At 37.1% G+C, this 72,089-nt stretch overlaps 2 protein-coding genes across 4 annotated transcripts; both read right to left on the bottom strand.

Moving 5' to 3' along the window:
- Positions 1-14,667: 14,667 nt before the first annotated feature.
- Positions 14,668-21,250, bottom strand: LOC107812801 (secretory carrier-associated membrane protein 2). The gene is made up of 13 exons (XM_016637970.2): positions 20,919-21,250; positions 19,721-19,786; positions 19,131-19,241; positions 18,973-19,035; positions 18,092-18,125; positions 17,533-17,655; positions 16,362-16,424; positions 16,182-16,275; positions 15,846-15,891; positions 15,577-15,644; positions 15,317-15,365; positions 15,138-15,203; positions 14,668-15,043 (listed from the first exon to the last, which is right to left on the bottom strand). Exons 1-13 carry the CDS (start codon positions 20,976-20,978, stop codon positions 14,957-14,959), a joined length of 930 nt encoding a protein of 309 aa, XP_016493456.1. The 5' UTR covers positions 20,979-21,250; the 3' UTR covers positions 14,668-14,956.
- A 10,826-nt stretch (positions 21,251-32,076) lies between these two features.
- LOC107812802 (uncharacterized) lies at positions 32,077-39,971 on the bottom strand. 3 transcript variants are annotated; one of them, XM_016637972.2, is made up of 16 exons: positions 39,920-39,971; positions 37,805-37,903; positions 37,600-37,707; positions 37,331-37,366; positions 36,912-37,028; positions 36,650-36,733; positions 36,425-36,543; positions 35,885-35,986; positions 35,159-35,275; positions 34,937-35,002; positions 34,596-34,662; positions 33,939-33,992; positions 33,040-33,129; positions 32,836-32,862; positions 32,691-32,717; positions 32,077-32,516 (listed from the first exon to the last, which is right to left on the bottom strand). In XM_016637972.2, the coding sequence occupies exons 2-16, from the start codon at positions 37,847-37,849 to the stop codon at positions 32,361-32,363; spliced, it is 1,215 nt and encodes a 404-aa protein (XP_016493458.1). In that variant the 5' UTR covers positions 37,850-37,903; positions 39,920-39,971; the 3' UTR covers positions 32,077-32,360. The 3 variants fall into 3 exon arrangements, with proteins under 3 accessions (XP_016493458.1, XP_016493457.1, XP_075090941.1); XM_016637971.2 differs by having other exon boundaries at positions 39,631-39,924; XM_075234840.1 differs by lacking the exon at positions 32,691-32,717 and having other exon boundaries at positions 32,128-32,516; positions 39,631-39,924.
- Positions 39,972-72,089: the final 32,118 nt, after the last annotated feature.

The following is a 72,089-nucleotide window of genomic DNA, read 5'->3' on the forward strand; positions in this document are numbered from 1 at the left end:
CCACTTTCAACCAAGAGGTTGTGAGTTCGAGTCACCCCAAGAGCAAGGTGGGGAGTTCTTGGAGGGAGGGAGTCGAGGGTCTATCGGAAACAGTCTCTCTACCTCAGGGTAGGGGTAAGGTCTGCGTACAAACTACCCTCCCCAAACCCCACTAGTGGGATTATATTGGGTTGTTGTTGTTGTTGTTGAACTCGTGGTGGTGGTGAAGAGTTGAGGGTATTGCTCTCATGTGGTGGATCCATGGCCTTCCGAGAAGGGCGTTGTACCTCATATCCCCTTCGATTACATAAAACTTGGCCTCTCGTGTGATTCCGGCGGTGTTGACTGGTAACGTTTTCTCCCCTTTGGTGGTTTCACATGCCATGTTGAACCCGTTTAAGACTCGGACTGCTGGCACGATCTTGTCTTGTAGATCGAGCTATTCTACGACCTTCGATCGAATAATGTTGGCCAAGCTACCTGGATCAATTAACACACGTTTGATTCTAGTTTTATTTATGAGTACAGATATTACTAGTGCATCATTATGAGATTGTATGATCCCTTTTGCGTCCTCATCGCTGAAGGATAAGGCTCATTCAGGTATGTAGTCTCGAGTTCGTTTCTCCCTGGTGACGGAGATTCTGGTGCATTTCAACATTGGCCCTTGTGGGATGTTGATTCCACCGATGATCATATTTATGACGTGTTGAGGTCTGGTATCTTCTTGTCCTGTCGGTTTGTTAGAATCCCTGTTTCTAAAGTGGTTCTTGGCTATATCTCTCAAAAATTCTCAAAGGTGCCCATTGTTGAATAAACAGGTTACTTCTTCTCTCAGCTGTCGACAATCTTCCGTTCTATGACCGTGAGTGCCATGATATTTGCACATCTGGTTAGGGTCCCTTTGAGCTGGATCGGATTGTAGAGGTCGAGGCCATTTGGTGATTGCACCTGATAGCAGATACGATGGCGGCAGCATTGACATTAAAGTTGTACTCCAATAGCCTTGGTGCTTCTTTAGGCCCTGTGGTCCTGTCGAAGCCATTTTTGGTAATGAGCCCCACGGGGTTCCGCACCAACCCACTGCTCCTTCGATCTCCATTATAGGTCCGATATCGATCCCCGTTTGATCTTGGTTCACGATCGATGTCCTTCTTGGATCTATCTAGAGTCCTGGCGGGATATATAGACTTCGAAGGTGCTCCAAGTTGATCATCTTTGACTCTGATTTTTGATTGATACCGATTGTGCACATCGGTCCAGGTAACGGCAGGGTATTCTATCAGGCTTTGCTTTAATTGCTGCAAAGCCACCGAGCTTCGAATAATGAGTCCATGAGTGAAATCCTGAACAGCCCAATCATCAGCGACCGGCGGCAGATCCATTCGTTCCATTTGAAAACGGGACACGAACTGTCTGAGCATCTCGTTCTCCTTCTGTTTAACTTTGAAAAGGTCCGATTTCCTGATTTTGACCTTGATGGCACCGTCATGTGCTTTTACGAAAGAGTGTGCAAGCATAGCAAATGAGTCAATAGAATTATGAGGTAAGTTGTGATACCATATCATGGCTCCTTTTGATAGGGTCTCCCCAAATGTTTTCAGCAAAACAGATTCGATTTCGTCGTCTTCTAAGTCGTTCCCTTTGATGGAACATGTATAAGAGGTTACATGCTCGTTCGAATCGGTCGTTCCGTTCTACTTAGGTATTTCGGGCATACGAAATTTCTTGGGGATAAAGAGTCCGGAACCAAAATGTGATTCTTTTGGACTCAAAGAACCAAAATGTGTGGAAACAAAATATAGTGACCAAAATATATATAACACACTTTTAAAGGGCGCTATACCTTAACGGCCGTTTGTCCGTTAAGGTATAGCGCCCTTTTAAAAGGCGCTATAGTTAAACCTGAAAAGAGCAGGAAGGTATAGCGCATTTTATTAAGACGCTATAGTATAGCGTCTTAATAAAAGGCATTATACCGACATAAAAACCCGTCCCCTTCCCTTCCCCACCAAACCAGAAACTCCACCTCCCCCCCCCCCATTGTCAACGAAAAAAAGCTCGAGTGGAGCCCACCGGTCCCACAAAAAGTATAGATTCTTGGTCTCACATCCTAGCTAAGGCGTATTCTAGTAGTGGGTTGCTCGTTTCGGCTCTAAATTACCAAATCTTCAACTTTCCAAAAATCTTAAATCGAGGTATTCCGACTTAGTTTTTGTTAAAACTCGTATAAAAATGCATATTAGTTGTTTTTAATGTGCTCTATGTTATTTTGCGATTGTTTTGCGATTTAACTAATTTGTTATTTTTTATCCGGACTATAGTATTAGTGTGCTAAAACAATTAGTAAATTAGAGAAATTGTTATTAGTTATTTAAAAAATATTAATTAGTTACTTTTTACTGTGGTATATGTATTTTCGTGATTATTTTTTTATTAAATTAATTTGTTTTTGTTATCCGCTTTGGATTATTTATTTGCTAAAAGACTAGTAAAATAGATAAATTGTTAGTATAGTTCCCTGTAGTGATATTTTGTAGCCTAATGTAGTGCTCGTATTTGTAATGTAGTGCCCTTTAGCGTAGTAAAATGTAGTGCCCTTTAGCGTAGTATCCTTGTAGTTATTGAAATTAATCATTTAAGTATCTCTTATACCCAAAAATACGTCAAAAAAGCTGATAGTTCAAACACAAACTTTGTCCAATTCTAGTCAACGATCGTAAGAAAATAACATGAGAAAACAACAATATTTCCCGGACTAAGTATTGTTATATGAATATTTAATAATTAAATCCTGTATAGTTATAAAAAATAATTATTTAATTTTATTATAGTAAAAAATAAGTGAGTCATAAACAAAAATATATAATAATAAAACTAACATATAAAATAATAAAACTAACATATAAATTAATAAAACTAACATATATAATATTAAACTAACATATAAATAATAAACTTACATTTAAAATAACAGACCTATTGAGTGATAAATCGAGAAAATTTTCTCATCATGAACACAAGAATTCAGGATACCTTGGTGCTATTGGGCCTTAAATATCGAGCCCGGAACCCATATGTGAATATTTAATAATTAAATATTGTATAATTATAAAAATTAATTATTTAATTTTATTATAGTCAAAAATGGTGAGTAACAAACAAACATATAAAATAATAAAACTAACATGTAAAATAATAAAACCAACATATTAAAGTAAAATAATGTAATTAATATTGTTCAATTTACAGTAGCCGACATGGAGGTTCCGCCTTTGCATCTTGGACCTGCCACGCTAGAGCTACTCTTGCTACAGGGCGAGCATATGTCGTCCTACATATGGGAGGGACAGTTACTGGCCCAGACGTTCCGCGTCAGGAGAGTAGACGATATGTGGGACTTTCTTAGGGGCCACCCTCTCTATCCATGTATAGTCAGACGCCTCCAGGATACGGGTTTTTATAGGATTGTGGAGATCGGCCGGCTACAACTGGATTGGTCGTTGACCACGGCCTTGATAGAACGGTGGCGACCGGAGATGCACACATTCCATTTGTCCATTAGCGAGGCCACTATCACGCTTCAGGACGTGGAGGTCCTGTATGGGCTGCCCGTTGATGGACACCTTGTTGCTTTGCCGAATGCCATCAAAGAGTATACGGGTTTGCAGTACCTGGAGATGCTGCAACGGCTCACCGGTTTCCAGCCACCGGATGAGACTGCATTGATTGGGGCTAGTCGTCTGCAGTTGACACCCGTCTGACATCATTTGGAGGCGATGCACACTGACATCACATATGATACACCGGAGCTTCATATTCACCGGTACACGAGGTTGCGGCTGCTAATTATGTTTGGAGGGGATTTGTTCCCGAACACTTCGGGGAAACTAGTTAGCTTGAGATTTCTTCATCATCTTGAGCGGCTAGATGATTTATATCATTACAGCTGGGGTGTTGCTGTTCTTGGTAACTTGTACAGGCAGATGTGCCGGGCGAGCATAGGAACCCAGTGAGACATTGCAGGATTTTTGCCGCTGTTGTAGGTGAAAACATAGTCGAATACTCTCTTCATTATAACATACCTAGTAAAAATATACCTTAAATTTTACATCCACGTTGTATATTAGATTTGGGCCTGGGAGCGGATCCTACAGTTGCAGCCACCTCTACTACCCTTAGCTCTAGATGCACCACCTTCATTTCTCCCTTTAGATAGGAGGTGGGTTAATAGGCGAGGATATGGACGGGAGTACCAGGCTCGACATAATCTCCCCTATTGCAGGGATTTGTTAGATTTGCTGGATGGCGCACAGGTAAATGTATACCTAAGTTTACTTGACCTGGCTTTATATGTGTTGTGTATACTCATGTTTCCTATTTTTACTTAATAATTCATTTGGAGGCCATACAGTGACGAGCTAATAGCTGGTTTGCCCGATTATTGCTCGACCGGCCGAATTATGTGGAGCTCTTTCGTCCCGTTGATGTGTCTCGATATTGTCGAGCATCATGCCACCGAGCAAGTACTTGGCCAGTTTGGTCGCCCGCAGCTTGTACCGCCACAACCCGCTTGGAATATGACACATTACCAGCGGGATGATCGTTCCAGGGTTGACCAGACATATGTGGCATGGCTAGAGGCGCAGATCGATATTTGGGACCAGTGACATGACCTGATTCCGCCACCCTCTCCACCAAACCGTACGGATAGTGAGCATGAGTATATGGGCTGGTACCGCAGTGTTACCCAACTTTTTGTCGGGAATCTCGTTTATCGCGCTGGCGGTCAGTACGTTCCATACGCTAGGAGGCATGAGGCACTGGTATGTTATTTGGTATACTTACTTATAATGTTAACCTAGTGTTCCGTAATTTATATTTTACATGTTGTGCAGGCTATTGGCCTACATCTATTCCACCAGTTGGGACTGCTGATGCAACAGCATACCGGTGAGGGAGCAGCCGCTTTGCACGAGTATGGCCGGCAGGTTACCGATCTGGCTTCCCAGACATTGAGGCGAGCCCGAGATGATGAGCGCTTAGGATACGAGGCTGAGTATGTGGCACCAAAGCAATACCATCGTGGGCCGCCAGTGGAGCCGGAACATGGTCGACGTGGCAGGCGTGACCAGAGAGGTAGGGATGTCCTACGAGGTAGGGGTGTCCTACGAGGTAGGGGTGTCCCACGAGGTCATGGGGGTCGGCGAGGAGGTGGTCCCAAGCAAGGGGCCGTTGAGGCACCTGTTGAGGATGTTGGAGTTGATCAGTCGGGTGACCACCATGAGCCAGACCATGCTCCTAGAGATATGCCGTCATTTAGCCTTCAGCTTACTAAGGGGACTTTGCAGGTGACTCTGTCAGCTCCATTATTGATCGCGGGCACAGCCATTATGCGAAAGGAGTGGGATCAGTATTTTCCTAACCCATCGACCGTTGTTGATGATCGTCCGATACGAGATGTGGATAGTGGGCGCCGGCTGAGTTATGGCTCATCATCGAGGGATGTTGAGGATCTTTCACAGGCGCAGGTTTGTTTGTATTACTATTATTTATATTTATTTTTATCTCATTGATTAGTCATAAATATCTAAATATTTTTTTTAAGGCTTCATCCTCGCCCGTCATGGAGGCCACCTTGTGCGATACTGACATGGCTGCAACGGATGATTATATTCAGGAGCCTGACGAGACCAGGGTAAGACAATTTAAATTTATGTGACTTAACACGTACATTACTAATACATATTTCATATACTAAAATATTTTATTATTCTGTAGGTTACTGCTGGACCGACGACCCCTTTTACCGAGCCTGCCAGCCCTACTGATGATCATGCTGCAACGCATCCTCCGATAAAGAGGTAACGTGATGAGGATAATCCTAATAGTATAGCCGGGCGGGATGGGATGCGCCTCAAGCCAACGACTGCTTTAAAGCATACAGGATGTGGGACACATTGATTTTTTTTTATTTTATGTACATATGACATTCAATAAATAATAGCAACAATTTTTATTGTTTATATTAGATGAGCATTATGTTTTTATTTCTCCGGTTCTTCGTTATTTTAATACTACAACACAAACACAAACATAGCAACTTAACATAATTTAAATTCAGTATAACTAATAAAAATACATGACACGAAAAATATAAAGATAAAATGCTACACTCAACACATACACGTGTTTGTTTAGTTACTACCGCCTATTATTCTCTGCTCCAACCACTTAAATTTCTCTTCTAGATAGTTTTTTTCTTCTTCCGCCTCTTTTAATTTCTCCTGCACTACTGCAATTTCTCGTTGCATTTCAGAGATCTGGCGTTGATATTCACCGTTCATATTCCAAACATACTGCAAACATGATTTGTAGTATTCCTGGTTAATGGGTTCATCATACCATTTCTCAAACATACATTGATTTCCCTCATTGCGTCCAAACAATTGTTGACATATCCAGTATCTGCGCCCAACATTACCATCTAACCAACATGCCTTCAAAATTGCATGTTTGCCACAATAGCACCTTGGTTGGTCATTACGTCCAGACATTTGTTAATGCAAGAAAAATAAAAAAATTATGGAAAGTTTTGCTATTTGTTTTGGTTAAGCGCAGATAATAACTAAAATGCGCTAGTTATTTATAGGCAAGACAACACACATAACGTAGTATTTCACTGCGCTATGCTTCGCGTGTTAAAGATTCTTTCGGGTACAAAACAGCTTTTTCAGAAGATAACTTTTGCAGGTGAGCAACTTTTTAGGTCGACAAGACAACACACATAACGTAGCATTTCACCGCGCTATGCTTCGCGTGTTAAAGATTCTTTCGGGTACAATACAGCAATGAAAACATAATTTTATTTCATACATTCTACAAGATAAACAAGTACATACACTTATTACAACCACATTACGGAAACAAAATACTATATGTATCCTTGATAGTTGGGCACATTAGATGAACTTCCACGAGGAGCTGGATTACCACCGCCACCCACGATGGTCGTGTCCTGTTTGCGAGCATATGCCACATTTGCGCGCATAAACGGTATCACCAACATCCATTTGGTTCTATATACGCGTTCCTTTTTCCACCAGCTTGCGCAAATAGTCCTTGTTACACACCATTTTAAATAGTTCCGGCGGCTAATAATGCTCAGCACCCAATGGCTGCAACTGCCCACTATAGGTGTTTAAATATGCAGCAACACTATATTCTTTATCAACGTAGTTGGTTGGCCCTAAACCTATATGTTGAAAGCATTTGATGGCATGTGAGCACGACATGTTGTAGATGGACCATTTCCCACAAGAGCCTAACCTTCTGGCTTCATTTACGGTGTGTGTATTATTCCCCCGGTTTTGGTTGATAGCGATGCGAACTTCAAAAATATTTCGCTCGTTGCAATACTATAAATATGAATGCCAATCTGCTCGCCGCCTGTATTTCTCAAATCTTTTCATTGGTATTGGCATAAATTCAACACCCCTTTCCATCAATGACGATACACCTCTAGCCCTTTCAACAAACCTCTCTGCCATCTGCTTGAATGACATCTGCACCATGGCAGTGACAGGCAATCCACGTGTGACTTCAATAACCCGTTGAAAGACTCTAACACATTTGTAGTCAGAATTCCCCATCTTCTGCCACCATCCGCATGCAAAGTCCACTTGTCAAGCTCATGTCGCATCAACCAACGATATGCTCCCTCGTCTTCCTGCCTGATAGATTCCATGCGCCTCCTGAATTTACACTCTTGGTTATCAGTTGCAGCCATCCACATTAAATCATGCAAATCCTTGTTGGGATATGCCTTCTGGAAATTGGCCTTCAGGTGCCTCACACAGTAACGGTGGTAGGCATATGGTTCCTGCCATGCACGCAAATTCTGTACAGAACTTAAAATACTACCATGCCGATCAGATATTAGACAAATACCTGAACGTTGTTTGATAACGTGCTCTTTCAAGTGGTTCAAAAATAGTGTCCACGTCTCTTGGCTTTCATTGGCACAAATAGCAAAAGCTAAAGGAAATATACTTCCATTAGCATCTACTGCAACGGCGATCAACAACTTAATACCATACTTTCCATAGACATGAGTGTCGTCGATAGATATTACCGGCTGGTAATGCAGAAAACCATCAATTGCTGGTTTAAATGCCCAGAACACATATTTGAATATATGTTCTGGTATTCCCAGACTCCGCTCAAGCTTCCATTCAACAACAGTCCCGGGGTTAAAGTGTTGCAATGAAGCCATGTACCTGGGTAGAGATGCAAAGGACTTATCCCAGTTACCATAAACAATTTCAAACGCATGTTTGTGCCCGAGAAATGCCTTTCTTTTGGTAATGGTGCACCCATATTCCTGGTGGATGGATGTTATACACTCTTTGATCTTATACCTTATGGACGCTTCAATATGTGGAATCAAGACAAGAGAAATCAAGTCAGTATTCAAGTTAAAATGATTCCCACTGAATGTGTCTATTTCACAATTGTGGGTGCCAATGTATTTACCCACAACCCACATATTTGCTTTCTTCTTCCTCGCACGCAGTATCCAATTACAACCCGTAAATCATCTACGGTAGAATACCTTGTATACATCTGAAGATGACTCGCGTACCGTGATATCACGACACTCTTTTACGCTGTACATTAGCACCGCCCTGGTTAGGCGCGCTTTATCGGAAAAAAGCATGCCCTTTGACAGTACTGTTTCTATAGATTCATCCCACATTGCTGTCCGAATTTCATCAATATCCCTTGTGAGGGCATCCACATCCAGCATACTTGGAAAATGATCAAGGTAGGGAATCTCCCTTGAATGAAACGACACGTGGGACTCATACACTCTTGGTCTAATGGGGGGTGGAGCATGCTAACCACCCGATGACTGAGGGATATCTCTGCTTTGCGCAACCTTATTATTGCGAACGTCTTCAACCTTGACGTACATTTCCAGCATTTTTATCATAAGAAATTCCCGGTATTCATTCGGAGTCCTCAAAAAATCCCTCAGAGTTTCATCATCCTCGATGTTAAACTCAGCATAACAAGCAACCCCTTGCGGAGTGACAAAATACGGATATCTTCCGGCTACTTTAAGATTCATCGAACGTTTGCTCACACTCATTTTTTTACATAACAACGATGCCAATGTATCGTAATCCATTGTAAGTGGCAACTTAACATGACACTGTGGAGATAAACTATAGGTTACTGAGTTATTCGCCACCACAACCTCACCCCCCCCAATATAAAATATAATAAAACCTTTATTCTTCGTTCTTCAGACATTATGACAAAATGCAAAATAACTTAACGAAGAAATATTTCAGAAGACTTGAGAATATTTGTGAATGGATTTTTAGAAAAAATTTAACCTCTTTAAATAAGGCAAAAACCAATTCGGGGGTACAATATTTTTAGGTATAGCGCTTTAAATAAGGGCGCTATACCCAGTTGAATTATTGTTATGTCAGTTAAGTCCAGAAGAATTATTGATGGGCCCACATAATACGTAGAGCGTGTTAAGGAAAGACGTTATATATATAGCGCCTTTTAAAAGGGCGTTATACCTTAACGGGCAAACGGGCGTTAAGGTATAGTGCCCTTTAAAAGGGCATTATATATATTTTGGTCTCTATCATTTTTTTCACATATTTTGGTTCTTTGAGTCCAAAAGAACCATATTTTGGTTCCTGACTCATCGGTTTTGGGGCCACGCTTGGGGGAAAAGGTTTTTGCACGAACTTCTTGGAATCTAGTCCCTTCAATATCAGGGGCGCTCCTGGGATTTGATCTACCCTGGAATTATAGGTTTCAACCCTTTTATCGTTCGCTTCGATCCTCTTTTCCCCTGACTTTATCCGCCTTGTCATCTCCTCGAGTATTTTTATAATTTCGAGGTTAGTCCCCGGTTCTTGTTCATTCGACCTTACCACGGCCGGTTCCGTTCTGCGGGTGACTTCTTGAGGTGGATCGGATTCAACCCTGCTCGGTGCCTGGGTTTGGCTTTGCAGCTGAGCTATCGCCATCTATTGAGCTTGCAGCATTTCGAAGATCATGTGTAGGCTAATCCCGTCTTCTTCAATGTTCTATGTGTTTCGAGTTGCAGATCGGGCTCCACCACGGACGCTATTTTCAGGGTCAGTCTGCAAGTTCGCGTCGATGGCCACATGTGAATTTACATCGGTTGGATCTGCAGTCTGAGTCCTAACGACATCAGCGGGTGGCCCCGCATTAGCGGGCGCCATGTTGTTATTCTCACTTTGATGACCAGCCTCGTTGTCGATATATAGAGGTGTCAGTTAAGAGTTTGTCATTTTCGGCCTGAGATCAAAGATACTTCAAAGAGCAAGTGTAAAGTAGTGTGTGTTATGAAGATTTGTATCAAATAACCATTATTATCCTTAGCCCTCACGGTGGGCGCCAAACTGTTTACCCCAAAAATCAGATAACAATTGAATTTATACGTGGTTTCAAGGATACGTGATCTAATTTGATACAAGATGAGATATTAGATTTAATATGGAAGAATAAATAGAAAAATGAATACAAACCATGCAGATTGAATAACTTAAGCCTCGTAGGATTAGCCTCCTTTCAATTTATGAGAGATAATACCAGAATATTATTGCAGCCAAAATAATATGAACAAAGCTGAAAAAGATAAAATGTTGTTCTTTTAAGTATGTTACCACGTGTTTAATGAATTACTCCATTCCCTTTATATATACAGGGAGATAAAACCTTTAAGACATTATTTTATAAGAAATTATGTAGACTGTTGGCTCCCTTTTTGACTTAATTCCGTAATTTCTGTCATAATGATTAGTCAATGGCGAGAATCACGGATACTTATCGTGTGAGTAGGTAAAGCTTTTCTTCGAGACCATTAGAAGCGGGGTCGGCCGTGCCCCCGATAAACTCAAGGGCAAATCTAATGGTCTTGTTCGAATTTCGACCCTCGATATCGAGCTCAGTTATATCAGTACCTTTGATCTCCTATGTAGGTGCCGAGCCTTGACCCATTGTTTCAGATACCTCGATCGAGCAATGAGCTCGATTCTACCCGTATACAATTTTAAAATAAATTTAGTTTATTAAAACGACTAATTAATGTTTGGGATCGATCGAATGTAATTATTGTTGTTTGAAGGATATAGGAAGCTAAGTCCACGAGAGATGGTAAATGTAATTTAATGCATTTTTCGAATGTTAGGTCAGTACTTGTACTTCTAAATCTAAAAATAATTCTAAAGTACAGTGATAAATTGGTAGATTTGGCTCAAATGAAAATGTTTTTTATTCTCGTCACCTCATTAATGTAGGTGGCTGACATAAAGAGGCGGTGGGAGATCTGATGATCAGATTAATGCTTCATTAATATATGGCACCCTCCTCATTGGAGATATAGGATGTTCGAACGAAAATATTTTTCGTGGAAAAGGTTTTTTCTGGAAAATGAGTGATTTATTACTTATTTCCCCTTGTTTGATTGGTGGATGAAAAAAAAATTCCGGAAAATATTTTCTTATATTTGGTTAGAGAGTAGAAAATATTTTTTTAGGAAAATAATTTTTTTATGCTGCTCTCCTTACCCCCTTTTTCAAAATTCCCATATTTTTTGTGCCCCTCCCCCCTCATGAAAAAAAAAATATTTATTTTGTTGAAATGAAAAAGAAAGTATTATACCTACAACATGAAAAGAAAATTCTCTTAATAATATTCTATTTAGGTTGGGGTGGGATGGGTAGGGTTAGGGGTGGGTTGGTGGGATTAGAGAAACTTTTTCTACGTCATGTAAAGATAGTAGATGTTTTGTAGAAATAAAAAAAATATTTTTTTTGCATAATAAAAAGAAAATATTCATTTTGTTGAAATAAAAAAGAAAGTACTCTATCTACAACATAAAAAAAAATGTTCTCTTAATAATAATTCTATTTAGAGTGGGGGTAGGGGATGGGTGTGAGTGGGCGTAGGGGTGGGTGGGGTAGGGTGGTTTGGGGGTAGGATGGAATCAGGGGCGGACACACCCTTTCCCAAGGGCCGACAAGCGGTGTCACGTGACACCGCTTGGTCCAGAATTTTACTAAATATACATATAAAAAAATAAAATTATTGGGTATAAATATAGAAATGACACTGCTTATAAAATATTATATTCTTTTGTTCATTTCTTCAAATATTGACACCACTTGTAAAATATATTGCCTACGCCACTGGGTGGGATGGGGCGGGGGTGATTGGTGGGAATGGGGAATAGGGTGGGAAAAGTTGTAAAAGAGTTTAGAAAATGTTTTTCCTTCAATTGGAGAAAAATATTTTTCAAACCATTTAAACCAACCAAACATGAGAAAATTGGTACCAAAACACCCATAATGTAAAACGATTAGGTGAAAATGTAGTCAAAATTTTTAAAGTAAAACTGAAGCTGGGAGAAGATGATTCTCACCCGACAGTTGGGCAAATATCAATTCTAAGGGGATGACACTAAGAAATCCAAATCCAGAAGGGACTTCAACCAAATATAAATCGGTTGCAACTTGCAACGTGCTTATCCGTATTCAATATTTACATCAAAATACAAGATATTTATCTTTTGTACACATATTCATCACTTAATTATGGTAAAATGATATGTATTTTTAGTTTAATCGAGAATTGTATTATTTTTTGAGTTAATACTCTAAAATCCCCCTAAATTATAATGTTTTTATGAGTTTCTTACTTAAATTATTAGGTGTCCCCAAAATTCTCCTGAATTATATTGCCCTTCATATTAAAAATCCTTCATTGTATTAATAGAGGCGCGTTTAGTACACGCTCCTAATTATCTAAAAAAATGTACCATGTAGCACTACACGTGGCTATTTAACTCAGCCTAAAACCCGCCTAAACTTTCATGTTTTTGTCAGTTACCTACTCAAACTATCTGATGTCTTCAAAACTCCCCCTTAATTAACTATATCCCCCTCTATGTTAAAACCTCATATTGGACTTTTAAAGGTACGTCTGTCTAACTATATTAACTTATGGCTTATACAAAGTTTTTTATACAATTTACTCATGATGTATTACTCTCGGATGATTGACTAATTTTAGGAGTTTTGGCCAAAATAATATCTAATACACTGTGTTAATTTTATATTTAATTGTGATTGTGTTTAATGCTAAACTCCAATTGAATAAGTCCTTATTTATATTCACTTAGCAGCGCAGTAAAAATATAAATAAAGGCATATAGTGTAGCATTTCTTAAAAATTATCTTATATTAAATAAAAAAGATTACATAAAATAAAATTTCGCAAATAAAAAATCAATTGACCAACAATTATATTCTCTAATTTCAGATTACATAAAGAAGGTTCAAGAGATTCAACTTTATTCTCTACAAGGTATTGGGTTTAATAAGAAGATTTAAATTGGTATTCTTTCAACAATATGTGTAAGACATGAAAGAAGACTAAAACAAGAAAGAGAATAAATCATTTCAGAGGAAACAAGAGAGGGGAAAAATTTTCCAGAGGAAACTCATACGGAGAATTGAAGAAAAAGGGTTAAAAAAGAAGGTGAAAAATAAAGCAGAAAGGTAAAAAAAAAATAAGGAAGAATAGTGAAAAAATGAGGAAGAAAGGTGGATATAACTGAAATAAGGAGTATTTATTAAATAAATAAATAAATATGAAAGAGGGTTAGGCTAATTAGCTTATTTTCTGTCATGTGAGCCATTTTGATGGCTTTTTTCAGATGTCGCGCTCCCAAGCAAGTGTTTACACACGTTATGTCAGGTCAGCAACGAGGGGTTTTAATATGAAGGACAATATAGTTCATGGGAGTTTTGGGGACACCGAATAGTTTAAGTAGAAAATTGACAAAAATATAATAATAAAATGAGATTTTAGGGTATTAACTCTTATTTTTTCATCAATCGATAATTGAGTTTACTTAGGTTAGAAATGTAACGTAGACATTACTGTGGATAGACCAAAAATTAGATATTCCTTGCTCTCGAAGACTACTGCATTGCCCGTTGCCTATCAAAAATTAGAAATGTAAATTGATGCTTCATTTCCTCATTAATTATGGCCTTAATGTTATTTCTGGACATACGTAATATGTTTTAAAATGTCTACACAAAAGGCAAGGTGTTGGATGCCTATCGCCTTATTATGCCAAACATTCAACCAATTAATTGGTCTGTAAATGTGCCTATTCTATTTTTCTTTCCTTGACCATCAAACTTTTAGTGGTTTGAACTTATGACTTGTGTGTTGTGCGGCTTGTGCCTAATCATATTCTTTTCACAATGTTCATTGTGCTGTTTTTCAACTCTGAAACATGCTTCGTAAATATTTTCATTTTTATTTAAATCACCAAAAACAAAAAATCGCTCTGATACACAACTAAATTAAGCACTTGAATATATGATGAAGCATTATCTTTCAAATACTCTTTTGTAACCTTTAAATTCAACAACTCTTTTTTCTACTTCAACGAAATATTATCCGTAAATCTACATTCGCATGGTCAGTGACTTCCTATAGGCCGTCAAAGAACATTTGTCGAACACTACACTCTAAATCCAACAGGGACACAAACGAACTAGACATGCGAACGCCGAAAAAAAAAAAAAATTAAAACATGCAAAGATTGTGCCCAGAAATACAAGGGGTATGTATTCTATCTTTTTTCAGATAACACTTTGGTCAAAGTAGCAGTAAATCAACATACATCACAAAAATGACCACTACAAACATATGAAACAACCATATTTGCCTAAGTGAAGTACTACAACATATTAAAACAAGCATATCTGCGCAACTGAGGTAACCAAAACATATCAATGAAAACAAACATATCTGCCCAACTGAAGTCGCCAATTTCTATATCTGCGCATGCAAAATCACATCCTTCTCCAAAATCACATCCTTCTCCAAAATCAATCCTTTATTATATTGCTGCTCTCAAGGCCCCTCTAGCAGCTTCTTGTTTCATCTGTGCAGCTTTTCCACTTCCTCGGAAATACATGTATACTTGCTGCATTTTGACATTACAAGTAAACAAAAGGTAAGATTCAGAGCTTGAGTAAAAAAATATTCTGGAACATCGAGAAATAGAAAATGAGTCGGACCTGGATAACCCAAATGCTAAGCACTGACTCGAGACAAAAAAGCCCGAAACCGATGAAGTAGAAAATCTAAGAAGGGAAAGACAATAGATACATGTTAATAGGCAGAATTTTTGTAGCTTGATAGAGATATTATGCATTATGATAGAGATACTAGATTATTACTCAAGTCTTTAACTCACCCCAACAAGTACATTTTTGCCGATGAGATCTACTGCAGGCAGGATGCCTCTGTTCCAATAAATAATCAAACATCAGATCATTTTAACAGTTAGCTACTATGTCAGGAAAGCAAGTTCAAAATGAGAAAATTTATTACCGAAACTCATTTTTCCTCCCTTATTTTCTCCTATATGGGATTCGGAAGGAAGCTAATCGATTAACTTTAGAGGAAGAACTTTTAGAACTTTCATAAAGAAGTCATATGCAATATGGAACTTACGTAAGAGATTTTCCTCGGAAGACTACTGGAGGAGCAACAGCAGCAAAGATACAGAATATAATGTGAACCTGTAAAAGAGCAAAGTCTAAGACAGCTGCACAATTGAGTCACTTTCAAAGAAAACCTTGGTAACATGGATTCAGGTACATGTGTGTATTTTTTGAAGGATTCTTGTGAAGTACCCATTCCTATGTCATTCACGTTTGGCATATGACGAGGCAAAAAAATAGTTTATATAAAAGAGAAAGACAATTATGTAGGGAACTTACCATGTAAAACAAGAAAAACCACGCAAACTTCATGGCACCCTCAGTTCTGTGACCAAGTAGCATCTCCATTAGCAGGGGAGGAAAGAAAAAGAGCACAAACAGGGAGATAAAAGGCACAGGCAACATTTTGCCTGTGATCCAGGAAATGGACCTAACCGACCAACCGGTAAGATCTTAAGTAAAGAATATTTTTAGGCCACATTGACAAAATTTTGAGAATATAATACTTCGGCAATAACAAAAACCAACTGACAAAAAAACACTGTTTCCATTCAAAACTGGCCTGATGATTTCTGAAGTAGCTCTATTCACTTCTCCGAAAGACAGGAAAATTACCTAAAAGCGCGATACAGAGGACGATACCACATGAAATAGGCTCCAGGAACCGCCGATATGAAGTAAATGATAGAAAGGAACCAGATCTTTACATCTAAAGCCAAAAGCTAAAGTTAGTACTCCGGCTCCATCGGATAAGTAAAGACACGTAGAGATAGGGAACATGCTGATTCAATGTACCTCCTTCTTTAATCCATGCTGTAGTGGTAGCTACAATGTTCCACAAAAGGCATGCAACAAGTCCTGCTCACAATCAGCATATATCTCATCAGCAAGAGATAAACAAGAAACTCGTATACAGTATAAAATGAGTAAAAGTAATCAAAATAATCTTTAAATTTTTTATTCCAGATAGATCTATCAAGTTATAACATGCAAAGAATTTTTATTCAACGAACAAAACAATTAAATACTAACAAAAGCTTGTTTGAGTTTGCAATATGCATGAAAAGATGCAGTTAAGATGTTTATAAAGAAGGAGCTATGCATATGGATCCCTTATTTGTCTGTCGGTACAATCAAGTTTGGCATAGCTATTGATAACTACGGGAAGACTATTCAAAAAACACTAGAAATTAGCGAAAAATTGCCGCAGATCTACTGGACACTTATACTGTTACTGGATACACGTACACATTTCCGAGTCCATGTACAAAAGAAAGAGGGAAGAAAAATGTGAAAGGGTTACCAAATCAGTTTTCTTTCTATGCGGACTAAAATAGGGCCTTTTTAATTTCTACATTATTGTACTAATTCATTGAAGGTCTCCAAAAAATGCATTAAATGTGGATCTGACTTTTCTTGGTCCTCATTTTCTCATAATGAAGTTTATACTCTTTTGGTTGACGCGGGATATGCTTCAAGGATGGATGAAAAAGGAAAGATGAGAAGAAAATCAATCAAAGAGAAAAACAAACAACAAAGGTTTTAGGTCCCAAGCCTACTAAACGTGCGAAAAGAAAAGCATGCAACAATTGGTTGACACTGAATAAAGCCAACCAATTGTAGAATGCAATGAATAAAGTCAAAAGAACTATTTCCTTTGTCCCAATTGGTTGAAACTATTACTATTTGAGGAGTCCTATTTTTCTGACGATTTTATCAAAACTTTTCTGATTTTCAACTACAAAAAATAGTGATTTATAGTACTTTAAGAAAAATAGTTCGAATTAATTTAAGAAATAAAGGAATTGATGTTCGAATTATTAGATGCATTGACACTCCTACACGAACGCCATCATTTTTGGACGAATGGAGTGCTATATAAGAACAAAACCTAAATAAATAATGCATCATACACGGTATTTCAAAGTAGAACAACCAAACACATGGTAAGCAATACTTAACATACCCAAGAATGTTGTAAATGCAACATATTGTAGCTTTTGAAGATGAATTGGTATTTCATTTGCAATATCATGATGGATAATTGGGAAGAACGGAGGCCAATTTTTCTCCTCGATAACAATGCCAGCTGCAACTCACATAGGAATTAATCTTGTAAGATACTGCACAAATCACAGGATAGAAGTTCCATCTGAAATACAATATTCTAAAGAACTTGAAAGTTACTCCACGAAGTCAGAGAATTGAAAGTTGCATTGAACAACTGATTACATCAAATGTGAAAGGATGATGGACAACACCATATGAGACGTATAAGAAGAAAAAAGCAAAAAGAAGTAGCCCTAGATCAAAATCTGAAGGCTCAATCAGGAACATAGAGGAAGAAGGTCCCGCTATCTTTCTTTCTTCCTATGCAGTTAGAAATTGTATATGGTTTTCTCCCTTCATTTTAATAGTTTAAATGTCTATAAACCTTTGCAAGAGTGAAATATCCTAGAAGATCAAAAAGAAAGATAAAGGGTAAAAGACCCACAAAAAGATTAAAAGAAAACCCAAAAAAGCACCTCTTGCTGCAGCATCTTCTCTCCTTTTTAGTTCCTGTACAGCAACGGGAAACCAGATGAGTGAAAATAACTTTGATACACCAGCAAAGAAGAGCAAAGGTGAAAGTAGAGGGAAATGACATTTTCAGCTTAAATAGATCAATAATTATTCAATGAGAAGAGGAGAAAAGAATAGACATAGGCACCAAGAGCCATAATAGAAGGCAATTCATTCCAAATGATAGAGAGAGTAGACGGCTGCAATACTAGTGACAAGTTCACAGACGAATTAACCCAAAACCTCTGGCTCAAAACAAGTAGAAGGACTTCTGGATTTGATTGTCAGAGTAAGGGCCCTCAGAGGATAGCTGATAGCAACAACACATTGTAAACTGGGAAGTAATAGAAGCATCTACAGACCTCCTATCCCCCTCGCCTAAATTTTCATTAAGCGCGTTGAAGCTATCTTCAGATATCAGAATAAACGCCTCCAACCAGTCTCTCAATCACACCATTTCAATGAGAGGAGGAAGGCAGAGAGAAGCCCCTTGGCTGCAAGCATAACTATACCACAAACAGTAGACTCACAATTTCTGGGACAGATGCTCTAGGAATGCCCCTATGTTATTTCGAGAATATACTGCATACAAGTTTGCACTTCGTCCATGTTCATCAGTGACATAAGTAGTGCAACTCTAGTGAAGAGAAATAAACCAAAATAAAATACAAAATTTGGAAGCACAAAAAAGAAAGAGGAAAAGAAAAGAAAATTCGTGGTGGATTACCGAGGGAAACTAACAAACCTCACCATCTTATACAGGAAATTTACAAAGCAAGAAACATACATCACCATGAAGAAGGGTGTGAATATTTAACATTAGTTCAAAATTTCATTATAATACCTGTTCCCTTCGTCGCAATTCACTCTCCTTAGCCTGTAATTCTTTTTCTTTCTTTTTCAAGTCCTACAATTCAGACTAACTTCAATTAAAAATCATCATAGTTATTTAACGATGACGAATAAGCATGCACATTCAACAAATCACAAAGTTCCAACTACCGAAGCACTATCAAGAGGAATATCAATTGGCGCATCGCGGTCATAGAAGTCAGCCGGCTCTGGTGGAAGGGGTGAAAGCCTGGAGTTTGTTGCTGGAGGCACACTTCCAGACTGAAATGTTGATTAAAAAAAAAAAAATTAGTAATATAATGTATCAAGAGAAAGTTGCAAAACATGTCAACTACATAACAATTCTAAGCACTAAACAGAAGAAATGTAACTCAAGAACAAAGTAAACTAAAACTTTGATATATAAAGTAGAATTGATCATTAGAAGAAAATTTGTAGTGAACACACACACATCTAAAAGGTTCTCATGTTATGCAATCCAACTATTTACCCCTTCTTCCTTCCTTTCTACTTTACTTCCACTAACCCCCCCCCCCCCAAAAAAAAAACAAGATACCAATAAAAGGAAGATTACAGAATATGAAGCGTAAGCATAAATAAATGCCTAGTTCAGATATAACAGCAATTTGTAAAAGCAGAAATATTGATCTCTTTACCAAAATATAGAAATCCGGTTTTATGGCCTTGATGTAAACAGACTGAAATAGGAGATATGATAGAGAAAAGTATATCCAACTTACTGTGATATTAAATGCACCTCCACTAAATTTTGATTGCCCTGAAGATTTCCCTCTGCCTCCACCATCCTGCAGCAAATTTCAGAAGATAATTGAGAGAATTATATCAAAAGAATTACACTATCCGAAACGTGAACACATAGATGTCATTTTATGTTCCTTCACATGAGATCAATAGAAAATATTAAAAATCCTGGACATGTTGCCTAACATGAGTCTGCGTCATCATTCACTATACTCATGAAACTATGGACAAAAGATCTTATGCAAAGAACACATCATGGATTAGAGGGTTCTCGTATTCAAATATGATGGAATTTTTTTCTCCAAGACGTGTCCAGCTTTTACACTATAACCAAAAAAAAATCACTTGTCACTTCTATTACCCTAATTATTTTGCCAAGTTATATTAAATTGCATACATCTGACAGAGCACTATGAGCATTAAGCCATGGAATGGTCCACAATTCCTTATCTATTGCCATTAGAAACAATAATTACCAATTGCGTAATGGAATACATTCCAAGATTAAAACGAGGAACCATTTTCCTTTAGACATTCAAGTCTTAAAATGTTCAGACACGGTTAATAACCACATTGCAGATAAAGAGTTTGACTCAGGGAAAGTAAAGATTTTCCCCTCATACTTCAGAATACCAAAACTCAACAATTCTCCAACAGCCCCCACCCCCCCACTCCCCCAATCATATTATATAACAAGCCTATCATATATTTCAATATTTCCAAAAGAAAACGTTGACTTACACAAAAATCAATAACACAAACCAAGACGGTGGAAAATTAGTCGATCCAACAAACTATAGGAAATATGAAGCTCCAAGAACACCTTTTTCCGCAATTAATAAGCTGCAACTGCACTTCTACAATTAAAAATTCAACTCCAAATTATATGAAAACCGAAACACCAAATTCAACATAAGTCAACTTCAAGGTATACTCTTTTCAAGGAACCACTGAACGTACATACCTATCACCCAAAACTTAAACAAGTTACAGCATACCACAAATTACAACACCCCCCCCCCCAAACAGACAAGTAAAGTACCGACCCTTCACTCAAAACTTGAGCAAGTTACAGAAAAATGAAATCTTTACTTGCATAGAAACAAAATAGGAAACTCCACAAAGGGAAAAGAGAAACTTTACAAAATAAAACCACAAAACAGAGAAGGAACTTACAGCAAAAGGATTAACTTCTTCTTCTTCGTCAAAAGGGTTTCGATCATAACGGCCCGCCATTTCAACCAACTCTGAAATTTGCTTTAAAGATGAGATCCGAATAGTAGCAAAAATAGAAGAAAAGCTTAGCAGAGAAGGCAAAAAGGGTAAGTGTCTTGAGAAGACCAAAAATTATTCGAGAAAATCAAGAAGAAGAGGAAAAAGTTCTACTCCAATTCTAGAGATAGAGATAGAAAGAGAAAAGTAAAATTAAGGTGGTTTTGGTTTTGGTTTTGGTCAGTTTTGATTTTAGTAGACTTTTTTCTCTTCTCGGTTTTGTGCTGTTCCCCCTCTTGAAATATTCATGGTTTTAATATTTAATATATAACACCCTCATATTATTACTAAAAATATACTAGTATTGAATACAAACTACAGTAAACTGTGTATATATTACTAATTAAAAATACAATTAATGTTTAGTAAAAATTAAACTTTATTGTTAGTGCTAGAATTACTTGCATTACTAAACTTGAGTGAGAAGGCCAGCTAAGAGAAAGAGAACAAATAGTAATATGCTTCTATTTTTTAGCAGGAACTATTTATAAAGTATAATAACAACAACAACAATAACAACAACAACAACAAAGCCAGTAGTTTCCCACAAGTATGTTAGAATGGAGATAATCGAGTCAAAATTCATGATTTTTCTTTGATAGAAAACCCTAGATCAAATATTCTAAAGAGAAAAGACAGGGATGAAAAATATGTGTGTATTGATAATATGTCTTTCTTATACAACTTAACCATTATTCATTTATTCATACTAAAACCATAAAAAAAAAATGGCTATCTATTACAGTTGTGGCTATTTCTACAATAATATTACAAGACTTAATATTGTCAAGTATGTGGGCCTGGATCCATTTCTTCTTCAGAAGCTTTTGGGCCTATATGGTTTGGGACAGCTATTCTAACACCCCACCCCCACCCCCTCAAGCTGGAGGGTGAGAACACTCCCGGCTTGCACAAGAGAACTTGGAGGTTTGGTAAAAATGTCTGCCAGTTGAGACTCAGTAGAAATATAATGCAGAGAGATGAGACCACTAGCAAGCTTTTTTCGGACAAAATGACAATCAAGCTCAATATGCTTGGTCCTCTCATGAGAAACAGAGTTTTTGGCAATACTGATGGCTGATTTGTTGTCACAATACAAAGGAATAGGAGCAGAGATAGAGAGACCCAAGTTTGCTAACAGCCTAACAAGCCAAGTAAGTTCACCAACAGTCTTCCTAAGGGCCATGTATTCAGCTTCTGCAGATGACAATGATATTGTAGGTTGTTTCTTTGACTTTCATGTAACAAGACTGCCCCCAAGAGTAACAAAATAACCAGGCACATACTTCCTAAAGGAATGACACCCTGTCCAGTCAGAGTCTGAATAGGCAATAACAGAAAAATTCTGACTGTTGTTTAGTAGAAGGCCTCTAGCAGGGTCCTTAACCAAGTATCTCAAAACATGTAGACCTGCCTGCATATGAGCAGTTCGAGGAGCATTGAGGAACTGACTAAGGTGCTGAACAGAGAATGAGATATCAGGCCTGGTGTGTTGCAGAAAATCCAGTTTGCCTATGAGCCTTCTATAAGGAGAAGGATCAACCAAAGGATCACCAGAAGAGGGGGTGAGCTTAATAGACATGTCCAATGGTGTAACAACAGAAGAAGCAGAGTCACAATGGAACTCAATAAGGAGCTCCTTGAGATATTTATGTTGATTAATAAGGAGACCTTGAGGTATGTGGGAAACCTCAAGACCTAGAAAATAGTGAACAGATCCTAAATCTTTGATTTTGAATTGATGGTCTAAGAAAGATTTGATAGAGTCTAACTCAAAAATATCATTTTCAACCAACAATATGTCATCCACATATATAACAATAAAAACAGTAGAGGAAATAGTGATTTTAGTGAATAGTGAATAGTCATTTAGGCTGGACGAATACCCCATAGAAGTTAGAACAGTGGATAATTTGGCAAACTATTGTCTTGATGCTTGCTTGAGACTATACAATGACTTCTTGAGTTTGCATATCAAAGGAGGGCCATAAGAAGAGGAAGAGACAGTGAGACCAAGAGAAACTTTCATGTAGACTTCCTCAAATAGATCCTCATGCAAGAATGCATTATTTACATCAAGCTGGTATACAGGCCAGGAGTGTTTGGCAGCCAAGGCAAGAAGACATTTAATAGTAGTGAACTTGACCACTGGTGAGAATGTTTCAAAATAATCAACACCGGCCTGTTGAGTATCCCCCCTTATGACCAACCTAGCCTTGTATCTCTCAATGCTACCATCTAATTTTTACTTAATCTTATACACCCATTTGCAAGGAATGGCCTTCTTGCCAGGTGGTAAAGGAAAAATATCCCATGTTTGATTAGACTCCAAAGCTTGAAATTCTTTCAACATTGCCTCTTGCCAGGCAGGATTGGAGGAAGCTTGATGGTAGAAAGAAGGCTCAAGTAAAGGAGTAGGAGAAGAAGATTGAGAAGATGATGAAAAGATTGCAGAAGTAATTGGAGGTACAGGATAACAGATGTAGTCCTTAAGATGAGTAGGAGTGACTGTAGTCCTAGAGGATCTTCTCAAAGGAAGAGGAGATGAAGAAGCAGAAAGAGGAATTTGTGTTTGTGGTTCAATAATTAGTGAAGGAACATGAGCATGATCAAGGGAAGAAATAGGAGAATGATGGGGTGAAGAAGGAGCATGATTAGGGGTGAAGTGATCAGAAAAGGAGGAAGTAGAAGAAGGAAAGAAACCAGAAGGTGTAGAGGTAGAAGGAAAGATATGCTCAACAAAGGTGATATCCCTAGAATAGAATATAGATTTGGTTCCTAAGTTCAGTAACTTGTAACTCTTTTTACCAAAACCATAACCTAGAAACACATAAGGGATAACTCTAGATTGTAGTTTATCATTGGAAGGATGAGGAATAGTGGCATATGCTAGGCATCCAAATGATCTGAGGTGATCATAGGTAGGAAGATGATCAAGTAATACTTTATAGGGTATTTTGTTAGAAAGAATAGTACAAGGAAATATGTTGATGAGGTAGGTTGCAGTAAGTACATACTCCCCCAGTATTTGGTAGGCAGTTTGGATTGAAATATAAGGGCCGTAGCAGTCTCTAACAAATGCTTATGTTTCCTTTCTACTATGTCATTTTGTTGAGGTGTGTGTGGACAAGAAGTTTGGTGAGAAATGCCAAGAGAAGTGAGGTATGTAGCATGGGAATGAGTAGATCCCAATTCAAATGCATTATCAGTTCTGATGGTTTCAATTGAAGTATGAAATTGAGTAGACGCCATGGCAATAAAGGATTTGATAATAGAGAAGGCATTGCCTTTAAAAGAAAGAAGATGTGTCCAGGTGACCATGTTGTAGTCATCTACAATGGTCAGAAAGTATTTGAAACCATTGTATGTGTCAGTGTGGTAAGGCCCCCAAAGGTCAATGTGGACAAGTTGAAAAGGTCTGTTAGAGTGTGATGAACTTTCAGGAAATGAGAGTCTTTGTTGTCTAACCATTGGACATATAGTACATGTAAAAGATTGTCTAGAAGAAAATTTGCTAGATAGATGAGGAATAGAAATCATTTTTACAAAAGGCATATGTCACATTCTTTGATGCCAAAGTACATCATTTTTATTGATAGAACTAGAATTACAAGTAACTGGAATAACATTAAAAGTATCAAGTACAGAATTATGAGTAGGAAAAACAGAGGTTGAAGTAGACTTAGGAAAAGAAGAAATTATACAGTCATTGACTTAAGTATCATCAGCTGCAGCAATACAATGAGATGACAATCTCAGAATGTACAGTCCATGTTCAACCTTAACAATTTTCAATGGCCTCTTCAGAGAAGGGCCCTATAACCAACAGGAAATATTAGTAAGGAGTGCATAGCATTTGAGTTGAGAAAGAAGCTGATGTGTAGAAATTAAGTTGTAATGAAAGGAAGGTACTAATAGTACATTAGTTAGAATGATACTATAGGATAGAGAAAGATATCCAAAAGAAGTAACTTTTACTTTATAACCATTTGGTAAAGTGACAAGAGAAGGAGAGATTAAGGTTATATGTTATGAAGTAAGTGTTTATGAGGTGTCATGTGATTGGTTGCTCCTGAATCTAGGATCCAGGAGCTGAAATTGTTATGACTAGCATGACATACAAGATAACCATATAACCTACTAACAGGATTATCATACCAACCTGCAAAATTTGCATAGATTGGAGAGTCTTGGGAGGTAGATGTAATGACCCGGCCAGTTATTTCGGGAATTATAGTCCCATTTTCCCCATTTCTATTTCTTTTATGCTCTTAAGCTCTATTATAATATACCAGGTTAATTGGTTTGAGCCCGGAGTGGTTTTGGAGTGGAATGAGACACTTAGTCTCTTATTCAAAACATTAAGTTGGAAAAGTCAACCGGATATTGGCCTATGTGTAAATGATCTCGAATTTGAATTCTGATGGTTCCGTTAGCTCAGTTAGATAATTTTGAACTTAGAAGTGCATCCGGAATGTGATTTGGAGGTCCGTGGTAGAATTAGGCTTGAATTGGCGAAATTTGGCGATTTCGGTCGGCAGTGGAAAATTTAATATCGGGGTCGGAATGGAATTCTGGAAGTTGGAGTAGGTTCGTAGTGTCATTTGTAATGTGTGTGAAAAAATTAAGGTCATTCGGACGTGGTTTGGTTGGCTTCGGCATCAGTTGTTAAATTTAGAAATTTAAAAGTTCTTAGGCTTGAATCCGAGGGTAATTCGATGATTTGTTGTTGTTTTGAGTGATTCGAAGGTTCGACTAAGTTTGGATGTTGATATATGACTTGTTTGTATTTTTGGTTGAGGTCCCGAGGGCCTCGGGGTGATTCCGGGTGGTTAACGGATTTGTCGAAGTTGGAAAATGCAGTTGAAGCTGCTGCTACTGCTATTTTCGCACATGTGGAAGAAAAAGTTGCAGGTGCGAGGCCGCTGGTGCGCATGGGGAGTTCGCAAGTGCGGGCAATGCTGGTCTAGGTAGGTTGCACAGGTGCGAGTTGGAGGTCGCATCTGCGAGCCCGCAGGTGCGAAACCTGGGGCGCAGATGCGGAAAGGGGATACTGGGCAGGCTTCGCAGAAGTGGAGTATGAGAGCGCAGGTACGCTTGCGCAGGCGTGAAGGATTTGGCCGCACCTGCGAGGCCTGGAGCGCAGGTGCGAAAGCTGGGGAATTAAGTGGAGTTTGCGGATGCGGCACCTTGACCGTAAGTGCGGTCCCGCATGCGCGGAAAAAGACCCCGCAGGTGCGAAAACCTGGGCAGAAACCATAAATAGAACCCTTCGCGAATTTAGTTCATTTCCACCATTTTCAAGTCGGTTTGTGGAGCCTTTGGAGTGATTTTTGAAGGGTGATTTAAGGGCTATCAGTGAGGTAAGTTGCTTGAGTCCTAATACTTGTTTATATGGTGATTTTCCGTTGTTTAGTCATTGTAATTAGTGAAAATGAGGGGTTAGGGCTTGGGATTTTTTGAGAAGTAATTTAAGGATTTGAAGGACCAAACGATGTCGGATTTTGATGAATTTAGTATGGTTAGACTCGTGAGTGAATGGGATATCTAGTTTTGTAAATTTTGTCGGATTTCGAGATGTGGGCCCGGGGGCCGGGTTTGAGCCAATTTTGGGTTTTGGTCTAATTTTGTAGCTTTTCTATTGGAATTCATTCCATTAGCGTATATTGATGGTATTGTACTGATTGTGAATAGATTTGGAGCATTTAGAGGCCGAGTCCAGAGGCAAGAGCATTGCAGGATAGAGATTTGACCGGTTTGAGGTAAGTAACGATTGTAAATCTAGTCTTGAGGGTATGAAACCCCGGATTTTGTATCATTCTACTATTTTTAGTGATGCACATGCTAAGTGACAGGCGTGTGGGTGTGCACTGTTAGGAATTGTGACTTGGTCCGTCCCGTAGCAACTGTAAAGTTGCAAACTTTGTTGAAACTATATGATACTTATATGTTTTAGAAAGAGTTTCTGTAAATTGGGTTGAATGCCATGTTTGGGCCTTGTGCCAGTGTTGTTTGGACCCTTAGGGGCCTTTTTTTACTATCCTCTCATTGTTTTCGATTGAAAATCTATACTCAGTCATGTTTATACTAGTTTACCGCATAACTCAATTTTATGACTCTATTTTGATGCATATAAATGTTTTGGGCCGAATGCCCTGTTTTACTGAAATGCCCGAGTGGCTTGAGAGGTTTATGACTAAGTGAGGCCGAGGGCTTGATTTGTGAGGATATTTATGGGATCGGGCTGCACGCCGTAGCATGTTTGATATCGGTCGAGGGCCTGATTGTGAGAATGAGTGTGGATCGGGGCTGCCCGCCTGCAACATACTTTATTATTATAGCATGTGAGTGGTCCGTGCAGCACGTGAGTTGTCCGTACAGATTATAGCGCTTGGGCTGAAGGAGCCCTTCCGGAGTCTGTACACACCCTAGTGAGCGCAGGTATCTACTGAGTGCGAGTGCCGAGTGCTGAGTGACTGGGAGGCATGAGTGATTGTGAGGTATGCCCGAGTAGCAAGAGTGATTGTGAGGTATGTCCGAGTGGCACGAGTAACTCTGAAGTTTGCCCGATGGACTGTATATGAGTGATGTTTTGTCCGAGGGACTGTTTATGATTTCATCATTTTTGCTCACCTTTGCATTTTTCCTCTATTTGAAAACTGTTGAAAAATATCTTTAAATAATTTTTACTGGAACTGGGTTTAAACGCTTTTGATTCAAATCCTGATTTTAAAAACATGTGGCATTTTACTGAGATTTCCTGATATGAACGTTATATGCTTTATTGCTCGTCACTACTACTCAATCTTTATTTATTGTTGTTACTTACTGAGTTGGCGTACTCACGTTACTCCCTGCACCTTGTGTGCAGATCCAGATGTAGCTGGACATGGTAGTGATTGTTGATTATTTTGGTTGCAGATTTCTCGGGGATAACAAGGTAGCTGCTTGGCGACCGCAGCCCCTGCTCTTCTTCCTCTTATCTTCCTCTAGTTGTATTTAGCTATTTTCCAGGCTGAGTTAGCCTTGATATTGTTAGACAGATTGCAGTAGATGCTCATGACTAGTGACACCCTGATGTCGGGCTTTTCCTTCCTCACTTTTATTTTGATTGGAACTCCCTTACGAAGGTTTTTATGTTAAATAACATTTAAATTATCTTTGAAATGAAAATATCAATTTGTTTTGGAAATGAATCGGCTTGCCTAGTTCCACGATAGGCGCCATCACGACAGGGGTTAGTTTGGGTCGTGACAGTAGACTGGCGATTTAAAGAGACATTTGCATCTGATGGATTAGAGACATAAGATGAGCATACTATTCCTTGAAAACCCTATGCAGAATGTCTTCAGTTTGAGGTGAATCAAGATTGGGTGGAGTTTGATCTGTAGATTCAACTTAAACACATGCAGCATCTCTTTTTCCTTTGGTGAATTTAAAATCTGATGGGAAGCCATGTAGCTTATATAACTTGTTTACAGTATGACCAGGATTCTTGCAATACTTGCAAGAGAGTATGGATCTTCTGGGTTCAAAATTCATCATTTGAGTACAATTTCTAGTGGTGTTTGGTTGATTAGAACCAGAATTGGAGTTGGAGTTGGCTATAAAGGAAGTGGAATCAGAAGAAAAAGGTTGGGAACCAGAATTAATTTCCCTTTGCTTCTCATCTCTAATCAGAATAGAATATGTTTTTTCCACACTTGAAATAGGGCCTATCATTAAAATGTTACTCTTAACAGTAGAATAGGTTTCATTTAACCCTGATAGGAACTGAATAAGTTTTTGTGCTTCATTGAATTCATGCATGGCACCACATGTACAAGGCTTCCCTAAAGAGATTGTATATAATTCATCCCAGTACCCCTTGAGTTTAGTATAATATGTGGCAATATCATATGAGCCTTGGGATGCAGAGGAAATGAATTGTTGAAGACTGTAATATTGGGAAATATTGGCAACACCATATCTTTCCACAAGGGTATTCCAGGCTTCTCTAGCAGTCTTATATTAAAGGATTGTTTTAGCTATGTCCTTAGAAAGTGAATTCATTATCTATGCTTTAACCATATTATTACATCGCTGCCAATAAGGATATAGGAAAGAGTTAGTTATAGGTTCAATTATAGATCCATCAATTAACTGGACTTTGTTCTTTGCGGACAGAGAAATTAGCATCCCTTCCTTCTAATTCCCAAATCATGTGCCAGCGAAGGGCACAAATACTAACATGGTTCCTGGAGTATCGGAAGGGTGAAGATAGAGAGGGTGAAAGGGATCGATGACTGATGTTGTTGAAACACCAGGAGGTTCAGTTGAATCATTACTTAAAGTCATAGTTTCTATAAGCAAATATCTAAAACGATCAACTAGAAAACTCAAAAAGATAGGGCTAGAAGGATGTCATCGCATGCTAAGACTGATGATGACAGAAATCCCTAATTTTCGAGTTGACCTTCATGGCGCAATTGCAGTGAAATCGATCGATGAAAATGGCTCAGAATCTCCATAGAAATTGTTGAATGAGACCTTTGAACGAAAAACCCAGCCGAAGGATCTGAATCAAATAGAAAACGAAAACCTTCTGAACTCGTCGGAACCAGAGAACTCGAGAATTTCTGATAATTTCTCCGATGAACACTCAAATTAGAGTAGTAATCAGCAGGATTCGCTCTGATACCATGTTAGAATGGAAATAATCGAGCCAAAATCCATGATTTTTCTTTGATAGAAAACCCTAGATCGAATATTCTAAAGAGAAAAGACAGAGATGAAAAATATGTGTGTATTGATAATATGTCTCTCTTATACAACTTAACCATTATTCATCTATTTATACTAAAACCATAAAAAATGGCTATCTATTACAATTGTGGCTATTTCTACAATAATATTACAAGACTTAATATTGTCAAGTATGTGGGCCTCGATCCATTTCTTCTTCGGAAGGTTTTTAGCCTATTTGGTTTGGGCCAGCTATTCTAACAAAGTGGGGTCTGGGAAGAGTAAGATGTACGCAACCTTACCCCTACCCTTGGAAGGGGCAAAGAGGTTGTTTCCGATAGATTCTCGGCTAGAGAACGACCGAAAAAGAAAAGGTAATTGCGACAAGTAGGAATAACAGCAAGATGAAATAAGATCGAATCCAATAATGCAGTTAAACTCTAGGCAGTAATAGTCATCTATGAATAAAAGATATCATATTAGCACTATTGCTAGCGAACTGAGTAAGACACGGAGAAATGCTCGACTACCTACGAACCTTCTACTCTAATCTTTGACCTTCACACCCTCATGTTTAGGGTCATGTCCTCAATCAGCTCCAGCTATGCCATGTCCTGCCTAATAACTTCTCCCCAAGACTTCTTAGGCCTACCTCTACCCCTCATGCTGCCCACCGAGGCTAACCGCTCGCACCTTCTAATTGGGGCTTCTATACTTCTCCTCTTAACATGCCCCAACCATCTCAACCTCGCTTCCTGCATCTTATCCTCCACAGGGTCACTCCCACCTTTTCCCGAATAACTTCATTCCTAATCTTATCCAACCGGGTATGCCCACACATCCACCTCAACATCCTCATCTCAGCTACTTTTAGCTTCTGGGTATGAGAGTTCTTGACCGGCCAACACTTTGCTCCATACAATATAGTCGTCTAACTACAACCTTGTAGAACTTACCTTTAAGTCTCAGCGGCATATTCTTATCACACAAGACACCGGAAGCGAGCCTCCACTTCATCCATCATGCTCCAATACGATGCATGACATCTTCATCAATCTCTCTGTTACCTTATATTATAGATCCAAGATACTTGAAACTACCTCTCTTGGGGATGACTTGTGTATGAAGCCTCACCCCGTTACCTTGCTGCATTTACAAAGTATGATAAGTTAAAATATTTTATTGCATCAGCTAGATTGCTAATTGCTTAATGTTTTTCAAATTATTAGTGTTTTCTTATCAAAATACACCAACTTTTTGGTGCTGATGGGCCCGTAGTTCTCCAATTCATAGCATCTTCTTGTCCGAATTATCTTTAAAAAGTAAAAGAAAACAAAAGAAGATTCAGACTTCAGAAATTGACATTCGTTTTTAAAGATCCGAATATTATTAACTTAGCAAAGAAATTTATGAAGTGGTAGAAAACACTCAAGTAAACTGCTTTTCATTCCTAAATTTCCAGCAAAGTCAGAGAAAAAAAAAAGGGCAAGTCTACCGAATAATGGGGGATTGACGAAAATTCAAACCACCACAATGTTTAAGACAAAGCCAGCCTGTGTTATTGTCCATACTTCTTACAATTCATTTGTCCGAAAACAGATTACAAAACAATCGAACTTCCAAAGTTCGGCTTCGTTTTTAGTGCATTTCCTCAAAGAGTACTTATTTCAATAACTCCATTTATTTTGCAGTTCTTTAATAAACACTCGTATTCTAAAAATATGTCTCAAAAAAGACAATGGTATAGAGTAATACTTATGACAAATAATTAGTAATTCATAATATAATTCTTTGTTAGCAACTTAGCATAATTGAATAAGTTTTAGCCTTTGTTGTCCCTTGATATGGTGAGCCTACCTAGTGAATTAGTAGGACGCGAAGATTTTATCGAACCATATCTAATTTCGAGAGTAAATCACGAGTCAAAAAGCAGAATTCATTCCTATCTAGAACTTCATATTCAATAGTTGTAATTAACGGTACATCCCAATTCCCACGTTAGAATGACAAATCAATAAAATCAGATTTCATCGTCAATCTTAGGATTACCCTCTAGATGATCTTTGACTATGGCAGCTGTCGCCTCGTGTTTTTTCTCATTACTTTTTTCCTTGTCTTTTTTATGAGGCTATTTTCCCTTCAACGTTGTTGGGAATATCAACTTAACTTCTAACTGCAGATATAAATCTTTTCTGCCATCTCAATTATCAACTTTCATTCAATATTGTGATTTTTTTTTCCCTCTACGTTATCAGATTCACCCATAAGACAAGGCTCACGATTTGAAATAAAACCTCCCTACCACACAAGAAAACGGAAATTAAAACCAACGGCAATATGAGGTCACCAACCAAGCCTAGTTACAAAAAAATGATGTACATGAAAGAGATAAATGTTAAAGAAGAAAATTAATAAATACATTCAGCACAAAAACTAGGAGAAACTAAACCTATCCAAATAATGAACTAATCATTGGATTATGGGGACTAATTTAAGAACAAACTGCAAGGTATGAATCTGACAGGAACTGGTTGTGATTGAATGCCACAATGCAACAGACGATAACCGATTTGTTCTAGTCTTTGTTAGCCCATTGATTGAATTTCAGATAACCTTTAAACCTCATCGACGCTTAACCTTTGATTTTCTCCTTTGTTTATACCATTGTCTACGTCTCTGCCTTGTTTTAAATGGATCTGACCAGTTCTTGTCCTCCTTCACAGCTCGTGCCCACCGGTCCTTGAATATTTGCAGTTCATACGTTGATTGTCTCCGAATCTGTAAAATCATGGAAGGCAGATTGTAATGCAGACAACACGAGCAATGGATGCTATACCATGCAAAGCTTACAAATGTCATCTTAAAACAAGCAAAGCTTTGAAATGTCATCAAATACAGAAGAGATAACTGAATGGACAAAAATACACAAGTTGTATAAAGCAAGACGCCCACCTCAGATCTCACGTCAACAACGTGTCTCTGTAGGTCAAAGGAAAAGAGAATGAAAATCAAGGACAAGAATTAGCAAAAACATCAGCAGCGGATATATATATTGAGAAAATCAAACTGCCGAAGCACAGAGTAGAATGGCATATACCTTCACAGACTCTTCAGGGTTTGAATCCTGCACAAAGACAAAAGTATGGTTAACGGAGGTACATTGAAGCAAACAACACAATTACACCATAGCCTCTATCTGTAGTAGACTGTAAGTACACCTTATCTGATATACTTGAGACAATTAAAGAGGAGAATCACAAAAATGAGCCTTTAGCCTTGAAGAATGGAAACGGAAAATTACCTTCTTCAAAGACTGCCCACCCAAAGTTTGAATGCTCTGGTGAACTACATATTCACTGTCAACTACTCCCACCTTTTTGGATCGGTCTCCCTACAATATTTAAATAAAAGAAGATTTAGGGCTGTTAATGAGCTCATACTTCAAGAGAAAAAATGATGAAACTATTAATAAAGTTCTACTATACAACCTCAGCATACATAAAACCCAAGTAGCTAATAGTTGAACTGCAATAATAATACATTAACCCATCCCCACGGCACCTGAAGGTGACAACAATAGCAACATCTACATATCAAGTATCCAATCAATCTCTGCTACGCCTAATAGCATCTAAGTCTAGAGGAAGTGGCCATGATGAAGAAGTCGACATATCAGGTGATATGAGAACAGAAAAAGTCTAGCGATGTTAAGCAGTCGGGCTGTTTAGCTTTACTAAAATTTACGCCCCATAAAAGAAAATTATCGGGACCTCTAGTCCCAGCTATTCATCTCAGAGAGCCAGCAAAGACTAGCAATTGGTTGTTTCCACACTGAAAGAGCTAACATTACAAGCTAATACATAAACATAGAATAATGTTTTGTAACACCTAAACAAGGCAACTACCAAATTTAACAAAGAGATAAGCTGATGATGATTTTTTGAGGAGTTCGATGAATTGGGAATGATTCAAGAACATTAAACTTGAAACTACAGTTTCAGAGTGGAAAGAGAAATGTATAGCAATTTAAATTCCAGAACTTCTATGTACACTGTAGAGAAGACACGCATGAAAGCTAGTCTACCATCAGAGGAAATGAACATAAAAGCATTCACAGGAATGGATGAAAGGTCCATATTGTAAATTAACAAGTCGAAAAGAAGTAAACCAAATTTAGCAGCCACGAAGAAGTAAACTCACCTGTGCACAATAACCAAGTTTCATGTCCATTCCCCACCCATGAACAAGATCATTCTGACAGGAAAGAGCAACCATTATAAGCTTAATTAAACATGATGAATCAGTACGAGAGCGGAAACAGAACTTATTTTGGGGTGTGAACAAGCAGATAGTGTGTTCTCGTGACATGCCAAAAGTGCAAGTGAAAAGTAATCCAAGTACCTAGTTGAGCTTTGCTAATTTAACTTAAAGCACATTAACAGAATAAGAGCATTTCAACCCAAAATGAAAACAAACATGATCATAAGATGAGAAGATACAACAATTTAAATAACTGTTTAAGTTCCAATGCAAACAAGACATAGCCATCATCTCATAGAGAACACTGCTCCCCACCCCAATAAGAAAAATGTAACATAGAACACACACATAATTGAATTCTAATCTTTAGTTGCCAGAATTCTTAAAAGCTACCACTCATTGGGATGATCAACAAGATAAAGTAACAAACACTCAGCCACTAAATCCAAACACTTCTAGAATACTTTGCCTGCTTCTTTCAAATCGAAATAATAAAGTATCAAAATCCAACACCCTTCTCAAATTTACATTCCTATTACCAATTATGTTATCCTTAAGCGTATTCTTTGGAAAAGGTCTAAAGAAAACAAGTTCTACCTGTATAAGATGCCAGGCACAAAGCCACGCAGATCTTGAAAAGACCGGAGCCATTCCCTCCACAAATCTGTAAAACGACAGTGAACAAGCCCATTCTGTTAAAGCCATAATACAGAAAATTTCCGGAAGAATTCTCATCTAACTCAAGACACAAGAGAAGTTAAATATTCACCAAATATTTTTTGTAGAACAAAATTGCAGGAAGAGAGTATATAACAAAGGGTCAACTTGCCATGCACCGGTCAACTTGAAAATCAAGAACTGAACTCAAACGCTTATCCTAACCAACGAATGCCCAAAGGCTAATAACAGTCTGATCCAATAATCGCAATTATGCTTACCCGCTGCATGGGGGGCCTTCGCTTTCGTCTGAACACTTTGTACTACCTCTAATATCGTAGACCCTTCTGCAAGAAGAAATTGTGCATCAGTATTCACCCTAAGGAGGCAGATTAAAAGCCAAAACCCACTTGTGGGGATACACTGGGTGTGTGTTGTTGTTGTTGTTGTTGAGGTATATTAAAAGGTTGAATGTGACCGGTTGGATCACCAGACAGGCGTACCTGTGGAACCTGTTTGTTCTGCTTCGTATTGTGATTCTATGGTGGATACCAGTAGAATTCGGGTCTAAAGCAGGCTGAGAAATCTCCAGTCCTTCAGATTTCACAATTTCAAGGTACCTAAATAACAAAAGGATGCAATTGAACGAAAATTACAATTAGCAAAGAGACGTACAGAAATTGGTGTTATTATGTAAGTAACAACCATCCTTCTAGGGCAAGAAGCCCCCTAAAAAAGGAAGCATGGTTAATAGAGTAAGCAACAGAAAACACCCATTGACTTGATAATGTAAATGCAATAAACTGTAGATACTAAATGAAGCAACTGCAAACAGTTCATCTCCTAAAAGCTTAAATGACAGGGAAACATGTCATGATTTTTGATAGCCAAATGCTTGAAATAAAAGAAGACAGGAAAAATATTCAGGATTACAGAAACAGAATCACTACTGATTTATGTTTAAAATGGTTACATCTGCTTATTTCTTTAAAAAAGGTGTTCATGGAATCATTATTCACAGTAATCCTCCAGGAGTAATTGACTTGTCAAGTGCATATATTGGATATCAAATGATTACATCTCTGCTTATTTCTATACAACAAGTTCATAGGATCATTATTAAAAATACTCACCAGGAGAGAATGACTTGTATCAAATATATCTATTCGTAGATTTAAAAAAATTAAGATAAACAAAAGGCCAACAGCAAACTTGTTTAATCATTCTACCTTCCAGGATGGAAATTCTCCACACCCAAATCTTCATCCCAAAGGAAGATGTAATCATAGATTGAAACAACTGCAGGATGTAAAAATCTCTTTGCAAACCACCTGCATCAAATTAATGCACACCAATGGGGAGATATTATTTAGCATAAACCATACAAGCTACACGCAAAGCTCCACAGGAAGAAAATTTTGCATAAAAAGGAGGCCATATTAGGACATTAAAGAACAATATGTCATCATTTGTTCAGCAAAGGGCCGCAAGGTATCATGGATGGTTATTATGATGCAGACTAATTACCAGCAACTTTTTCTGGATTACTAAACAATAAGTTTTATATTAATGAACAGCACAGACTAATTTCCAGCAACTAGTGGCCTAAGGATTACTCTGCTCTCACTGGAATCACACTGCACGTCAGTTGAACGGCACCTCTAAATCACGGCAAAATTGCAAGTCAAGTGCTTAAAATTTTCCTTTTATTGTCCTTAAACTGCACATGTCAATTTAATCCACTATAAAATATAGAGTGTGTTCCTTACCATTTCGTCTGATTGTGAGCAACAATATGAATGGCATCTTTACTCCATTGGAGGTCCTCCCACCCATCAACATTACCATCATAGTGGAATAGAATGACAGTAAAATTCTCTGAAAGAAACTGAATATCACAAAATTAGGCTGCAGATATAAATAACAAGGTAGTAAAGTCAGAAAATACTAAAACATAACTGCTGTCCATAAGAAACTTAAATTAGATGTTATACCTTTTGGACCAGAGCATCAACATTGCTCTTCTGATTAATGCCAACTGGAACTGCCAACAAGTTATGGCAGCTAGAATTGCTAGCCTGAAAATGGAGGCACAACATTGCCACAAATTAGATGAATGCAGCCTGGAGGAAAGAGTGATAGACAACCCAGCGAGGGGAAGAGATGGTCTAATATCTTGGATAAGCATGGTAACAAATAACATATCAGTATCAAAAGAAGGTTGCTCTATTTTTCATAGAAAGGGTAGAGTAAGACCTTTGCCTTTGACTTCGAACTACTTGTTGACCACAGAGGCTTTAACTCAAGATCTGATCTTGCTTGGATAATACCACGAGGCAAACTGTTCAAACTTCTCATATCCAAACTAGGGTCCTGGTTGAAAGAATAAATGGCATCCAAGTGACATGAGAATTTTATATGGGCAAGCTAGTTCACACAAAAGCCAGAAAGTTCTATTTTAGGTGCTGAACCTAAGCAGATCATGCCAAGGCCACTCTACCGCTTACAGTGCTCCGTTGCTTATTTATGTTCAGCATCAGTCAATTTAGATAGCAAGAAATGCCATTGATGAATTAAAATTTTTGGCTTCGAAAAGCCAATCCTATTGCCACTACCTTGTGCTGTAAGGTATAGAAAGCTAGAAAATGTTAAGTACGAAACAAAAACATAACTACCTGCGAAGAATAAAATGGATCCAACCTCGACTCTATCTGAAAAGGTAAACAGGGAAGAGAAAATGTTCATCAGCAAAACTGTATCAAGGTTCAGGTAAAGCAGAATTAGAAGGTCAAAATAGAAACTTAAATGCCAAAAATGTATCAGCCAGCTTCTCTGTATTTCATAAAAGGAAACATATCTCTTATTCTTTCACATTCAACAGTTCAAATATCAAAAACAGAAGTAGCAAATGTTAGCAAATCAATACAAGTACAAGCACTCATACCTCTGTCTGTTGATACTGATAATTAGTGGTCCTATATACAATAAACAACATAACTATACAGATGATCCACATAAACGGTAGCTGTCTCATCTTTACTCCACATGCTCCCTGCGATTTTTTTACAAGTTACATTTAATAAACATATGCATTATTTGCCCGGATAATCAGGTCAATAGTAATTCCTAACCACAATGCATTAACCTACCCCATCAAGGAACACACTCCTCTTCTTCATCAGAAGCACCGCCATAACTTAAATGCCTGTTGAGGGCGAATATAAAATCGAAAAAGCTCTCATTGTAAGCTGCACCAAAAACACACTTATGAACTACTAATGTTAACAAAGAATCTACGCAAAATATATACAAAGACATTGACAATTATCTCCTTTCTTTAATCCATAAGCTGATAAACATTGTTTCTAGTATAGGATCTCCAAAGGAATTCCCAATCTAGCAAACAACGTACATAAGGAAAAGAATGTTGTGCTAGCTGTTAGTTTGATCACAACTGGAATGCTAAATGATTTCTTAGCCAAGGGTCTATCAAAAATAGTCTCTCTGCCCTTCCAGGGTAGGGGTAAGGCTGTGTGCATCCTAACCTCCTCGAACCCCACTTATGGGATTACACTGGGTTGTTGTTGTTGGAATACTAGAAGATATTAAAATCTGCATAAGATGGCCTAGTAGCTCTCCTCACTCGTCCTATTTAACCTGTTACCAAAGCACATAAAATCTCTAAATAGTCTTTTTTATGGTACCTTTTATGGACAAACCAAAAAGGCTCTAGCCACCAACATTCTAAAACCTGAACAGGTCATAAGATGACGAGTTACCACCCACACAAGTACATAATCAAGACTCAGGACGCGATATATGCCGTGAAATGACAGGTCATTTTGCATTCTAGGGTCCCTATTGGTTGCTTGGTGTGGCCTAGCGGTGAATGACGTGGGTGAAAACTATGGGAGACCAGCAATTAAGTGAATGAAGTAGGTCAAAAGTATGGGAGAACCAGCAAAGATAAAAAGGCTAGGTAACTTCTTTCCATCTGCCTAAGTGTTAGTGGATAAATTTACCGGGTGGAAGATAACATGTGGAATAATCGAGGTGTCCAAATTGACGCGTTTTCCCTGGGGGGAGGCTCCCCCCAACCCCCATGAGTCCCGTCCTGCCCTGCCTTGAACTAGAATTCGGAAACTACACCACCGTTATCAACAAAAACAAAGTAGTTGCAAGTTCAGACAGTAGGCAACTATTACCAGGCAAATCATTCACTCACCTCCATCCAACCCCACCCACAAACCGACCGGAAAAAGACTAATTGGGAAGATGACTAATTTGCATATAATAGAGAATATGACAATAAAGTGACGCGCGGGAGTTTTGCAAAGTTGACAAACTCCACTACCAGTTGCCACCTTGTTTGATTTTCATGTATGGCACAATTTTTCTCTGAACAACAATTGTAGTTCACATGGCATCAAGACTCCTCTAAAAAGGTCCAACCGACAACTTAAGTTTTAAACTAACAAATAGGAATTGTTCTATATTTATCTATGATTGAACCAGGAAAAAAAAACATCAGTCTTTCTACAAAAAAGATAATTTTAATTGAGAGCTTCGTAATTCCAAACAAAAATAAAAGAAAGGACAGTGAAATTCCTAACGCTCTACTTTTTTTCTACGTTTTACAAATAAGATCACGACCCCATAACGAATTCAAAGTATTAATGAAAGAAACTGATGTTTTCAACAGGATCCAAAAAACTAAAAGGAATTCAGAAAAATAGGGGAGAAAATTAAATGAACAGGAAAACGTTACTTGGAGAATTTGTTTTCAAGATTACAACACTGAAACATTAAATGCATACTTAAATAACAATTAATTAAGCACACACTCGCATCAATACAACTAAAAAGCTATTAATAAATCTGATCAGCTCACGCAACAACACCATGTGCTTAATTGTCATTGCACAACAAACTCCATGGCAGCACCAAAAACCAAGAAAAAGATTGAAAAACATACCTCAGGCTAAGGAATTGAAAACCCAACAAGGGTTTGAACCAAAAAAAAAACAGCTTCAGATTCTTGAAAGTGAAAAAAGAGTAAACTTTAAAGAACCAAGTTCAGTATTTGTCACAAAACAGAATATTAGGGACAAAAGCAATATGTATGTATAGGTAAGCAGTAGCTATGGAGAGAAGTGAATACAAGGGTGGCAGTGGGTATGGGGGTATAGGGTGAAGGGGGGTGGGGTTAAAGGAGAAAGGAAAGAGTCTTGTAGAGAGAGAGAGACGAAATTGTCGGGGAGTACCTCGTTTTAAGGAGGGTCTTTCCTTTGCTGTGTTCTACTACTACTGGAATAATGCACCTGTAATCACCTCCTTTTTCCTTTTAATTTTTCTATTCAACACTTTCTTTTCCTGTTATACTTTATTAGTCTTTTAATTAAAATATTCAAACAATGTTACTGTACATTGGACTATTAAATTACATAAATAATAAAATATTGTTGGTATGTTGTTTGCTAAAGTGATTTGTGCGTATGTGTCCTCGGAATATCGACAACGTATAGACGTAGTACATCATTATGATTCATATAGTATACACTTTCTCTTTGTTTTAAAACAATTTTTTGGTCTTTTAATTGGAGTGAGTTTCGTTTTCCTTTTTGTTGAAGGAAGTAGTGTCAACGTGGTGTTAGGACTTAGGAGTCATTTGTATTATAGATTAGTTATATATAAATCATTGAGTTTATCTTTTATATACTAAAAAAATTCTAACATTATCATGTAACTTAAGAATAATTATATCAAATAATAATCATTTGGAGAAAGTGAAAATAATAACTTAAAAAATCGGACAAATTAATTATTACGAAAAGTTAAAATACATAAATAGTGAAAAAAATTTACGGCGTCAGTGAATGTAAATTCCAAAATTTTAATATAGTTATTATTATATGGAAATTAATACATATGTATAGTTAACACTAATATATATGGGATTCCACTAAGTTGTTGTTATTGTTGCTGTAGTTAATTAGTTGTTCCATGTTGTATAAGGTACAAAATAACACCTAAATTTATGTATAAATTATACAAGTATTAGTTATGGCTTTAGTAAATGCAAAATCTTTCTCCCTCATTTTACGTACTATCGGGGAAGATCAGTTATAAATAATACATTTAAATTAAGATCATATCTAACTAAGTTGCTTAATTCACATATTTTTAAGAATTAAAAATAAAAATGACCCTAATCTAATTGATACTTGATAAAAATTTATTCTAATTGATTACTCACGCCAGACATAGAAATAAATTGATTTCATCACTAACATATCTTGACCACAAGCCCAAAAAAGGGATAAACGACACCATGTTTTATACTGAAATCATTTTTTCTACTAATCCCTCCAACAAAACGACCCTTTATTGTTATTACATGTAGTTTCATAATGTATTGTATTGCATTATATTGTATTGTTTGATTAATATAATGTTTTGATAGATTGTATCGTTTGTCGTTGTTTCATGATGTCACGCACCAATAATATAAAAAGTAAACTTGCAATATTATTAAGAAAAAATATGATACATAGTAGAATTATTATATAAAAAGTAGGGTAAGAATAAATATATGGTTATTTAATAATAAAGAAGGGCAATATGAGAGAAAAGAGTAAGGTAACGACGCGATCACACCAAATTCGTCGTTCCATAAAGTGACACTTTTTGTCGTTACGTAACGATGAATTTAACGATATGATACAATAAATTTAAGTAACAATCAAAACAAATATTTTAATTAAAGTAACAATACAATGCGATATAATACAACATATAACGACTATCCAAACAAGTTAGTTAGCGTTACATCATTTTTTCACAATTTTCCTTTTAGGTTTTTATCTTTGTGTGATAGTGTTACATAAACTAACTTCACCTTAGTTGGACAAAAATATATATATATATATATATATATATATATATATATATATATATATATATATATATATATATATATATATGTGTGTGTGTGTGTGTGTGTGTATGTGTGTGTGTGTGTGTGTTAGTGCGCACGCACGTGTTGGCCGAAAAAGGGAATTGTCGAATTCAAATAATCTACCAAAGATTGTGACATGGGCAAATTAAATGCTAGTTGTGGGTTAGGAAAAGTTTGTGGGAGTTGAGATTCAATATTTGTTGAAATATGCGAAAAGATTATAGTATATGTTTGTATGAAAATTTTAACATCAATTTAGTCTTAATAAATTCAGCAGTATAAATAAAATAACTATCTAACTACCAATTTGGGAAGTAACCTTAGTATATGTTTGCAAATTGGGAATTAAATGACTTATAAGTAACTGGTCATGAACTTAAAAATATTCGTGCACTGTTAACGAGTGTTGATGATTTCTGTATTCACAAACTAGTATTAGCACTCGTACGGATGCGCGGACACTAATCATGTCAAATATTTGAGTTATTTGGATCATATGTAAATAATCTTAAAATTTAAACTTTCTCAATAAATATAAATAATCATTAAAAATTAATTAAGAAACGCTACATGAAAAATATTAACCATTTCTCAAATCTCCTAGTTATAATTCTATTTTCTTTTTGGGTACAATTCTTGCCGGTGTCATTGAATCTTAAAAATAGTCAGGAAGCAAAATAATAACTCATACTTATGACAAAACAATCCAACGTTGAGACTATGAAGGACACTTTGGATACGACTTGACTCTTTTACTACTACTTGAACTCTTATTTGGTGTGTTAATATCTTTCAAAAAATATCTTTATTTTAAAATTTCAGTTTCTAAAATTTTATTTGTCAATAATAATTATTTTTATAATAATGTAAGTGAAAATATTATCCTTAATTCAAAACTCATTTTAGTCGGCTATCTAAAAAAAATTAAAAAAAATTAGCCAGTGAATTTGTTTTCCAGTATGACTCCATTTTGATATTTGACATTAACCATGATAAATATCCGAGTTATTTAAATTATATGTAAATAACCTTAAAATTTAAACATTCTAGATAATTATAGACAATCGTTAGATATTAATTAAGAAACACAACATGAAAAAAGACTAACATTTTTTTCTAATCTCGTATTGATAATTTATTTTTGCATCATTCTCATTGGTGTCATTGGAACCTAAAGTTTCACAAAGCGAAATAATAGTTCGTATTTATGGTAAAGCACAAAGGTTGACACAATATGAAAGATTCTTTGGTTACGATGTGACTCGTTTACTACGACTTGAACTCTTAATTGGTATGTTATTATTATTTTTAAAAAGTATTTCTATTTTAAAATTTTAATTTCTAAAACTTTATATATATTTCAATACTGATTATCTTTATGATGATGCAAGTGAAGATATTATCCTTAATTTAAAATTCACTTTAATTGGCTATCTAAATATTTAAATGATTCTTTAGCCGGTGAAACTTTATTTCAGTATGATTCCATTTTGAGTTTATCGATATCTCTAACCACATATTTTGAATTTTGAATATCCTATATATACAGATTTTAAAAAGTACTTTTTGTTACGCTTAAAAATCGCTATAGAAACTATCAATTAGAAACCAATATCCCTCTTGTTGAATTAGAAAAAAAAAAAACTTTCACAAAATCTAATGATTCAAAACTAATATTCTTCAACAAAAAAATATTATACCCTTGCAATATTGGAGTGAAGAGGTTTCAGCTTATACCCTTCAATTCCTTGAAGGTGCTAAATTGAAATTAATGATAACAATTGTATAGCCAAAGTTTTGTTATTTGTTTGATGTTCATTTATGCAAATTGACTCTTTAAACAAATATTCTTCAAAAAGGAAAAAAATAACTTTTTTGAATATTGACTGGTTTTTGTGATGTTTCTTTCTCCAGCATGTAGGTTTACTTCATTATATATGTAAGCAAACTTTTATTCGATTTTTAAACTCTTTTTTGTTATTTGGATAAACATAGACATGTACCTTATATATTAGATTTATTTTAAAAGAAATTCGCTTTATTCAAATCTAGCTATAGTGTTTTAAAGAACTATAATTATGGATTTTTAAATGTGAAAGGATTTTATAGTTATATGCTGTTTTTTTTATGCCAAAGGTAAAGTAGTATTTAAATAATTAAAAAAGATAACAAAAGTTTCTAACATGATTGCACATGATCATTAGCCGAATTAAGTATGATAACATGATAACAAAAGATTTATTTTATTTTATTTTAATTCAAATTCAAAAACTTTATGTATAAATTCAAAATTATCCTTTAGTTCTAAATTAACTTTTTTTCAAATCTCGTAGTGATAATTTTATTTTTGCACCATTCTCATTGATTTCATTGGAACCTAAAAATAGCCACAAAGTGAAATAATAAGTATTTATGGCAAAGCACAAAGGTTGACACAATATGAACGATTCTTTGGTTACGACGCGACTCTTTTACTAGGACTTGAACTCTTATTTGGTATGTTATTATTATTTTTTTAAAAGTGTCTCTATTTTGAAATTTTAATTTCTAAAACTTTATATATATTTCAATGATAATTATCTTTATAATGATGCAAGTGAAGATATTATCCTTAATTTAAAATTTACTTTAATCAACTATCTAAAAATTTAAATGGTTCTTTAGCTGGTTGAAATTTTATTTCAATATGAATCCATTTTGAGTTTATCGATATCTTTAGCCATAGATTTTGAATTTTGAATACCCTATATGCATACATATTTTTTTGTTCTTTGAATCATTAAATGTTAAATTAGTTGATTGTTATTATATAACATGGCATATACTGTCTTAAAATTGCCAAATAATTTTTTCTCAACACCATATTTGGGTTAACCTCATTGCAAACTACTCAAATTGTATTTGAATTCAAATTTGAACATCATAGTAGTTTGTTAGTAATAGTGATTTTTTAAAAATGACATACAATGTAAATTAAAAAAAAATATTCTAGGATATCCGTATCTTATAATCTATGTATTTGAGTTGAAAAAAATATTTAAAATCGATGAGATCATCTTTCAAATTTTTATACTCAATAAAGATGAAACAGAAGAAGAAATGCGTTGTCATCTCCTATTTCTGGCTTTTAGATTTTGCATATATTTTTTTCAATATTTATTTTCTTTTATCTAATTTTTGCTATATTTCTTCTTTTATTACAAAAAAAATAATTTATTTCACTACAAAAGGATGAGTTTTAATTGAATTTGTCTACATACGTACTTTATTTATATTTTAGTTTTTGGTTGAAATTCTTTCATAATTTTCTTTTGACTTTTTCTAATCAACCTAAATGGGTGTTCGCCCAACCACTTGAATTTAAAAATCAAAGCATGTGTAATTTATATATAATATGTGTATAATCGTGTGTTGTCGGTATATAGTCTATTTATATTAGCTATAAAAAGTAAATAATTAATTTGGCCAGATATTTATGTAAATATTCCATAAGATTTCGATTTTTTGAGTTTATCCATGATATGACTTCTATTATAATAATTGTAAAAGCTCTCTACTAACATTGAAAAATATCTTATCTTTTTATATTTAAAATTATATTATATTTTAAAAAATAATCCCATTTCGAAATAGTTTGTTTACATTTTTAAAAAACAATTCACGTCATACCAATATTTTTAAAATATACTTTATGTTACACTTGAAAATCGCTATAGAAACTATCAATTAGAAAATCAACATCCCTCTTGTTGAATTCGAGAAAAAAATCTTTCACATAATCTAAATTGTTCAACGACACTGGGGGAAACTCAGTCTAGAGAAGAAAATGTCAGTTAGGAAAGAGTAAAAAAAAATATTATACCCTTGCAATGTTGGCTTGACTGCAGCTAAATGAAGAGGTTTCAGCTTATACCCTTCAATTTCCTGAAGGTGCTAAATTAAAATATATGATAGCAATTGTATAGCCAACGTTTTATTTTTTGTTTGATGTCCATTTATACAAATTGACTCTTCAAACAAACATTTTTCAAAAGGAAAAAAAATAATTTTTTTTGAATATTGACTGATTTTTGTGATATTTCTCTCTCCAGCATGTAAGTTTACTTTATTATATATGTAAGTAAACTTTTATTCGATTTTTAAACTCTTTTTTTTATCTGCAAAACATAGGCGTGTAGCCTATATATTACATTTATTTTGAAAGAAATTCACTTTATTCAAATCTAGCTATAGTGTTTTAAAGAACTATAATTATAGGGTTTTAAATGTGAAAGAGTTTTATAGTTATATGCAGTTGTTATTTTTTTTGCTAGAGGCGAAGTAGCATTTAAATAATTAAAAAAGATAACAAAAGTTCCTAATATGATTGCATATGATCATTCGAATTAAGTATGATAACATGATAACAAAAGATAATTTTTTTTATTTTAATTCAAATTTTAAAAACTTTATCTATAAATTTAAAATTATCTTTTAATTCAAATTCAATTTATATATATATATATATATATATATATATATATATATATATATATATATATATATATATATTTGACTAACATAGTAAAATATAGAATAAAGTTACCTTATAATATTGGCATTTATTAGCTTGCCACTTGGATTAACCACAATGCCAATTATATATGATAATTTTATTCCTTTAATATATATATAGATTGAAATAGAAAATTTTGAAACGGCCCCTCATAAAATTAGTTAAAAGTCTAGATTAACTATATTAATTGAAGTTAAATAAAAATTCAACGTTTATTTTTGGAAAATTACTCTAAAAACTTTATTTTGCAAAGTTCTGCATCATAAACATCTATAGTAGCATAACTTTCGTTAAATAAACATCTTTAACTAGGAAATTTCTCATTAAGTTCAATTAATTACCAAACTAATTGCCTGGTTAAGGTTTACTAAAAAAAAAGATTCCTTTTTTGGTTGAAAAGTGCACTTGTGAAAAAACCTTGTGAAAACACTCACATAATTTTATAAAATCAATAATTGTATATATCGAAATTTGTTTAGTGCCAACTTTTGCCTAATAAATACTTTTAAAAAATATTTCTAAAAAGTTGTGTGAATCACATTAGTGTGTGTCTGTGTGTTCTTTCGTGATCTGATGGGTGCCAGCAGATTGGTGCGGTTTTAGGTCATCTATTCAGTATTAGGTGATCTCGTATACTTAGTATCAACTATCAATAATATAATAATCTAGATTAAATTAAATTAAACACCTTATAATATGACTCAGACACATAAGCGTCATAACATAATAAAATAAATCTTCTTCATATAGTGTGGGTGGAATACAAGTTGATGGTAAAACATTCACCAAGTTACAACATAAAAGTCATGAAACCTTTCCTCTTTTTTTTTTTTGGACAAAATTAAAGAAAAATATTTCTCAAAAACGAATTTGTTTTAATGATCATAACAGAAATGTTGGTTGAAATTAAATACCCGTCGAGTTTGTTTTTAAATATCTCTATCCATTGCATAAACTAGTTGTCAACGACAACGAAAATAGCATATCCAATATTATCCCACATGTGGACCTGAGAGGGTAGAGGGTACGCAACGGCATAACCACGTGAAGTATGATCAATTGAACATTCTTCATCGAAATTATATTAAGTATATAAGCTAAAGTTCACCATTAATTGAAAAATTTATACTGAATATATAAAAAAAATATATTTTCTATGTAGGTTAAAAATTACTTTTCATACATATATCTTAATAATTAAATATGTCTTCAGATTTAGACATCTTAGATTTGTAAAACAAACGCGGAATGAATTTAAGTATGGAGAGTATATTACTCATAATTAATTGAAACTTTATATCCCTCCATATAGAGATAGAAACGTACGGGATACTAGTGGTTAGGTAGCAGAGCTTTTACAGACTTGTAGGAGTAGGAGTAACAGTTTTGGGTTTGTTGTTATAGCTTTTTTGGCACTTTTTAAATTTGGTTATTTTGAAAATCGCTTTTCTCATAGGTATTTTTCAAAAAAGTAAATTTTGTTTGGTTAATTACTTTAAGAAATTTTTTCGTTTTTATGCAATATTTGAAATATATATACCAAAATATCATAATTTTGTATATTACTTGCCCTAAACTAAGACGGTTACAATTTATATACAATCTATTATTAGAGTCTTAAATTAGGGGATTCAGTTATAACTTTTCCTTTTTCCGCTCCTCTTCTTTCCCTATTCTCTGCCGCCTCTCTCCATGTACAATTCATTATTAGTATCATAAATTAGGGAATTTAATTACACACTTTTTTTTCTTTTTTCTCTCGTCTCCTCTTTCCAATAGTGCCTTAATTGTCCATCCTCAATGCTCGAACAGTTAAACATATTGATCACTCTCCTGGTCTTAGTTCACATTACATGGCGTCATCATATTAAAAAGATGGTTACTCTGCTCGTTTTGTGGATCTTTGTGAGTCGACACAATTCTACTTGTACTCTTTATTGCTTAGTGCTTGCTTCCTCAAAAAAAAAAAAAAAAAATTGACCAATTATTAAGTTAAAGAGTTGTTGTGGAATCATCGGATATTATTACGCTTAAATTACAGATTCAAAATTTCATATGCAAAAATCTGGATATAAGTTATAACCAGCTTTCATGTAAACCAATTGGCAAACATTACAAATTTGATACATTTATAACAACATACAAACTAAAAATCAATTTCATACAAACTAATTATACAATATATAACTTATTTACAACTTTCATACACTATTCTTACGAGTTAAATATAACTACAATATTATACTACTTATATACAATTTTTATATAATATATCTTGTGTATGCATTTTATATATATATTTTATATGTGGTGTGCTTTTCTCTCTTTGAAATTCCAACTAAAACTCCTTTCATAATATAATTTTGATACACATCAATAACTTATATGTAAAAGATAGTATTTATAACTTAAATACAAATTTTATACAACGATTCATACAATATACAACTAATTTTCAACTTTCATACAACATCTTAATAAAAAACAAATATGAAAATACAACAAAATACAACTTAAATACAGTTTATATATAACTATAATACAATTTTAATACAAAATGTATGTATATTGTATTTCTTCTTCTTCTTCTTTTTCTTCTTTTTCTTCACCAAACACCCTCAAAATTGAGGTATAAACTCCAAAGAATATGCCCAATTATTTGCAACAACACCCAATCCAAACAAACAATAGTTTTTGAAAACCTAAATTTGAATTCAAAGCTTTGAACTTTTTAATGGCTGTCAATGGTGGAGAATCAAACACCTTCAAAATTTATTGATTAACAATTTTAATCTGAACACCAATTGTGCAATATGAAAGAAAATTGCTAAGTTAAAACTCTATATTAAAATAATTAAACTTCATTGATAAAAAGAGAGGATAAAAGCATAGAAAAACGAAGGAAGGAAAATTGGGGAAAGAACAAAGAAAGAGAGAGAGAAAGAGAGACAGAGAAAGAAAGAGAGAGAGAGAGAGAGGGATAGAGAGAGAGAGAGAGAGAGAGAGAGAGAGTAGGGTGTATAGGTCAAAATCTGCTCTAAAATATTTAGGGCGATATAGCACTAAGGAATGGGTCAGTCGAGGTCGACCAGGAAATAGCGAGGTTTGGGGTCGAGATGTCAACAACGGACGAGATCGAACACCATTTGCAGAGTTGTAATGGCTAGTTTTCAAACGGGATATTAAAGAGAATATTCTGGAAAATATTCTCTGCACTTGTACTATTATGGTGTGTTAGGGGTATTCTCATATATATAGAAAAAGAGACAGTGATATAGGGCATGTGATATTCATTTTGATAAGAACACACTTCTCAAAAAAGATCCTCTCTCTTTTAAAAAGATACAAACACTACATTTTTATCAAGATTCTTGTTCATATTATTCCACACTTTTTCATCAGATCCGAGAATAATTTGAAAATCGAGGATTTATCTGTCATTCATCTTTGTCAGGAGGGACAATCATCTAGTTTATTATTTATTGGGTTTAACCCATTATTTCAACGAATAACGGTTAGACGCTTACGAGTATCATTCCACGTCTCGGGGAAGCCGTTTACGTTGGCCACCACGTCCTCGGTTCTGACAAAGAAACAATTGTGCCAGAACTCTCGGCTCGCCTTATCACCCATCTTCACCACCAGGCTCTTGCCCCCTCGATGATGAAGGTTTAACATTGTCCCCCCATATAGAAACTAGGAGCGAAGAGATGCATCAAATGCCGAAGGGTGATCTCGACCCCGGCCAATTCCGCGAACTTAGTGAACATCCTAATGAGCTTGTATATATATGGCGCGAGCTGAGCCGGACAAACGCCATAGAAACAGCAGAACTCCTCCGCCAAGGGGAGAAGGGGAAGAGTGTAGCCAACATAAAAGGGGTAGGCGTAGAACGCACAATACCCACGACAATGAACTTGTACCACATCCCGCCCTGCAGGGATCACCTCGATGTGAGCGGGAACGTCATATTTGGCCTCAAGCTCTGATAAATCGGCCTCTTTCATCGCCGACTCAGAGATCTCAAGCTCAGCCTCAGACGCCTTTGTAAAGTCAGACCTAACTTTATCACCACGAGGAATTATCTCCTCCATAGTGGGAAAGTTCTCATCTTCCACGGCCACAGAGGCGCCCTCCGCGAGGCAAAACCATCGCTTGGGGAACCGGGTCATTTCCCTCACTGGGACCAGATGATACTTTAACCATAGTTCTGAAGAGACAAAGTGTATTCGAATAACGGAAAGTTAAATGCAAAAAGGATCTATAGAGAAGGGAAGGAAGATACGCAACAATGGAATAGGAAGAAAAAGGCACAAGGTTTCGATACGAGGAATTTGTGAAACACGAATATCTGCCCTCACATCCCTATTTATAAGAATTCGAGCATCAACACCTATCATGACCTAAAATTCCACCACATGCGTCGTGATAGAACCTAGTCTCTAAGACTAGATAAATCGACTATAATAACAATTCAAGCCTTTTTTTTTTGAATTCAACACAAGTGTCAAAACTAACAGCGGAAATATTCATAACAACCTCCCAATACTGATAATACTGAGTCACGAACTCTAACTGAATATATGCAATGATCTCAAGGATCGAATATACAATATTGTTCGAATAAGAGTTGACAATACAATAAAATGGAAAGACTCCAAGGGACTGCGACGACCAAGCAACTCTACCTTAAATCCTTACCATCACACTCTAACCACTATCCGAATCCGATATCTCCAATACCTGGCTCTACACAAAAATATGTAGAAGTATAGTATGAGTACACCACAGTCGGTACCCAATAAGTATCAAGACTAACCTCGGTGGAGTAGTGACGAGGTAAAATCAAGACACTCACTAGTCTAATAAATTGTGCAATATAGCATACAAAAATAATAGAAAATAAATAGCAGTGATAGCAACAATAATCAACTTGTGATGTAAACAACAAGGCAGCAAGAACACCATAAATATTGCTCAAACAAACAATGAACACAAGTACAACCAATAATCAAGTGCTTCAAAATATACATCTTTCATCTATAAGTTTTTCAAATAAAAATCTTTAAAGTATAATCCCTTCCAATAAATATATTTCGAATATACTTCCTTCAAATAAATATCTTTCAAATATAATTCCTTCAAATACATATCTTTCGAATATAATTCTTTCAAATAAATGTCACCCTGTGATACCTCATTTCATAATAAAAAAATACGGGTCTCAGCCCACTTTCATATTTTTCATAACACGGGTCTCAGCCCACTTTCATATTTCCACGGCACCTCGTGCCCATATTTCTATCACAATCGAACGGACAACTCACGTGCCAATAATAAAATCGTCATATTTTTCCCGGTACCTCGTGCCAATATTTCTTTCATAACCGCATGGACAATTCACGTGCCAATAATTAAATCATCATATTTTTCCGGTACCTCGTGCCCACATTTCATATCACATCTGCACGGACAGTTCACGTGCCAATAATATTGACGAGTGTCTAGCGTATATAAAAGTCTAACTCGTACTCTGTCAAATAATAGTATAGAAAGATGTCGAACCCACAGAGATTGGTTTATCTATTCTACATACGTTTCTTGTTTTAATTACTATTTGAGAAAATTAGAAAGAGTTGAGTTGTAAATTATGTCACGACCCAAACCGATGGGCCGCGACGGGCACCAGGTACCTTACTCAACTGAGTACCAATATAACGTATCTTTTCGTATCATACTATTATAGATAACTGAGCTGGAGAGGCTTCCGTGAGATAAGTAGAATACAACATGTAATACCAACTTATACATAAGATATACGGGCCTATTAGACCAAAATAACCACTCGTATACTGAACATAGGCCGACAAGGCCATACAATCTTTTACGTACATGACATCTGTCTACAAGCCTAAGAATACATAATTGTCATAAAGGTCGGAACAGAGCCCCGCCATAACAAACAATACAGGTCTAAATCATACCGACCAAACAAGAAACTCCGGAGCAAATGGAGCACACCGATACCTTCCGCTGAGCTGATAGTCTAATTAGAGGACTCTCAACCTGTCTAACGGGACCTGCGGGCATGAAATGCAGCGTCCCCAGGCAAAAGGCACGTCAGTACAAATAATGTACCGAGTATGTAAGGAATAAAAATCAGTAAACAATAGACATGAGAAAAATATGGAGTAAAAGACTCGATATGTATGTCTGAATAACTCTGTGAATCATTAATATTTATAATGCCATGCATATGGGTATAAATGTCATACCGTGCATAGGTATATGTGTTCATAATATCATCGAGCCTCTGAGGGCATCCCATCATATCATCTCGGCCACTGTGGGCAATTCATCAACGTATACCAGCTGATCAGGTGGTGGTGCGTATATAACGCCATGACCTTTTTCCATATCCCATATACATATAATATACGCGTATATAATGCCATCTGGTCATGGGTCAATGTACATGTATAAATGCATGAAATGCATAAGAAATACGTTAATAAGATTTCTCGGAATGTCATAAAATTAATATGCCTTTCGGATAAACTTTATCAAATACGTATTTTTCTGAGACCCATGAACATAAGATATAATAATAATTCACATGGGGAATCAAGAATATAGACACTCCTAGTACTTCTATGAATAGAGTCATTTATGGAAATTGTGCATTTGCTTATTTCGTTTTTATCGTATTGATCATGCCAAAAAAAGAGAAGGGATAACCTTAACATACCTGGAGTAGGGAAAATCCGTATGATATTCTTGAGAAAGATTGCACCGTACTCCCTTAGAATCGCAAAATCCCATTGCTATTACAATATGGAGTCCCGTATGAATTTGTTGAAGAAAATCAGGTTACCAGAATGATACCTCTCTTTGTATGATACATCTCTTTACTAGAATGTTGAAATGTTGAAGCAAATCATTAAGTAGTCACGTTTGTATGAATTGCAAATAAGTAGATACCTCTCTTTAATGAAGTAAAACGATCTTTAAATGTTGTGAGCTCCATCCGTTTGCCTTCAATCCATACAGAATTGCAAATCTCTTCAAAGTGCAAATGTATCATATGTATTTTAATGAATATGTTGAAGTCTTTATTAAAGAGAGTGGGCCCCACTCTTTGTATGACTAAGCCACATAGTCATCTTAATTATGCCACCTTTCTTTGTGAGTTAAGACTCACTATCATAGCCTCTTTGGACTGCCATGTATTAGCTCATCCATTATTACCTTGTAGACAAAGTGAATTAGAGAAGTATTAAATCCTTAGGTGTGGACCCCACTTTGATTTTGCTTGAAGCTTTTTCTTAAGAGATGAACAATTGATAACGTTGCTATTGCAAAGTTTATCCTTGCTGAAGCTTTCCATTATTACCTTGTAGACAAAGTGAATTAGAGAAGTATTAAATCCTTAGGCGTGGACCTCACTTTGATAAGATGACTAAGCCAAGAGCTCCTCCAAAATATGCCACCTTGTCTTGTGAGTTAAAGACTCATTATCATGGCCTCTTTGGCCAGCCACGTTTGGGGGAGGGGGGGTTAAATTTATCAAGTTTATCCAAAATAATTCACTCCTTTCCTTAATTAGTTTATTAATCCCCTACTAATTTAATAATTAACCAATTATCCACATAATTAAGAATTATCTCAAACTACTTAAAATATTGCTCATTTTTAGCACACCTTATACACCTCATTATCATGGTCATGTGGTACCTTGTATGACACTAGTCTATAATTACCGGGCATTATAGCTTAGACCGTATTTTGTCCCCAAATGTCAAATTTTGATGAAATTCATTTTCTTTGATTTGCTTTCCCTCTCACCTTCACGAATTTACTCATCACTTGTTTGAAATAGCGTAATAATTATAATCCCAAAATAATCTCATTCCCGAACTTACGTCGATTAACTTACGACGAAACTTTAACGTACGCAAATGGGGGATGTAACTTCTCATTTCCGAGCTTCCATCAATTTATTTATGGCGTACTTTCACATACGAAAACATAGGGTGTAACATCATTCCCCCCTTTGAAACATTCGTCCTCGAATGTTGACTGATGCACTTATCATTTTCATAACTTATGTCTTTCGAATACTTTAATATTCTCCTTGCCATTTAGGCAACTGTTCTTTGAATAAATCCAAAAGCTAGGGCATTCCCCCCTTTAAGCCTCTTTCTTACACCACGACTTGTAGTCGGAATCCTTCTGATCTCGTAACTGTCACTACCTTCTATCATGCAGCCTCTACGACTCTAACTTTGTATGTGCGCCTATACGACTCTTCTCCTCTCTTTCCTCCATCTTTTAGCCAATCTCTAGGATTCACTTTGTGTTCATATATAAAATTATGTCAAGCTGTCCCTCTGGGCATCATTAACTTTGCTTCATCTAAGTAGGCCGTAATTTACCATAATTTTTACTTCGATTTATTGTTACTGAGGTCTGCTACCAAACCTCAGGTTACTGTGATGACCCAAAAGGTCATCTTATGTTTTAGAACTCGAATCTGTGCTCTTAAGCCTAAAAAATCTCAATTTTACTCTCCTCGATTTGTGTGCGCAGTCCGGGCATGTTTACGGAAAGCTTTAATGTTGAAAATTGATGAAAATAAGAATTTATGCCTTAAAAGATAATTTTTGTTGACTTCGGTCAATATTTTTGATAAACGGGCCCGGATCTATATTTTGATAGTCCCGGTGGGTCCATATCGAATTATGGGACCTGGGCGTATGCCCGGAATTGAATTCGGAGGTCCCTAACTCAAGTTATGAATTTTTGATGAAAATTAAAAGTCTAAAAATTAATTATTTTTAAGAATTGATTGATGTTTGGCATTGTTAGTGCCGGAACCGTATTCTGGTTCCGGAGCCCGTTACAGGTTCATTATGATATTTAAGACTTGTCCGTGAAATTTGGTGAGAAACAAAGTTGATTTGACGTGATTCGGACATCCAGTTGAGAAGATATGAATTTTAAAGTGTTCTTGAGAATTTTATTTGATTTGGTACTAAATTCGTAGTTCTAGGTGTTATTTTGGCGATTTGATCACGCAAGTTTGTATAATGTTTTTAGACTTGTGTGCATGTTTGGTTTGGAGCTCAGAGGGCTCGGGTGAGTTTCGTGTAGCCACGAGATGTTTTAGACTTTGAAAATTTGGTATTTTGCTGCAGCAGGTGTTCTAGCAGGTCCTTCTTCGCGTTCGCGAAGGTATTCTCGTGAATGCGAAGAGTAAACTTGGCAGCTGAAGTTTTCTTCTTCGCGTACGCGAAGCGATGGGGGCGTTACCCTTTGCGAACTCGACAGTGGCCTCGCGAACGCGATGCACACTGTCGCACAGTGCATAAAACAGAATCAAACACAAGTTTAAGCCATTTCTTCAATATGTTTCAAGAACCAAACGGGTAGAGGCAATTTTCAAGAGTCATCTTCTTCCCCAAAGTGTTGGTAAGTGATTCTAAACTATTTTCTTTCAATTACTCATTACATTTCTTGAATTATCAACCTAAAATCTAGAGTTTTCATGGTAGAATTAGGGCTTAGGGTAGAAACTAGAAATTTCAGAAATTTGGGGACCTAGACCTCAATTTGAGGTCGGATTCCAAAACCAACTATATATTCGGGCTCGGGGTTGAATGGGTAAATGAATTTTGGTCCGAATCTCGGGTTGTGACCTAGCGGGCCCGGGGTCGATTTTTCGATTTTTTGGAGGAAAATTTGGGAAATTTAATTTATGCAATATAATTAATTTCTTTAGAAATATTTGATATTATTAAGTCAATTCTGAATAGATACGAGTGGTTTGGAGTTGAATCCCAAAGAAAAAGGTGAGATTGAGAATTAAGTGGCCTTCAGAGCGGGGTAAGTGTCGTGTCTAACTTTGGCTTGAGGGAATAGGAATTATGTGTTTATTTGCTACGTGTTTGGTTGTTAAATACGATGTATAGGTGAGGTGATGAGCATCTATGCGTTGTTGTCGAGTCATAGCATGCGAGTGAAATTCTATTCTTATCTATTTTGTAGCCTTAAATTCTACTATCCATGCTTAGCGGGTTATTTGAAATGTTGGGTGACTTATATCTGGTTTCAGTGAGATTTGGTAACTTTCGAATATTGATTCAAGGTTGAGGTTACATTGTGCTATTGATTATGGGTAAAATACTGGTTTCTTTGTGATACTCCTATCTATCCGTTGTTATTGATTCTATGATTTGTGAGGAGTAGTGTAAAGCATGAAAGGTGATGTCGTACATGCATTATTTATATTTGTGAGGAAGAGTATAAAGCACGAAGGGTGATGCCATGTATATTATGAGAGGTTTAATGCACGAAGGGTGATGCTGTGCCGTTCTATTTATTTATTTGGTGAGGTTGAGAGTAAAAGCACGAAGGTTGATGCTGTGCCGTTCTATTTATTTATTTGGCGAGGTTGAGAGTAAAATCACGAAGGGTGATGCCGTGCCATTCTATTTATTTATTTGGTAAGGTTGAGAGTAAAAGAACGAAGGGTCATACCCTGCAGTTTTCCTTTGTTGTTTATTTGCTCAATTTATCTAAGGATTTTCGGTTTAATTCTGTCTTTTTATTATTCTCACTCTTTATATTGTATTCCCCTACTGTATGTCCCCTTCCTATTATTTTTGTGTTATTTCTTTATTTATTGTTGTTTCCACTAGCATGATTATACTGTTCAGGTTATATGTGGGTGTCTTGTCCTAGCCTCGTCACTACTTGCCGAGGTTAGGCTCGATACTTACCAGTACATGGGGTCGGTTGTACTGATGCTGCACTCTTCACTTTTTGTGCAGATTTTGGTACCGGCTCAGGTTGATCGAGATTTTTCTATTGGTCCGCTGTCCGGAGACTCAAGGTAGATCTATCGGCGTTGACAGACCTTGAAGTCCCCGTCTATCTTTTATGTCCTATTTTTTTCTTTTATTCAAACAATTGTATTTCTTTCAGACTATTACTTGTAGTAAATTCTAGAATGCTCGTGAATTGTGACTCCAGATCCGGGTGGTAGTACTTAATACAGTTTTATAATATTCCGCACTTATTATATTTTATCTTAGTTAATTATTGTTATTTACAGAATGAAAATAAGGAATTGGTTTAAAGATTCTCTAACGTTGGCTTGCCTAGCAAGTGAAATGTTAGGCGCCATCATGGTCTCGTCGGTGGGAAATTTCGGGTCGTGACAGTTACTCTCATTGCTTATCCTATATGCATAAAGCTAAGTCTTTTAATGCTTCTTCATTACTGTTCATCTTAAGACAGATGACCTAATCTCATCTTGTACTTTGTAGATTTTATCCATCCATTGTTAATTCACCTTAATACCGATAACTTGACCTCTTTTGTAACACTACGCTAGGGGTCACGTCTCATCGGGGAACATCTGAAGTGATTTTCTTGACCCACATGGGGGCGATACTATACTCTCATAACCATATTTCATAGCATCCCAATATGATTTTCCTCACGTGAGTATTTTAATCCTATACAATTCATGAAATCATTACTCAATCGAAGGCCCAAACGTCATCCTTCATTTATCACAATTACACCCTCATTCTACTACCAGGGCAGCATCCCATCTCTTCTAAATGCTACTAGTCTTAGACTCTTTTGACTTCACTCAGGCTATACTGAGCTTTCTATAACATAGAGAGACCATTAGCTCTCTTGTTTTCATGGGCTTAATCCTAAGGACTTATCCATTCTCATCACCTTCTTACTCGCCCTTTCTTATCCTTATTCATGTCTTCCTAAAATCTTGTCGCTTTACCATAATTTTGCTTGCGACCTACACATATCTAGTTATACTACCCGCAACCGTCCTTCAACTTGCTTGCATCATAGATTTCCTTATGTCATTCTAGAATATCACGCGAGACATCATATTGTCTCTAACTCTTCTTTACTCTCTTGACTAGATCTCTCGGTACCTAGAAACCATAGGTTAGAAGATATGCCTCTGACGATGACACTATCATTCCTGGATACTGAATCCCAATGCTTCTAGCCCTTCATCTTGAAGTTATAGATTATTCACAATCTTCTGCACCTGAGTCGTACGTTGTTCACCTTTACCTTACTTGCCTTAAAATCTCGCATCACATCTTCTATTTCCTTCATGACCTCCCTTCCATATAGGTATGATTCACATCCACAACTTGAAGATCTATTATAATACTTGCACCTCTGGTGCATACATAATCCGGTGGGAGCTTCATACTGACTTTTTATGAGGCTGGTACTCTTCTAACTAGTTTTCTCGTAGAGCCGTTATATAATATGGTTGTTGTACTATTTATCTTGTACCTCTAACATTAAGGATAATCCTACAATGTTCTCAATCACAATTTATATAATTTTTTGGGTCCAATAATCAAACTCCTGATTTACTTGGTTGATGTAACTCTTTAGTTTTCTCTTCCTTCTGATCAGCCTTTATGTAGGCTTAAGCTATATTGCGATCTGCGGATCATGGCATTTAGTTATTGCTTTAGCCCTTTATGGACGCTATGGAGTATCCATGATACAATCCTCTAGCAATTCAATCCCTTGTCTATACCCTAGGCTCAATTATTTCTTTTAACTTATACCGGAGTCTTCTACGGCTGTATGAATGTCAATGTATATGCTGCATGGAGAATACTCCAAAATTTTAAGTGCGTTCATAACGTAACTAACTCTGGATTATTGATGGAATAATTCCTTTCGTTCCATCTCAGCTTTCTTTAAATGTAAGCAATTACTTTTCCTGGTCTTTCTGCCCCTTGTTGCGTGCATACTTAGCTTATCTTAGTTCCCATGTGCAACTCATATGATCTCGAGTATTACAGTTGCTTTTACTTCCCGTTCATTAGCCATGCTAGGTACCACTTTCTCATGGAGTATATACAATGTTGTAGTGAGACTGTTGTTACATGGCCATTTTCTCTTTAGGTCACTGTGCTTAGGTTGAAGCCTTATTCCTTATTTTCTCAGTTAGTCTTTCGTTGTAGTACTTAGGGAGACCTTCTGGCTCTTGTAAAGTTACAAGCTTATCACATCATATATTTGACGGAATTTTTTATATCTTCCCCGCCTATAATTATTCGTAGTTACTTATTTCCACACCCTTGTGCTTGTAGGGTTACTTCTGAACTAATATTTTGACCGTCTTCCCAATGGGACTCTCTTTTATTTACGTAACACTCATGCGGTACTTTTACTATCCCAACTCCTATCTGAATATTTCTCAAGGATCACAATGTCATACCTGCAAGACTGAATTCCCCATGTTAGGGTTCTCTATATTTATCTTACACGATCTGTTGATTTGCTTGCATCCTCTTGTCTAGCCATAACTAGGCTCTTCCTGAATCAACTGCTAACTATTCGTTGGCACATTCTCATATCAACATTCCGCGTAATCTTTCTTGGGTTATTTCCTTTGTCTTAACTTACGTCTCGCACTAGCTCCTTCTCTATCAATAACATCTCGGGCAGGAACCCTTACTTTCTCTACTTGACCTCGTGCTTGCATAATGTACTAGAATCGTAGCATATCTGTAGGATTTGGGTAAGTGCACGCATTCCTTTTTTATTTTTTTCCACATTCTTTCTTTACCATTCCATAATTACTAGAACCATTTATTTCTGACTTCATGCCACATTACTCCATATTTCCTCCTTTAGGGGAGTACTAAGATTTAGTGCTACAATGATCTACCTATAGGTGTTTTAAATCTTCATCTTTGGTGTCTTTTCACATCATCGATGATCCTTACTCACCTCACGGTAATCCTTCTGTACCAAGGATAACAAATTTCCTTATTCGCGAGGGTGACACTTAGTATAACTGGCACATACAATTCCTTAAGCTTAACTTTGCTCACCTTGCTTGCTTTAGGGAAGCGTCTTCCTAAATGACCTTTAAAGGGTATTCTTGTGTCGTCCATTCTATTATCGCCGGGACACAATCTCTAAAATTCTCATGATGCCGATTATTACTGAGTCCCTAGTTCATGTTTAGTTTATCTTGTTCATCAGTCCATGCTGATTTCTTATCACTCTGGGTCTAACTTTTCCTTTTGGTAGTCGTGTTAGAGTCACGAACTTATTTCTCTAAATGAAGATATGACTTTATGGCATATACTCTTTTGTTGTCTCCAGGCCTGTCACCTCTCGTCCTTTCCTTCACTTGACTATAGACTCTGTAATACTGTCATCTTCTTGATCTACCGTTGTCATACATGTATCACATCTTACTCATAATGCTTCATTAACTCTCTTCTTATTTACCACTAATATTTATGTCTATCACTTTATTCTGAAAACTCGAACAAGACATTCTTTTGCTTTTACCTCCCATTGCTCCATACACTATCTTTTCGGGTTGCCTAACATTCTTTCTCTACTAGGGACGGGAGCCACACTAAGGTAATATTTATTCCTTCAAGGCTTCCAGTGCGTGTCTTTACAGTACTCATATCTACCTGTACTATTTTAGAGTGCACCATCTGGATGTCTCACAAGGAGATCTATTAGCACATTCGCAATATCCTTCGGAATGTAAGCTAACACTAACAATCCATCAAACATTTTGGGTTACTTTAACCCCAGTTGGATCCTGATATCCCGTTCTTCTCTTAAATTATATCTGTTGGCTCCCATGGAGCATAACTGAGATGAGTGTGACTAATTGTACATGCCTCTGTTACAATTGAAGGTAACTCAAAAATGCTTATATTTCTCTGCTTTAATTTTAAATACTGTTAATCTTCATTAACTGGTACCTCGTACCGTTCTTCACCTTGCTTCTTTTACTTGCTGAAACTTGTGTCTACCTTCCGATTCTCTTATTCCTTTTTACCGTAAGAGTGGATAGACATTCTTTCCTTAGGGATCCTTATCAAGAAGCTTACACGTCTTAGTACACACATGATCTGCTGAATACCTCATATTTATCCATCATAAGCATGATGCAAAAATTGAGTTCCTATGACTCAACTCTTCCACATCTATATCTCTTACCAGCCGTCTTTATGGATGTAGGTATCGTTGTATTATGAATAAGATAGAGTTTAAGGAAATTGAGTTCTTACAACTGAGCTCTACCACACGATCTAGAGTAAGATGAAAGAGTGACAGTCCTAAATGCCCTGTAGCCTCCTGCTTATAAGTGTGGCACACAACACACCCATAAACAAGACTCTACTAGACACGGCTTGAAGACTCCCTAGGACAGAACTGCTATGATACCACTTTTGTCACGACCCAAACCGATGGGCTGCGACGGGCACCCGGTACCTTACTCAACAGAGTACCAACATAACGTATCATACTATCATAGATAACTGAGCCGGAGAGGCTGCCGTGAGATAAGTAGAATAAAACATATAATACCAACTTATACATAAGATATACAGGCCTATAAGACCAAAATAACCACTCGTACACTGAACATAGGCCGACAAGGCCATACAATCTTTTACGTACATGACATCTGTCTACAAGCCTCTAAGAATACATAATTGTCATAAAGGTCGGTGTCATGACCCAATTTCACTTATAGATCATGATGGCGCCCAACACCATAGCTAGGCAAGCCAACTAATAAATTAGACATATATCGTTAAAATTTGAATCCAAGAAAAAAAAATATAAGACATCAAATTCTGCCAATGTGTGTGCCAAGCCCTGGAGTGACAAGTGTATGAGCATCTAGTAGATTATACAAAACCTCTACTACTGTCTGAAATAAAAATAGACAGAATGAAAAATACAAGGAGAGACACTGGTAGCTGCAGAACGACTCAGAAAGGCAGCTCACCACTATGCCCTCAGATAACGTGGGTATAAGACGATAGGTCCCCCACTAGTACTTGCCTCAGACCCTGCACAAAAAGTGCAGCAAGTGTAGTATGGGTACGTAAACAACGTGTACCCAATAAGTATCAAGCCTAATCTCGAAAGGGCAGAGACGAGATGGCCGACTTGACACTCACTATGGGTCAATAATAATAATTGAAATAAAACTAGAATATTTTAATCAGCATGATTCACAGAATTTACAATAATTTATTTAACTAGCAGAAATAATCAAATTCCTTCAAATGCAACAATTCTCAATATGTTAATTAAATTCCTTCAATTCAAATAATTTCCAATTTATCAATTAATTTCATTTATAGGAATAACCAATAATTCCTTAGCAAGCAGAAATAATAATTCTTTAAATTTCAAGAATTCTCCAATTTATCAATTAGCTTCGCAATCTGAAATAAACTATTAAAGTATCGTGTAATTATTATTATTAAGCACGATTTTTGACGAGGTCGTACGACCCGATCCAGAGTTTTATGTACACTGCCGAGGGACGTGCGGCACAATCATAGATGCATCTATCATGCCGAGGCGTTCGACTCGCTCCACAAGAAAGGAGGACATTTTCTTATGTACCTCCGGAAGGAGAGTATATTTATTATAAGATAAATTCGGGAGGAAAAAAAAATTTTCTTAACAATTATTTAATTTAAACAGAAAGACTAGCATATGAGATTTCCATCATTTAATATTTTTATCAAAAAAAATTCACAATATATTCATATATATCAATTAATATTAATTAAACAAAGAATATAATTTACACAAGTAATTCATGCTTTGAGTCCTAAACTACCATAGTAGCTACGTACGGACTCTCGTCACCTCGTGCGTGCGTAGCCCCCACAATTAGCAACAATTATTTAATTTAATCACCTATGAGATAATTTTTCCCTCACAAGATTAAACAAGAGACTTACCTCAATTTGCTCCAATTTAATCCACTAGAAGGCCTTTTCCACGATTATCCAACTCTGTCTGGCTTGAATCTAGCCAAAATAATTTGATATAATCAATAAAAGATTAGACACGCGTTCGCATAGCACAACTGAATCCAACCTACACGATCGCGGACTTTCCCATGCGATCACATAGAACAAATTCTCAGCTGCCAAATTAAGCCTACGCGATCGCAACCCAATCCACGCGATCGCGTATAAGGAAATCAAAAGAAAATTTTCATCTACTATCAGCAATGTTCCAAAAGCCAAAAATGATTTGTTATCCGTCCGAAACTCACCCGAGCCCCTCGGGACCTCAACCAATTATACCAATAAGTCCTAAAATATCATACGAACTTAGTTGAAACCTCAAATTACATCAAACAATGCTAAAACCACGAATCATCCTCCAATTCAAGCTTAATGAAACTTAAAATTTTCGATTTCTTCATTCGGTACCGAAATCTATCAAATCAAGTCCGATTGACCTTAAATTTTGCACACAAGTCATAAATGACATAATAGAGCTATATAAATTTTCGGAAACGAATTCCAACCCTGATATCAAAAAGTCAACTCGGTCAAACTTCCAAACTTAAATTCCTGTTTTGGCCATTTCAAACCTAATTTAACTACGGACTTTCAAATAAAATTTTGAACACGCTCCTAAGTCCAAAATCACCATACGGAGCTGTTGGAATCGTCAAAATTCTATTCCGGGGTCGTTTTCTCAAAAATATTAACCGAAGTCAAACTTGACCTTTTAAAGCCAACATAAGGAACCAAGTGTTCCGATTTCAACCCAAACACTTCCAAATCCCGAATCAACTATTCACGCAAGTCATAAATCATTAAAAGCACATACGAGAAGTTTTTTTTAGGGAATAGGGTTCTAAAAGTTAAAATGATCGGTTGGGTCATTACAATCGGGACAGCCCTGCCATACCAAACAATACACGTCTAAATTATATCTACCAAACAAGTAACTCCGGAGCAAATGGAGCGCACCATTACCTTCCCCAGGCAAAAGGGACGTCAGTACAAATAATGTACCGAGTATGTAAGGAATGAAAATCAGTAAACAATAGACATGAGAAAAACATGGAGTAAAAAACTCGACATGTATGTCTAAATAACTATGTGAATCATTAATATTTACAATACCACACATATGCGTATAAATGTCATACCATGCATATGCATATGATATTATTGAGAAAGATTGCACCGTACTCCCTTAGAATCGCAAAGTCCCGTTGCTATTACAATATGGAGTCCCGTATGAATTTGTTGAAGAAAATCAGGTTACCAAAATGATACCTCTCTTTGTATGATACATCTCTTTACTAGAATGTTGAAGCAAATCATTAAGTAGTCACGTTTGTATGAATTGCAAATAAGTAGATATCTCTCTTTAATGAAGTAAAGAGATCTTTAAATGTTGCGAGCTCCATCCGTTTGCCTTAAATCCATACAGAATTGCAAATCTCTTCAAAGTACAAATGTATCATATGTATTTTAATGAATTATGTTGAAGACTTTATTAAAGAGAGTGGGCCCCACTCTTTGTATGACTAAGCCACGTAGTCATCTTAATTATGCCACCTTTCTTTGTGAGTTAAGACTCACCATCACAGCCTCTTTGGGCTGCCACGTATTAGCTCATCCATTATAACCTTATAGACAAAGTGAATTAGAGAAGTATTAAATCCTTAGGTATGGACCCCACTTTGATTTTGCTTGAAACCTTTTCTTAAGAGATGAACAATTGATAACGTTGCTATTGCAAAGTTTATCCCTGCTGAAGCTTTTCATTATTACCTTGTAGACAAAGTGAATTAGAGAAGTATTAAATCCTTAGGTGTGGACCCCACTTTGATAAGATAGCTAAGCCAAGAGTTTCTCCAAAATGTGCCACCTTGTCTTGTGAGTTAAAGACTCATTTTCATGGCCTCTTTGGCTAGCCACATTTGGGGTGGGGGTGTTTAAATTTATCAAGTTTATCCAAAATAATTCACCCCTTTTTTTAATTAGTTTATTAATCCCCCACTAATTTAATAATTAACCAATTATCCACATAATTAATAATTATCTCAAATTGCTTAAAATATTGCTCATTTTTAGGACACCTTATACACCTCACTATCATGGTCATGTGGTACCTTGTATAACACCAGTCCATAATTACCGGGTATTATTGCTTAGACCGTATTTTGTCCCAAAATATCAAATTTTGACGAAATTCATTTTCTTTAATGTCACGACCCAAAAACCTAACCTGTCGTGATGGCGCCTATCGTGGAACTAGGTAAGCTAACTCATTTCCAAAGTAAAACGATAATTTCATTTCAAAGATAATTTCAAGGTTATTTAACATAAAACCTCCAATTAAAGAGTTTAAATCAAACAAAAATAGATGTGTCACTAGTCATGAGCATCTACTACGATCTGTCTAACAACGTCAAGGCTAACTCAGCTTGGAAAATAGCTAAATACAAATAGAGGAAGACAAGAGGGAGAAGAGCAGGGGCTGCGATCGCCAAACAGCTACCTTGCTATCTCCAAGAAAATCTGCAACCAGAACACTCAATAACCGCTACTGTGTCCAGCCACACCTGATTCTGCACACAAGGTGCAGGGAGTAACTTGAGTACGCCAACCCAGTAAGTAACAATAATAAATAAAGATTGAGCAGTAGTGACGAGCAATAAAGCATATAACGTTCATATCAGGAAATCTCAGTAAAATACCACATGCTTTTAAAAATCACGATTTGAATCAAACATCTCGTTTAAACCCAGTTCCAGTAAAAAGAAAATCATTTAAAGACATCTTTCCAACACTTTTTCAAACAAAGGCTCAATGCAAAGGTGAGCAAAAATGATGAAATCATAAACAGCCCCTCGGGCAAACCTCACAATCACTCTTGCCACTCGGGCATACCTCACAATCACTCTTGCCACTGGGGCATACCTCACAATCACTCTTGCCACTCGGGCATACCTCACAGTCACTCATGCCTCCCAGTCACTCAGCACTCGGCACTCGCACTCAGTAGGTACCTGCGCTCACTGGGGGTGTGTACAGACTCCGGAGGGGATCCTTCATCCCAAGCGCTATAATCTGTACGGACAACTCACGTGCGATAATAATAAAGTATGCTGCAGGCGGGCAGCCCCGATCCACACTCATCCTCACAAATCAGGCCCTCGGCCTCACTCAGGTATGCTGCAGGCGGGCAGCCCCGATCCACACTCATCCTCACAAATCAGGCCTTCGGCCTCACTCAGTCATAAGTATCTCAAGCCACTCGGGCATTTTAGTAAAACAGGGCATTCGGCCCAAAATATTTATGTGCATCAAAATAGAGTCATAAACTGAGTTATGCGGTAAACAAGCATAAACAATGACTGAGTATAGATTTTCAATCGAAAATAATGAGAGGATGGTAAGAAACAGCCCCTAAGGGTTCAAACAGCATTGGCGCAAGGCTCAAACATGGCATTCAGCCCAATTTACATAAATCTTTCTAAATCATATAAGTATCAATGGTTTCAACAAAGTATGCAACTTTACAGTTGCTACGGGGCGGACCAAGTCACAAATCCCCAAACAGTGCACGCCCACAAGCCTATCACCTAGCATGTGCGTCACTAAAAATAGTAGAATGATACAAAATCCGGGGTTTCATACCCTCAGGACTAGATTTACAATCGTTACTTACCTCAATCCGAGCAATTCTTTATTTCAATAAGCCTTTTCCTCGCGATTCGGCCTCCAAACGCCTCGAATCTTAGTCAAAATAATTCGATACAATCAACACGAGGTGTAGGAATCAATTCCATATGAAAATGCCAAATTTCACAAATAAATCCGAAATTAACTCAAAAATCAACAGTGGGGACCATGTCTCGGAACCCAACAAAAGTTACAAAATATTAATGCCCATTCAACCACGAGTCCAACCATAAAATTTTTCTAAATTCTGACTCCGATTCGGCCTTCAAACCCTCAAATCAATTTTTGAAACATTTCTATTCTAATCCCCCAAATCATGAAATAAGTGCTGGAAATAATGTTAGATTCATGAATAACGGACCAAATCAAGTTAAGATCACTTACCCCAGTCCAATTTGTGAAGTTTGCCTCTGAAAATCGCCCAAACCGAGCTCCCCAACTATTTTTATGTCAAAATGGCCAAAAGACCCGTTTATAGAGCCTCTGATGTTTTTGAGCGTCACAGGTAGCGTGGGGCGCTGCCTGTGGCACACTTTCCAGTACCCTTAAATATCCCAGCGCCAGGGCTAGCGCCCCACGCTACCCTGGGCGCTCGCGGCGATGGAAAATCTTTTCCGATATGAAAATGGGCATAACTCTCATACGATGTCCGAATTCGACGATTCTTTTTGGTATGGCTCAGAAATTTCAATACGGATCTAATTCTTCAATCAAATATTAATTTGGAACTCATTTGCTTAATGTGATACCATTTATTCTCGAAGAAATGACGTCGAACGTTCTTGAAATGCCAAAATTATATTTCGTTGACCATCCGAAATTCACCCGAGACCCTTGGGATCTCAACCAAATATACCAACAAGTCCTATAACATCATATGGACTTACTCGGGGTCTCATATTATGTCAAACGACGCTAAAATTACAATTCACACCTCGGTTCGATCTTTTGAGTTTCCAAACTTTTCAATTTACAAATCTTGTGCCAAAACATGTTAAATGAATCCGGAATGACTTCAAATTTGGCACACAAGTCATAAATGATATAACAGAGCTATTCCAATTTTCAGAATCTGATTCCGACCCCGATATCAAAAAGTCAACCCCGTGGTCAAACTTCTCAAAAATTAAACTTTCGGCATTTCAAGCCTAATTCCTCTACGAACTTCCAAATAATATTTCGTACATGCTCCTAAGCCCAAAATTACCATACGGAGCTATTGGAATCATCAAAATTCAAATCCGAGGCCATTTATACATAGGTCCATATCCGGTCCACATTTCTAACTTAAAATTTTCAATTATGAGACTAAGTGTCTCATTTCACTCCGAGTTCCTTCCGGACTCGAACTAACTAACCCGATATAATCTAATATTGTTGAATAACCCCAAAAGAAGTAGGAATGGGGAAAACAGGGTTACAACTCTCGAAACGACCGACCGGGTCATTACATCCTCCCCCTCTTAAAAATCCGTTCGTCCTCGAACGGGTCTAGAAACATACCTGGAGTCTCGAATAGGCGTGGATATCAGCTCCGCATCTCCCGCTCGGTCTCCCAAGTGGACTCCTCCACAGGCTGACCTCTCCATTGCACCTTCACTGAAGTTATATCCTTTGACCTCAACCTTCGAACCTGCCGATCCAAAATAGTCACCGGCTCCACCTCATAAGTCATATCACCCTCTAACTGAACCGTGCTGAAATCCAAAACATGGGACGGATCTCCAATATACTTCCGGAGCATGGAAACATGAAACACTGGATGCACACTCGACAAGTTGGGTGGCAAGGTAAGCTTATAAGCCACCTCTCCTATCCTCTGAAGCACCTCAAAAGGCCCAATGAACCGGGGGCTCAACTTGCCCCTCTTCCCAAACCTCATAACACCCTTCATGGGTGATACCTTCAGCAAAACCTTCTCCCCAACCATAAAAGACACATCAAGGACCTTCCTATCCGCGTAGCTCTTCTGCCTAGACTGCGCCGTGGGAAGCCGCTCCTGAATCAATTTCACCTTATCTAATGCATCCTGGACCAAGTCTGTACCTAGGAGACTAGCCTCACCCGGCTCAAACCATCCAACCGGAGATCTACACCTCCTCCCATATAAAGCCTCGTACGGAGCCATCTGAATACTCGACTGATAACTGTTGTTATATGCAAACTCCGCAAGTGGCAAAAACTGGTCCTATGAACCCCCAAAATCAATGACACAAGCACGCAACATGTCCTCCAATATCTGAATAGTGCGCTCGGACTGCCCGTCCGTCTGAGGGTGAAAAGTTGTGCTTAACTCAACCTGAGTACCCAACTCTCGCTGCACGGCCCTCCAAAACCGCGATGTGAACTGGGTACCCCTATCTGAAATGATGGTAACCGGGACACCATGTAGGCGAACGATCTCTCGGATGTAAATTTCAGCCAACCGCTCTGAAGAGTAAGTAGTACCAATTGGAATGAAGTGCGCAGACTTGGTCAGCCGATCCACAATAACCCAAATAGCGTCGAACTTCCTCGAAGTCCGTGGGAGCCCAACTACAAAGTCCATAGTGATCTGTTCCCATTTCCACTCTGGGATCTCTAGCCTCTGAAGCAAGCCACCCGGTCTCTGATGCTCATACTTAACTTGCTGACAGTTTAGACATCGAGCCACAAACCCAACTATATCCTTCTTCATTCGCCTCCACCAATAGTGCTGCCTCAAATCATGGTACATCTTCGCGGCACCCGGATGGATGGAATACCGCAAGCTGTGGGCCTCTTCAAGAATCAGCTCTCGAAGCCCATCTACATTAGGCACATATATCCGGCCCTGCATTCTCAGCACCTCGTCATCACCAATAGTCATATCCCTAGCATCACTTCTCCGAACCATGTCTTGAAGAACGAGCAAGTGAGGGTCATTATACTGACGCTCCCTGATATGGTCATAAAGAGAAGACCTGGAGATCACACAAGCCAATACCTGACTAGGCTCCGAAATATCTAATCTGACAAGATGGCCTGCCAAGGTCTGAACATCTAATGCCAAAGGTCTCTCTGCTGCTAGAAGATAGGCTAAACTCCCCAAACTCTCTGCCCGACGACTCAAAGCATCGGCCACCACATTGGCCTTCCCCGGATGGTACAAGATAGTGATATCATAGTCCTTAAGAAGCTCCAACCATCTCCGCTGACGCAAATTAAGATCCTTCTGCTTTAACAGATACTGCAGACTCCGGTGATCAGTATAGATCTCACAATGAACCCCATACAAATAATTACGCCAAATCTTCAAGGCGTGAACAATGGCTGCTAACTCAAGATCATGGATAGGATAGTTCTTCTCATGGGTCTTCAACTGGTGCGAGGCATAGGCAATCACCCTACCCTCCTGCATCAAAACACAACCAATGCCTATCCTTGAGGCATCACAATACACGGTGTAAGAACCTAAAGTAGATGGAAAAACTAACACTGGAGCTGTGGTCAAAGCAGTCTTGAGCTTCTGAAAGCTCTCCTCACATTCATCCAACCACCTGAATGGAGCACCCTTTTGGGTCAATTTGGTCAAGGGCGATGCAATAGATGAAAATCCTTCCACAAAGCGACGGTAGTAACCCGCCAAACCAAGAAAGCTCCTAATCTCTGTGGCTGAGGACGGTCTAGGCCAACTCTGCACAGCCTCTATCTTCTTCGGATCTACCTGAATACCCTCATTGGACACCACGTGCCCCAAGAATGCTATTGAACTGAGCCAAAACTCACATTTAGAGAACTTTGCATAAAGTTTCCTCTCCCTCAATCTCTGCAATACAACCCTCAAATGCTGAGCGTGCTCTTTCTGGCTACGAGAGTACACCAGGATGTCGTCAATGAATACAACGACGAATGAGTCCAAATAGGGCTGGAATACACTGTTCATCAGATGCATAAATGCTGCTGGGGCATTGGTCAGCCTAAAAGACATCACCAAGAACTCATAATGGCCATATCGGGTCCTGAAAGCTGTTTTAGGAATATCTGAATCCCGAATCTTCAGCTGGTGATAACCGGACCTCAAATCAATCTTAGAGAACACCCTCGTTCCCTGAAGCTGGTCGAATAAATCATCAATACGAGGCAAAGGATACTTGTTCTTGACTGTGACCTTGTTCAACTGCTTGTAATCAATACACATTCTCATGGAACCATCCTTCTTTTTCATAAATAGAACCAGTGCACCCCAAGATGACACACTAGGCCGAATAAACCCCTTATCAAGGAGTTCCTGAAGCTGTTCTTTCAATTCCTTCAACTCCGCCGATGCCATACGATACGGTGGAATAGAAATGGGCTGAGTTCCCGGCACTAAATCAATACCAAAGACAATATCCCTATCAGGCGGCATGCCCGGTAGGTCTGCAGGAAACACATCCAGAAAATCACACACCACCGGAACAGAATGAATGACAAGAGTCTCTGCACTAACATCCCTCACAAAAGCCAAATAAGATAGGCAACCCTTCTCAACCATGCGCTGAGCCTTCAAATATGAAATCACCCCTACTTGTTACATAATCTATAGAACCGTTCCACTCGACCCTCGGAATTCCTGGCATAGCCAATGTCACCGTCTTAGCATGACAATCTAGAACAGCATGACATGGAGATAACCAATCCATACCCAATATCACATCAAAGTCAACCATACTGAGCAACAATAGATCTACTCGGGTCTCCAGAACCCCAATTGTCACCACACATGACCGATATACGTGGTCCACAATAATAGTATCACCCACAGGAGTAGATACATGTACAGATGAAACTAAGGACTCACGAGGCATATCCAGAAAACGGGCAAAATACGAGGAAACATATGAATATGTGGAACCAGGGTCAAATAAAACTGAGGCATCTCTGTGGCAAACTGAGACAATACCTGTAATCACAGCATCTGAAGCAATAGCATCTGATCTGGCAGGGAGATCATAGAGACGGGCCTGACCACCCCCTGATCTGCCTCCCCCTCTAGGGCAACCCCTAGCTGACTGACCTCCACCCCGAGCTGACTGGGTGGATGGTGAGGTAGCTGGGGCTGTAGTCGGAGGCTGAATCCTCTGCTGAGATAGACCTCCATGACGACGAGGACACTACCTCCACATATGACCAAGCTCCCCACACTCAAAACAACTCCCTAGTGCTGGCGGCGGAAACTGAAGGGAACCCCTAGCACCAGGATGACTGGTAGAAGAACCTGACATGGAAGAGCCGTGAACAAGTGGAGCACGGGATGAACTCTGAACTGGAAGGGCACCAAGTGATGAGTGGCCCTGATGAGAACTGTGAGAACCATGTCCAGATGATGCACCCCGATGAAA

Source organism: Nicotiana tabacum, chromosome 17, assembly GCF_000715075.1.
Source record: "Nicotiana tabacum cultivar K326 chromosome 17, ASM71507v2, whole genome shotgun sequence".
In the NCBI taxonomy this organism is placed as follows: domain Eukaryota; kingdom Viridiplantae; phylum Streptophyta; class Magnoliopsida; order Solanales; family Solanaceae; genus Nicotiana; species Nicotiana tabacum.

Coding starts and splice junctions, on each gene's coding strand:
- LOC107812801 (XM_016637970.2), bottom strand. CDS start 20,978: ATGGCGGGCCGTTATGATCGAAACCCTTTTGACGAAGAAGAAGAAGTT. Junction 17,656..18,091: donor AGAAGATGCTGCAGCAAGAG/GTGCTTTTTTGG, acceptor TGTGAGTTGCAG/CTGGCATTGTTATCGAGGAG. Junction 16,425..17,532: donor TGCATTTACAACATTCTTGG/GTATGTTAAGTA, acceptor GATTGTGAGCAG/GACTTGTTGCATGCCTTTTG.
- LOC107812802 (XM_016637972.2), bottom strand. CDS start 37,849: ATGGCGGTGCTTCTGATGAAGAAGAGGAGTGTGTTCCTTGATGGG. Junction 37,708..37,804: donor GGAGTGTGTTCCTTGATGGG/GTAGGTTAATGC, acceptor AAAAAATCGCAG/GGAGCATGTGGAGTAAAGAT. Junction 36,734..36,911: donor GTTCGAAGTCAAAGGCAAAG/GTCTTACTCTAC, acceptor CTCCATTTTCAG/GCTAGCAATTCTAGCTGCCA.